This window comes from Morus notabilis, unplaced genomic scaffold (genome assembly GCF_000414095.1).
Source record: "Morus notabilis unplaced genomic scaffold, ASM41409v2 Scaffold1199, whole genome shotgun sequence".
Classification (NCBI taxonomy): domain Eukaryota; kingdom Viridiplantae; phylum Streptophyta; class Magnoliopsida; order Rosales; family Moraceae; genus Morus; species Morus notabilis.
Window position 1 is genome coordinate 226,165 of NW_010366673.1, and position 72,089 is coordinate 298,253.

At 36.1% G+C, this 72,089-nt stretch overlaps 2 protein-coding genes across 2 annotated transcripts; both read left to right on the plus strand.

The window, feature by feature from the left end:
- Positions 1–15,492: 15,492 nt before the first annotated feature.
- Positions 15,493–31,582, plus strand: LOC21398000 (probable serine/threonine-protein kinase ireA). The gene is made up of 12 exons (XM_024174036.1): positions 15,493–15,732; positions 18,695–18,799; positions 18,938–19,042; positions 19,186–19,290; positions 19,597–19,680; positions 19,835–19,918; positions 20,560–21,062; positions 21,136–21,272; positions 21,480–21,699; positions 23,103–23,442; positions 23,558–23,641; positions 31,286–31,582. Exons 1-12 carry the CDS (start codon positions 15,493–15,495, stop codon positions 31,580–31,582), a joined length of 2,304 nt encoding a protein of 767 aa, XP_024029804.1.
- Positions 31,583–50,111: 18,529 nt separating this feature from the next.
- Positions 50,112–57,807, plus strand: LOC21398006 (serine/threonine-protein kinase/endoribonuclease IRE1a). The gene is made up of 7 exons (XM_024174037.1): positions 50,112–50,186; positions 53,898–53,918; positions 54,501–55,054; positions 55,586–55,779; positions 56,101–56,296; positions 57,222–57,567; positions 57,664–57,807. The coding sequence occupies exons 1-7, from the start codon at positions 50,112–50,114 to the stop codon at positions 57,805–57,807; spliced, it is 1,530 nt and encodes a 509-aa protein (XP_024029805.1).
- The last annotated feature ends 14,282 nt before the right edge of the window (positions 57,808–72,089 follow it).

The window sequence follows — 72,089 nt, forward strand, 5'->3', positions numbered from 1 at the left end:
AATATGGCTTAACAAGCCATTTTTTTCAACAATTTAAACTACAAGCATGCTTAACAGCTAAATTTAAAGTGTAATTAGTAGTATAAAAAACCTTAGGTCGTGGGAAGACTTAGCGGGCTTGACCCTACATACTCGCACATACAAATATTCTATGTATATGCACATGGCAGGAAAAAGGTTCTCTCCAAGGTGCCATATTACATATACACATATATAACATAAAATACATAAATGGATGTAGTCCTGATGAATTTTATAATACAATTGGGCCGACTCACTTGAAGTCTATTTCTATTTGTTTACCTTAAAGAAAAATAATTATTATAATACGGTTAGCCTTTGAACGATCAGCATTCTATCATATTGGGTTTGAACAATTTTTTTTTAGTAAAATACTCTCTATTTTTTTTTTTTTGGGTTGTTTTCTTCTGACAGTAAACTTGATTATGGATTTTTAAATTTTAAGAAAACTAATTACCTCTTTATCGCATAATAGTTAAACTTTTATAAAGGTAGTTTGTACTTAATGAAACAAATTCTTTAAAGTTTCATGTTACCACACGATGGTACCTAATTACTGAGAAAGAATGTAAAGAGATCAAAGTGACACAATGCTAATATAACTAATTCTTTAAAGTTCCATGTTACCACATAATTACTAAGAAAAAATGTATAGAGACAAAAGTGACACAATGCTAATAGTTCAAGGACTAATCGAGTTAATAATTGTAATAATTAAAGGCTCGTTTGTTTGATGCGTTTAAACTCATGGTTTTGATTCTGCTACATTGCTTTCTATTAAAAAAAATTTAAATTTCAAATTTCAAAATTAAAGATCATTGATTTAAACACATGAATCAAACGGACTCTAAAAGACCTCACGCCTATTACGCATGAATCTTGCTCTGAACGTCAACTTTCATAAATTCGATAAATTCGATGAACTCGCACATATATAACATAAAATAAATAAATGGATGTAGTCCTGATTAATTTTATAATACAATTGGGCCGACTCTCTTGAAGTCTATCTCTATTTGTTTACCTTAAAGAACAATAATTATTATAATACGGTTAGCCCTTGAACGATCAGCATTCTATCATATTGGGTTTGATCAATTTTTTTTTTAATTAAATTACTTTTTTTTTTTTTGGGTTGTTTTCTTCTGACAGTAAACTTGATTATGGATTTTTAAATTTTAAGAAAACTAATTACCTCTTTATCGCATAATAGTTAAACTTTTATAAAGGTAGTTTGTACTTAATGTAACAAATTCTTTAAAGTTCCATGTTACCACACGATTGTACATAATTACTAAGAAAAAATGTATAGAGACCAAAGTGACACAATGCTAATAGTTCAAGGACTAATCAAGTTAATAACTGTAATAATTAAGGGTTCATTTGTTTTATGCGTTTAAACTCATAGTTTTAATTCTGCTACATTATTTTTTTTAAAAAAAACTTTAAATTTCAAATGTCAAAATCAAGAATCACTAATTTAAAGACATAAACTAAACGGACCTTAAAAGACCTCATGCCTATTACGCATGAACCTTGCTCCGCTCGTCAACTTTCATAAATTCGATAAATTTAATAAACACGCACATATATAACATAAAATACATAAATGGATGTAGTCCTGATGAATTTTATAATACAATTGGGCCGACTCTCTTGAAGTCTATCTCTATTTGTTTACCTTAAAGAAAAATAATTATTATCATACGGTTAGCCTTTGAACGATCAGCATTCTATCATATTGGTTTGAACTATTTTTTTTTTTTTAGTAAAATACTCTTTTTTTTTTTTTTGGGTTGTTTTCTTCTGACAGTAAACTTGATTATGGATTTTTAAATTTTAAGATACTAATTACCTCTTTATCGCATAATAGTTAAACGTTTATAAATGTAGTTACACTAAGTGCGAAATGTTATGAATTTCTAGGGTTTTTAACATTAGTACAGATAACGTACTTTTGTACTTAATGTAACTAATTTTTTAACGTTCCATGTTACCACACGATGGTACATAATTACTAAAATTACTAAGAAAAATGTATAGAGACCAAAGTGACACAATGCTAATGTAACTAATTCTTTAAAGTTTCATGTTACCACACGATGGTACATAATTATTAAAATTACTAAGAAAAAATGTATAGATACCAAAGTGACACAATGCTAATAGTTCAAGGACTAATCGAGTTAATAACTGTAGTAATTAAGGACTCGTTTGTTTTATGCGTTGAAACTAATAATTTTGATTTTGTAATAGTGTTTTCTTCTAAAAAAATGTGAATTTCAAATGTCAAAATTAAGAATCACACGTTTAAATGCATGAACCAAACGGGCCCTAAAAGACGTCACGCCTATTACTGTTATTATTATTTTATTTTATTTTACTTTGAAAGGAGCGTGATCTATTGTTATTTGAAGCCCACGTTCTCAAAGGAAAAAGTCAAACTAGGAAGTTGAGGAGGAAGGAAGAGGATCAAAAGGAGGAAGTCATTCTTTCATTTTATGTACCGAGTTCTACCTTGATTCATGAATATTTGTTCTAATATTCTTTCAAATCAGCAGGAGAGAACGAGTATCCGGTTAAAGAAGTGTGCTTGATCGATCAACTTTGTTCTAATCTTTCAAATCAAGAGGACTCCTGAAGAAGAATATGAAGAAGAAGAACTTGATTCGTCAATTCTGTCCGGAGAAGAAGAAGAAGAAGAAGAAGATATGAGTTGGTAAAGAACGACAATGGTTGCTGCTCTACGATATCCATGACCTTCTCTTATATCATGAGGTTCGACATCTGAACTTAAACTGTACACAATGATCAGACGTTTTTTCATTTCGTTTAGCAAGAAATTCTGCCATAATATATCTATTTTATTTGAATTACGCCTTTATAGCGAGAACTTTATTAAATTAAAATTATTTGAAGTTTATCAATCCATGTGCTGTAATTAAAATTTAAAGTTCAACAAGTAATTACTGCTTTAATATTAGTAGGAAACAAAAACTTTTTTAATTACTGCTTTATTAAAAGGAAAATTGTTAATTTTCCGACAGGAGACTACATTATATAGGTAATATTTTTATTAGGTATTGTTGTTGTTAGATATAAAGATTGTTGCAGGAATAGGTCAAAATAGTAGTATTTAAGAATTTTTAGTTGCATTGACTACTAAAAATGACTTGCTAGGGTTGTTGAATCTTAAAACCCAGTGGGTTGAGCGGTTTTAGGGATATGTAATGGGGTGTTTGGATGAGGATTTGTGCCATGTTTCGAATCATGGTTCGTGGCTCACTACAGTATTTTTTCTAACAAAAAACACACATAAACCGAGAATGGTTCTAAATTATGATTCTGAATCCATAAACCAAACGTCCACAAAATTTTCATGCGTGAATCTAGGACTCTAATGAGTATTGCAAGATTCTGACACATTTGGAGTAGTACTATCGTGTGTGAGCGTGCAATCGAAAATACATTTTATCGTCACTCATAAAAGGTGGGTTCCACTCATGAGTCCAAACTCACTGGTCAGAAATAGCTCACAGTCCATGAGAGTTGTGGGACTATCGTCATGTTAGGATATATAACAGGGCTATGGCGAATCTGCCCTTAACCATAAAAAATGGCTTCCAAGCGTGAGACGACGAGGGAATCCCCCTTATTAATTTACCTAAAATGGGCTTCGATCGCATGGCTACCCAAAAAGTACCACCATTAACTCTTGGTGACGTGGCATAGTTTATGTACATACAAATATTCATCAAGTGGTAGTTCTAAATCTAACCGCTGGCTCTCATGTCGACAAAACAATTCTAAAAATTTGATGCCAGCTGGGTGTGAGAAATGCCATGTAAATGGCAAAAATCCTTTACAAAGGGATGAATGGGAAGAGTCATTCTTGAGGTAAATGCCCGGGTATATACAGAGAGATACCCAAGAAGAGGAAGGCTTGCCCTAAAATTTACATCGGGGAGAAGGTACTCGAACCATCTCTCGTCTATGCGTCCATTTTTGAAGAATGTCCTAATTGCGAGTCTTCGGCGCTGTGAAATCAATGATGAAAGAGGGCCTATCGGGATCACCACTCATAGTTGCCAATGGGGTGTTTACAAGAGAAGAGGAGATGCCACAGACCATTCCTCCCATGTAACGAGCCACGTTCACCAAAGGGTGGAAGCTTCACTCGTCACCGTAGCATCTTCACCATCATTGCCTTCAATCATGCGGTCGATCCTGTCAACGTTATCTCGAGCGTCGGCTGCCTACTTATCAATCTCCTCATGATGGAGTCGTCATCTGTCGAGGAAGAGGACCATGAGAGCTCAGCGGTTGAGACAGGATCTGGCCGCATGACGGATGTGGAAGGACCCCCTCGACGACTAGATTATTTGGGAGCCATTGTTCTGAAAATAAAAAAAGAAAAAGGAAAAGAATAAAAATTGAGTTAAAAATCCTATAAGTCAAGAAAGGAAAATGAAAGATAGACAAAAGGCTTCTTGGAGACAACGTGGAACAACTTAAAAACTATGAATTATGAGATGTAGAGTGTTCATCAAGGTGTTAAACGCTCATAACAAGTTGAAGGTTCGAGTTTTCAAATATAATGATGAAGGTTCAAAATGACCCAGAAACTCAGGAAAAACCCAATGTCCTAAGTCCTACGAGTTTGTGAAAAATTTGGAGACGACTACTCATAATAACGCGAAATGATAAAAATAAGCTTCCTAGTCCCTATTCTCACAAACTCAATCATTATTCAAAAAAACTTCATCCTAAGCAGGCTGTGATGATCCTAATTTTTGGTTCATTAATACTATGTACGTACCTATCTTATGCCTTAACTGTCAAGCCCCAAAACAGGGGTTAGTGACGTGGAGGCTCGTTTAGAGATTAAACATAATTAAGCAAGTAATTAAACATTTGGAAATATAATAATCAGAACCAAAAGTAAAATATTAATTAAATTTTCTAAACAAGCCCCACATTTTGCTGAAATTAAATTACAAGAAAGTGATGGGGAAAGAAAGAAAAAGAAAGAAAAGAAAAAGGAAAAAGGAAAAAGGCAAATATCAAAGATATTTAGGAAAATAAACTAGAAAATGTGTCTACACACACTTCTGGGGTGAAAATATAAATACTGAAAATATTTAAATCCCTTGGTAATATTTAAATTTACATATCAGAAACATTTAATGAACATACTTAGTCAATTAAACAAGATTAGGCACACTAATAAATCCCAACTATCTTACTTAATCATCTTTAATTTCTCGAGGTGTTACAGCTCCACCCCCTTAAAGAATTTCGTCCTCAAAATTAGAGCTTACCTTAAAGTGCAAACAGATGCGGGATACTGCTCTTGCATCATCATTTCAAGTTCCCATGTCACTTCTTCGAGACCATGGTGTTTCCATAACACTTTCACTAGTGGGATCTCACGATGACACAAACTCTTCATCTTCTAATCAAGAATCTGAACTGGTGCTTCCTCATATGTCGTGTCATATTGTATCGAAACCTCATACCATTGCACCACGACATCCGGATCGGGCTCGCATTTACGAAGCATGGAGACATGGAACACGTCATGCACATGTGATAACTCAGGTGATAGGGCAAGATGATACGCCACAACACCGACTCGTTGCACGATCGGGAATGGTCTAATGTTCCTTGGTGTAAGTTCCCCTTTTACACCAAAACGAACAACTCCTTTACGCGGGGAAACCTTCAGCAAAATGAAGTCACATTCTTGGAATTCTAAAGGTCTACGCCTTCTGTTAGTAAAGCTCTTTTGACGACTTTAGAAACATGTGATCTATAGGGTCCAGTAGTAAATCGATCCTCTGGTTCTAGCCAACAAACATGTGATCTATAAAGTCGACCATAGAGAGCTTCAAACGATGACATGCCGATACTGGCCTGATAGCTGTCATTGTAAGCAAACTCAGAAGGTGAAGATATTTCTTCCAATTTCCACCAAAGTCCAGATTGCAAGCACGAAGCATATCCTCCAGAATCTGAATAACTCTTTCAGATTGCCCATCAGTCTGAGGATAAAACACTGTGCCAAAATTTAATTCTCTTCCCATGGCTTCCTGGAAGCTTTTCCAATACCTTGCATTAAAACGAGTATCACGATAGGATGTAATGGTCAACGGCACTCTGTGAAGTCTGGTGATGTGTTCTAGGTACAACTCTGCTAAGATCTTTCGAGAATATGTCGTACAGAATGGTATAAAGTTGGAAGATTTCGTTAACCTGTCCACCACCATCCAGATGGCATCGTGCTTCTGCTCAGTCTTCAGTGATGTGTTCCCATTTCCATCCCAGAACAGGTAGAGGCTGTAAATCTCCAGCAGGCTTCTGGTGTTTTACTTTAATTCAGAGACAAGTTACACATTCTAAGACATATTCACGAATGTCTTTCTTCATACCTCTGTACCAGTATTGTCTCTTTAGATCCTCGTACATCTTGGTACTTCCATGAGGAATGGGATATTGTGACTTATGGGCTGCATGCAGAATTGTCTTCTTGATCTCATCTACCTTTGGAATAGCTAGCCGGTTGCGGAAATAAAGTGCTCCATCCTCCCGGATTTTCTAATCCTCAAGTTACTCTTTGTTCTGAATTCGAATCCAAATTCCTTGAAGATAGGAATCCTGCCATTGATTCTACTTAACTTGTTGCACAAGGGCCGGTGTGGAGATCAAATTATACACCATTGCCCAGTTATAATCCTCGTAGTACTGAAGATCATAATTACTGACAATTTCAATTCTTTTCCAATCTTCCATAGCTAATGACGTCATAGTTCCTGTAGTTTTCCTGCTAAGGGCATCAGCAACCACATTAGCTTATCCAGGATGATATTACAATGTGAAGTCATAATCTTCCATATATTCCATCCATCTCTTTCGCCTGACATTCAGATCTTTTTTAGTAAATAAGTACTTCAAACTCTTGTGGTCAGAAAAGACCTCAAATTTTGCTCCGTAGAGATATCATCTCCATATATTTAGAGCAAATATTAGTGCTGCTAGCTCCAAGTCATGAGTACGGTAATTTCGTTCATACGATTTTAGTTGGCGAGACGCATAGGCTACAACACATCCACCTTGCATCAAAACACATCCAAGTCCACTCCTCGACGCATTGGAATATACTTTATATGGTTCCTTGTTGTTGGGTATAGTCAGGATTGGGGCACTTGTCAGTCTAGCCTTTAGTTCTTGGAAAGCATGTTCACACTTAGCGTCCCATTCGAATTTGACTTCTTTCTTGGTCAACCAAGTCATCGGTGTAGCAATGCTTAAGAAGTCTTTTACGAAATGTCGATAGTATCCTGTAAGTATGAGGAAACTTTGAATCTCTACTACATTCTTCAGCTTTTCCTAATGTAACACAGTGTCAATCTTTGAAGGATCTACAGAAATTCCTTGTCTCGATATTATGGGTCCAAGGAACTTCACTTCTGTTAGTTAGAAGTCACACTTCTCGTTCTTCGCATACAACTAGTGCTCACGAAGAGTTGGAAGAACAATTCTCAAATGCTGCTCGTGTTTCTCCCAAGTCTTCAAGTAAACCAAGATGTCATCAATGAAGACAATCACAAACTGATCTAAGTATGGCCAGAAGACCCGGTTCATTAAATCCATGAATGTAGTTGGGGCATTCGTCGACCCAAAAGGCATCACCAGATGCTTGAAATGCCCATACCGAGTTCTAAAAGTAGTTTTCGGGATGTCTTCCTCTTTAACTTTAAGCTGATGGTATCCCGATCTCAAGTCAAGCTTAAAGTAATACTGTGATCCACCCAACTGATCAAATAACTCATCAATCATCGGTAATGGGTATTTATTCTTCACAGTTACTATATTCAATTGATGATAATCAATGCACAACCGAAGAGATCTGTCGTGCTTCTTCAGAAACAACATAGGTGTGCCCAACGGGGAAGTACTATTCCTAATATACCAAGTTGCTTATTTAATTCCTTCTTTTCAGTAGGTGCCATTCGGTAGGGAGGAACAGAAATAAGAGTCATTCCCGATATCAAGTCAATATTGAATTCAATCTCCTGATCTGGTGGTAAATCGGGTAACTCATCCCGAAAAACATCTACAAATTCATCTATCACAGGAATTCCTGAATTATCTCTAATTACCTTGGTTTCAACTTCTAAAGCAAGAAGGAGAGAAAAGCAGGCTAGGTTTCTCCGTCTTCCAACACGATATTTCAACAATCGTTCTTCCAGGACTGGGCTCATGTCCACTTAATAAGTAATTATCGCTCCAGAATTGGCCATCAAAGTTACTCTCCTACGGTAACAATCAACAATTGTACCGTATTTTGACAACCAATCCATTCTGAGCACCACATCAAATAAACTCATCAAAAGAGTTATTAGGTTAACTATGAATCACTCACGACCAATCGTGATTTCACACGATCTACATACACTAACTACCTCCACACATCCCAGTGGGGAGTTCAACATCATCGGGGTTTCCAAGCTCTCAGATTTCAATTTCAATGTTTGAATGAAAGAACTTGATATAAACGAATGATTAGCACCCGCATCAAACAATACATGAGCTAAAGAATGGGAGATCATAATCATTCCCTCAACAACAGTGTTGTTAGCCTGACCTCCAGAACTGCTTCATGTCAGGGTATAACCTTCTCCCTGTGCTTTCGCTCTTCCTTTATCACCAATATTGGGCTTATGGTTCTCTGGCCTATTATGTTATGGCAGAGATAACTGCACTGATCCTGAAGCTTGAGGCCGAAACTGTGGCTAATACAGCGGTCGATAGGTTAGCGCAGGAGGGAGTGGCATTGGTGTTGACAGTTGTGGCTGGTAAGGTGGCACAAACTGTGGTATCCTCTCTTGATTGTAGGAAGTGTCACTCTGGGACTGTTGAGTTGGCGGCCGATTCTGATTAGGGCAATTTCTCCTAATATGCCCATATTGATGGCACTTGGGTCTATAGGGACCACTCCTATCACTTCTAGATAAACTACTGCCACCACTAACCATCTCTCTACTAATCTACCCTGGATTGTGGTTCCTCCTACTACTCTGTTGTGGCCTGCTTGAAGCAAAATGTCCACCTGACTATTGATTATTTCTCTACTTTGATGATAAGCTTGGTTATTTTGCTCCGTGCTTATAATGGCAGCCACCAGTTCTCAAAAATTTTGAATCCTTAGAGACACTAATGGCCTTCTTATTGAGTTCTTAAGACCTTTCTCAAATTTAAGGCTCTTTAGGTGTTCACACTCCACCAAAGATGGCACAAAGTGGGATAAATCATTGAATTTAGCCTCATATTCCCTCACCGACATGTCACCTTATTGCAAGGACATAAACTCCATTGCCTTTTCATCCCGATAACTTTGAGGGAAGTATTGTTCATTAAAGAGGGCTTCAAATTGATCCCAAGTAATTGACGCAACATCATGCCTTCTCCTTACTTGCTTCCACCATGTACTCGCTTGACCTTCCCGTTTATACATCATGAATTCCACCCAGTATTCCTCCGGTATTCCCATGGTGTTCAGATATTTTACTATGGAGTTGAACCAATATTCAGCCTCCTAGGGTCCACCCTAACTGTTGAATGTAGGGATAGGTCCACGTCTGAATCAACGAAAATAACTCTGCTTTCTATCCTCGACCAGTCGCTCCTTCTGAGCTCGAGTGGCCATCCTTGGAAAGCGGCATATATGGCCTCCATGAATTCCTCATTCGGTGGTGTCGGTTGATTAACTGACCTACAACGCGGCGGCATCTCTTTTAACTGAAAAGAAACTAGACTGTTTAGTGGAATCCTGATGTTACACATGTATGAACAATCCTGGGGTTTCTAAACCTAAGGCTTTGATACCAAGTCTTGTCACGCCCCAAAATAGGGGTTAGTGATGTGGAGGTTCGTGTAGAGATAAACATGATTAAGAAAGTAATTAAACATTTAGAAATATAATAATCATAACCAAAAGTAAAATATTAAGGAAATTTTCTAAACAAGCCCCACATTTTGCTGAAATTAAATTACAAGAAAGTGATGGGGAAAGAAGGAAAAAGAAAGAAAAGAAAAAGGAAAAAGGAAAAAGGCACATATCAAAGATATTTAGGAAAATAGACTAGAAAATGTGTCTACACATACTTCTAGGGTGAAAATATAAATACTGAAAATATTTAAATGCCTTGAAAATATTGAAATTTACATATAAGAAACATTTAATGAACATAAGGTTGCTAAGCATAGCCTCATAGTCACGTAATCTTTACTTACTTTACGTAATCCATTCATGTCCATACAGAGTAATTACATTTAGCACTCAGCAGCGATTTCAAAATCTGTAGTGCCTTCATCACCCACTTGCCCACGTTATTCACAATCTAACATACATAGATCTTGCAATATGCACGTTTTTGTGCAACATGGAAGAATAAGTTCATTTGTTTCATAGACAAGAAAACTACTGATACATACATACTTTTCAGTAATAGCATAATTCGCTTCTCGCCCAGATCTTAAGTTTTGTATATAAACACCCATTTAGAGGGTGAGATTAACCTTTAGTATGCAATTTTTATTTAGCATAGTCACAAAAGAATTAAATCCTTTGTTAGAACATAGTTATCATTTTTATTAAGGATCATAAAAATTTATAATCTCTATTATAAGGACTAATTAAATCCTCATAATTCTATCTTCCATAATTGCCTTTATGAGTTCGTGAATTCATAATTAACATATCCCACGGACATCATATGTTCTAAATTACATGTTATTAATCATACTGCACTTGCCTCAATTCTGAGCTAAGCGGTTATGGTAGAACCCGCTTGTCTTGTCCCACTGCATATTTCCTTGAAACTAGTTCCAGGAGAAGCCATAATTGAAGCATTAGACATTCAATTCTGAACTTCAACGAATCTGTTTGATTCACCTTAATCCGCGTGCAATCAGTACTAGACCAATTTTGTCATAATTAAATTTGGTCAAACAGAGGTCATTGTTGCCTTTAATATGTTGAAATGAGTCGGGATATGGTCTAAGATAGTCAAACGGAGTTTGATTGCCCGAGAAACAACAACTCGTGAGATTTTAGCACCGACAGTGGCGTACGACGACGGCGGTGATCGAAGGGTCTTTTTCATGGAAGACTTGAGTCCTACCTCCCCTAAATTGACACTTTTCAGTCCATTGGTATAGTCAATTTCCCAAAATTCATCCCCTAACAGTGCATATCGGGACCGCCGACGTCAGAAAATTTTGACCCCTCGAATCTTACATTTTTTACTAATTAAGGAAACACAAAATTGACTTCAGGGTTTCGTTCCCCATGATTTTCTGAGTGTTTTGACACTAAAATCATGATATCGAATGGTTGGATCATCATAACCAACTTCCATCGTGAATGGACGGCGGCCCTCTCTCAATTCTGACGGAATGACGGCGTTAATATGGCAACGGTGACACCCATGGATGGCAGAAGAAGCAAAAACGTTGCAGCGGTAGTGGGGATTCTGACCACCCTAAACGGTGGTGCTCTGGCTAGAATCTACTGGTAAGGTAGCATGGGTTTTGGTCATCTCATCGTTCTGAGTCTATAGGCACTAAAATCACCTCAATCTGAGATCGGACGAGGGAGATTTCGCAATTGGGTATTTTGGTTGTTTTCAAAACTTCAGCCGCTGATTGCGGCTGATTCGGCAGAATCGGAGGTTGTGTGACTTGTCAAAATGCTCAGCTCATCGAGAGCTTTCCGTTGACACTGGTTGTGTTATAATTTATTCTGGCTGGAGATAATTTACTTGGCTGACGACAAATATAATTTTTCGAAGAGTCCTTTTTTATTATTTACTTACCATCTAATATTAATCTCCGAGTAATTCAATATGATTTAATATTCTTAATTGTATACTAAATTGGACTATTTTACATCTTAAAACTACTTCTGGGCTCAATAGCCAAAACTTGACTTTTTTGTATTTCACCTCATGTCTTTCTTATAACCATTTCTCGTAACTAATGCCAAAGCTTAACTTTATAAGCTCTATACTTATATTTTCTTATGAACTTTTTGACGTAATTATGGAAAATCCTTAATTAATTCTACCTATTAATTATTGGGTTTTTCTCGGACATTACACAGGGTCAAAGAAAACCAGAAAAGGAAAACACAATAAATACAAAAGGAAAATGGAGAAGAACTTACTCAAAGATTTGAGGAAGGTGGGGACTGAAACTCGGAGTTGTGGAGCACTGTAGGAAGAGGAAGCTAGGAGTTCTAGGAAAAATTTGGCAGAGTCTCAACAGTTTTTTTCGAAATAAGGATGAAGAAATACCTATTTGGGTGCCAATTTATAAAGAGCAGAACCCTCGACCCCTGACCATCTGATGAAATAATCGCTCATCCAATGGTGGAGACGAGGGGCTATGATCCAACAATGAAGATTGAGGTGAGAATCCGAAGAAACGTGATCTAACAGTACAGATCCATCCATTCAAAATAGAGAAATGATGTCAGATATGATGGTCAGACTGATGTGATTGCTTCCTGGCTCGAGGAAACAACTCCTGCACCGGCTATCATTACCTAGAAAGCCTAAGGGTTAGATCCTCCCTGAGAAAGCAAGCCCAGAGGAGAGGAGCTAAAAATATACACCCAACCAAATGAAAGCTGGGGACACCCTTAGGGAATGCCTCGACCTGGGGAGCAAATGTTGTTGGGTAAAAATTTTAAACCCTAATCTGAGCCTTAGGTGGGGCCCACACATCATAAATGGGGATATTTTCCTCTAAAGACAACTTTGCCCTTACCGCCACGTCAGATGAGAGTTGTCCAAGCTGCCACATGGGAAGAAGGCCCCCTTGGGAGCAGAGCGCAAATTGAGCAAGTAGCAAACATATGAAGTCGTTCGCTATGAGTCGAGATAAATAGGAGGTCGACCACTCCAGGCATATGTAAGTGAAGATGGCTTGAGGAGCGCCTAAGGAGTCGAATAAACGCAGCTCAAGGAAAAGACCGAGCCTGCTGATATCTTTCGTGACTTGAAAGCAAGCAAAGTTGGTGGGGGAGTAGGTGAAAAACTACTGTTGACTGGTAGAAACCCCACCCACTGGGGATTTTACCCTAAAAAATATGGAGATAATGTGATAGGATGTAATGATGGAAATGGCAGAGGTTGAGGGGGGATAGAACATATATATACATTGAAAATGGCAAGCCCATGGGGGAAGATTATGTAATTCTCATTCTCTAATCATAGTGAGTTTATCTCTCTTACAGCAGACGTAACCCTTGAACAAAAGAGTGAACCACTATAAATCTTGGTATTCTTTCTTTCATATTGTGTTATTTTTTATCTTTCCAAATTGTTCACTAATACGTTAAAAATCACGTTAATCATCTTTCCAAATTGTTATCGTCAATACTTGTCACTCTATAATTAGTTTAGATGTGAATGTGAAATTTTAATTAATAACAACAACAATTATTAGTGTATAAAATAGTACATACTACTTATAGAATCCTTTAATTTACTTGTTTCCAGGTCCATAGATAAAATTTCTCCATAAATTTAAATTTACGAAACCCAAATCACAAACCTAATGAGAAAGCCAAATCATATCAGCTCACCTCAAGTAATTTTATGGGCCGTAGACAACAATATTAAAGGGGACATTTTAAAAAATTAGAGATATTTGTTCATATTTTTTGTTAATATATTTTTGCTGAGATAATTAGGTTTTAAAGCAAAACAATGCCTACAAATTAGGTTATTATTTTTCAAACTTCCAATTATGATCATACTGAGTACAAACATTGATTAGTTTAACCCGATCGATAACCGCTAAAATTTACTAATTAAGATGTTGTCTATCCTATAATACCAAATACCTCAAAGGTATCTCTTATAGCTTGGATTTAATACAATGTGGACTCTAATAAATTGTAAGCAGTCAAGAAAAGATATCTCAAAGCTTAGCTTATGTGAATTTTAAGATAAAAAGAAGTATAAAAGTTGGGAATGGGAACTCTTCAATATAAAGAAACCCTTCAATACCTAAAACCTTGAAAGAGCTGTTTGGGCTTGTGTATAACGGCTCGTCATATGTAGATATTGTGCTCGTCCTGTTAACTGGATCAGCCACTAATAAGTTGATATATTAGTAGCCGATTGGTTGACTTAGGCAACCCATCAGTTTACCAGACGACGTTAACGCATTTTCTATCAAATTTTAACGCTTTAAAAGGACCATTTTCAGAAAATTGGTTTCAATAAAATTTAAGACCAAATATTATTTTTATCACTTTATGCAAAAAATATTTTATCACTTGCGACATGAACCTCCCCAAAAATAATTGCTTCAGCTTCTTTATTAGAACTCAATATACAAGTTACACTTAACACATTAATACTGTTATAAGAAACAAATATATGTTACTAACACACCTCTTCATGATCAACATTCGATAGACATCCCAGGTTTTCCAGCAAATCTACCACAATTTATATTAGGTTAGGAATTGAGATATTAAAAAAAAAGTATACAAATATAGCATGTCAAGCTCAAAAACTATCCATGCTTTACGTCCCGTGCATCATACTACATAATTATAAGTCTCCAGCTATGTAATAAAAAATTTTGAGAAGCTGAAAAAAAAAAAAAGAGGGAAAAAGGAATAATATGTTCAAGCCCTAGCTTTATTACATTTTTATAAGGAATAATTTTGTTACGTAGAGGTAGGTTTATAATTCTTTTAAGACTTTATTACATTAAAAAAAAGTTTCAAAATCTTAGTGTCTGCCCCCACATAAACCGACGTGGCTTAATTACATTCTCTATTTCTTTGGGAATCTGCAACTTTTAAACAACGTTCAAGATTAATTATAAAATAAGTAAAAGTGAACTTTGTTATTAATTATAAAATAAAGTAGACGGTACAATAGCCGCCTCTCCTCACTCTCCTCTGCTCTTTTCGCACCGACCCAGCTCTCTCACCTCGCCCGCCTCTACTCTCTCTCTCCTATCCTCTCCTCTCTCTCTCCTCTCTCTCTCTCTCTCTCCTCTCCTCGCACGCACCCAGCTCTCTCAGCCTCGCCCGCCTCTCCTCTCTCTCCTCTCTCTCTCTCTCCTCTCCTCGCACGCACCCAGCTCTCTCACCTCGCCCGCCTCTCCTCTCTCTCCTCTCATCTCCTCTACTCTCTCTCTCCTATCCTCTCCTCTCTCTCTCCTCTCCTCGCACGCACCCAGCTCTCTCAGCCTCGCCCGCCTCTCCTCTCTCTCCTCTCTCTCTCTCTCCTCTCCTCGCACCCACCCAGCTCTCTCAGCCTCGCCCGCCTCTCCTCTCTCTCCTCTCCTCGCACCCACCCAGCTCTCTCAGCCTCGCCCGCCTCTCCTCTCTCTCCTCGCCGCACCGCGTCCTCTCCGAGGACTAGTTCTAAATCAGAAATGGAAACACATCCTGATCTTAAGCCATCACATCCTGCCGAAGCCTCAAAACCTAAACCAAAATCAAACGCCGATGCGGTCCGGCCAGCTCCGGCGTCCAGTGCGATTCCAAGGAACGCAGTAAATGCTAGTATTGTGGGAACCGGAAACAATGTTACTCCAGCAGCAACCTCTTCAACAGCTTCGTTGCAAAAATGGGCACCACGGAGGTTCGGAGATCAAGTGATCTCCGTCGCTAAGGTTTGCTCCTATTAGTTATATCTACCGAAGAAATAATCGTTCTCCAACTTTCTCATACTTGCCAAGGATAGTGTGGTAGTGCAAAAGATAGAGGCTATTAAGCATATAAGATTTTAACATTTTATGATTGCTAATTATAAATGTGAGATAAAAGATTGTTACGCAGTACTAGCTCAGTTTGTCATAAGAAGAATGTAAATGACAGATGTTAAATACTCTTGAAAGGTACGACACTCAATCTTCTCCGCTGTGAAGTAGTTCAGATAAAACCCTAGTTCTTATTGCTTTAATACACAAAATTGGATAATACAACTTTTCATTAAAAAAAAAAAAAAAGAGAATAATATAACTATAAAACTTGAATCAAGTAAAATGAAATACACAAAAAATATATACATTTTTTCATGCGTAACATCAAACTCAAACGTTTATATCCAAACGAGTCACGACGAATCCAACAAAACAAAAACACCTGATGATGATAATCATATATACTGATATATAGAATCCTTCCATCACCAATATCCTTATTTGTTAGGAATAGAAATTAACAGATCAGCTAATTACACCTCTTCTATCAAAATAACTTCGCAAGCTAGGCTAAACTAACAAAGTTGATTAAAAAACAAAAGGTACGACAAATTAAAAGAGATTAACTCCTCTTAAAAGAATGAAACATTTCTGATAAGATATTGTTGTACGGGAAAATAGGCAGCGACACGTCGGATGACGATAGCGCTTCACTTCACGTGGCCATAATTGCCGCATCAGGTTAGACGTCGACTCCGTGTATCTTGGACGCACCCAAGTCTAGACGACAACCCCTAAAAAGTCATCGACCTTGTGTCCCTTCGACGTTCATTTGATCCCGGCGGTCGACCCGTCACGACAGCTTCCCTCACCCTCGGCGTTTAAACCTATCATGTAGGTACGGAATGCCGGCCTAATAAGACCACGTCCTCTAAGAGACCTTTGAGTGGACAAGAGAATTACGTCTGGGTTTAGAAGAGGTCTGTAATGCAGGCATTAATTACTAGTTCCTAAACCGCCCAACAGAGGATGGTGGAAGGATTACAGGAAATCTGTAGAGCCGTAATAAGAGACAAACTGGATGAATGAACAGTCCAAAAACTGTTAGCAGCCTATAGGTCTAGGCCCATGGGGTAGTAGGCACTCAGGTGGGTAGGCCCATAGAGAAAAACCACTCCTGAAGTAAACTTGGGCTATAAAAGGGGCTCTCTCTTCTTGACTCTAGATGTAATTAGAAGATTGAAAAAAATATATACCAAAAGCAGTGGATGTAGCTCTTCATTAACAGAGTGAACCACTATAAAACTCCGTGTGTCCTTTTATTTAGGAATTACATTTATATCTCCTTCACAACAAAGTTTACTCAAACACTTCTCGAGCATAATTTCGAATATACACCAGTTTTAGGCCGGTAACCCTACGGGATACCAAAAGGTGACCCGGCGTGATCCTGTTAACGAAATTTCACCGTCAATAGATATCATCAGCATATCATCAGCTGCCATGTCTTGAGCTTGGCAGACCCTATTAATTACTCCAACTTGACATTAATGACATGCCACATTGTTTTCAATCAATAGCTAAATATCTGTAAAGGAGGCAAACAATGTTTATTTAGACGCACGTATACTAAAGGAATAATCTGAGCAAATGATTAACTCAAAATAAATAAATAAATAGCAGTAATCTGAACTAAGTCGAGATAACTTCTTGTAAACTTCCAGGTTACTACCTGTAAAATTTCAGGTTATTGCCTGTAAGGTACCAACCTGGCTGCATCTAAGACTTTGTAACTTCAAACCGTTGTTCTCCTTTTAATTAATCGTATTACTGAAAAGACACACACAGACACACACACAATCACACACACACACACACACAACACACACACACACACACACACACCAATTCTCCATAGGGAAAAACAAAACAAAGCAAACCCTACAACTATCAGTACCATTACAGAATCTGCCCAAGCTGGTTATTATACGAGGGCTAGATGAGATCAAGGGGACAGAAGTAGTTTCAGGAGATTTGAAAGAGGTGGCCACTAATTATAATCTGGTTATTATATTGTTTTTCTTCCTTTCATTTTAATTACCTATACTACTGCAACAAATTTCTGTAAATATATTTGAAAATCCTTGAAACAGAAATGATTTCCAGGTTGACCTTTGCTGTTGATTGATTAATTTTAGCAGAAGGGGATAACAGTTCCACAGAGAAATGAAAAATTGAAAGAAATTTCAGAAGCTTCTTCTTCCGGTTCTCCCAAGCGGGCACAAATTCAAAGACAAAAGAATGAGGTTGCCACTGATTATGAGCTGGTTCCATCAAAATTTTCTTAATTTTCTATATTATCACAACAAATTAATGTCGAAATATTTGAAAATATTTAAAGTGGAAAGGACTTGTAGGTTGACCTCTGATCTTGATTAATGTTAGCAGAAGGGGAAAAAAGTTCCACATACAAATGAAAAGTTGAAAGAACTTTCCGAAGCTTCTTCTTCTAGTTCTTCGAAGCCAACACAAGTTTTAGGACAGCAGAATGATGTTACCACTAATTATTGAGCTAGTTCTATTTTCGATATTGTTCTTCCTTTCATTCGAATATTTCTATGAATAAATTTGAAAATCTTTGGAGTGGAAAGCACTTCCAGGTTAACATTTGATGTTGATTAATGTTAGCAGAAGGAGAAAAAAGTTCCACATACAAATGAAAAGTTGAAAGAACTTTCCGAAGCTTCTTCTAGTTCTTCGAAGCCAACACAAGTTTTTAGGACAGCAGAATGATGTTACCACTAATTATTGAGCTAGTTCTATTTTCGATATTGTTCTTCCTTTCATTCGAATATTTCTATGAATAAATTTGAAAATATTTGAAGTGGAAGGCACTTCTAGGTTAACATTTGATGTTGATTAATGTTAGCAGAAGGGGGAAAAAGTTCCACATACAAATGAAAAGTTGAAACAACTTTCCGAAGCTTCTTCTTCTAGTTTTTCGAAGCCAACACCAGTTTTAGGACAGCAGAATGAGGTTGCCACTAATTATTGAGCTAGTTCTATTTTTGATATTGTTATTCCATTCATTCTAATATTTCTATGAATAAATTTGAAAATATTTGAAGTGGAAGGCACTTCTAGGTTAACATTTGATGTTGATTAATGTTAGCAGAAGGGGAAAAAAGTTCCACATACAAATGAGAAGTTGAAAGAACTTTCCGAAGCTTCTTCTTCTAGTTCTTTGAAGCAAACACAAGGTTTAGGACAGCTGAATGAGGTTGCCACTAATTATTGAGCTGGTTATATTTTAGATATTCTTCTTCCTTTCATTTTAATTATTTATACTATTGCAACAAATTTCTTTATCTTTGAAGTGAAAGTACTTTGACATTGACATTTGATATTTATTAATGTTAGCAGACGGGGAAAAGAATTCCACAGCCAGCTAAAAAGATTAAAGAAATTTCAGGAGCTTCTTCTTCCAATTCTCCCACGCGGACACAAGTTTCAAGAGACTTGAAAGAGGTTGTCACTAATTAAGAAGTAGTTGTTTTCAATATTCTTCTTGATCTTTTCATTTTAATTTCCTATACTGTTGGTAAATCTGACGGTAAAATAAGGAATGAGTAAAAATGAATATAATATGGACACAGTATATTTTACGTACAATGAAGATAATCTGGAGGTAAAAGGTTGCCACTTATTATTAGTTGGTTTCATTTCAATATTATTCTTACTTTCATTTTATTGCAACAAATTTATGTAAATATATTTGAAAATTAAAGTTGAAAGGATTTCCAGGTTGACTTTTGATGTTTGTTATATTGTTAGAAGAAGGAAATAAGAAGTCAAGAGGCGAATGAGAAGTGGAAAAAACTCCCTGAAGCAGTGAAATATCTTAGAAATTTTCTGCAGGTTGCATTTTAATACTCTCCTATTCTCTTTCTTTCTTTCTTTTATGTGCCTTATATTCTACTATACCAAATAATACTATTGATGGCAAATTTAGGGATACGATTGAAAATACAGTTATGGCTATATGTTGATATTTGATATTGATTTTTCACAGAAGAACGTACCGATGGATGAGATCAAGGGTATAGTTGATATAGAAGAGCTAAAAAGTCTACACAATGACCTCGCTCGTTATCTGGTTCGTATTTAATACTAGCATCTTTTTTCTTAGTCATCATATACTATCATACACGAAGTAATGTTCATGACAAATTTTCTGTTAAACCATGGTTTTGTTGCTAATTTGCTTTTTATAATATCCACTGATGAAATAACCCCTCCATAATATCATTTTTTTTATCACCTGCTGCCGAAAGAGAAAAATTGAATCCACTAGTACCAAGAGAAAGTACAATACTTGCATGCCAAGAAAGTAAGGTGTAGCTAGTGATATTATCCCCTATGTTATGCCCTTCACGATCACCTGTGCACTTATAGCTCCTTTTGAACACATATGAGACCCTCATTTTTTGCTTTCATGGACACACTTCATGCATTGCAATGAGCACCCCTCAGGCAAATTAAGTTTCTATTCCAACCAGGAAATTTATCTCGAACTTGAACTTGCTCAACAAATCACCGGCAGCCATATCTCGAACTTGCTCACTTTTTATTGCCGATGCCTTTTTCAGTTTTATGGTGCGAAGAATGCATTGATAAACCCCTAATTTTGGCCATGGTACACGTCTTTTATGTGCTGATGTTGTGTTTGACACCCCTAACTTCATGGATTTTTTTTTTCATATATTAATCATGAATGATATCTGTTAAATCAATCAGGAACAGGAACCGGAGCTAGGCAACGCTTTTGCCACCGTAGAAGTTTCATCTGAAAGTGATAAATGTGATCCCCAACAGCCACTGCAGATAGGCCAAAATCTAGAGCTCCTACCAGATAAAAAACTTAGCGACGGTAAAAACCAGGACAACAATATTTTATGGGGTACTTATAAAGTACCGACTGCAGTGAAACGCATTCGCAAAGCTGATTACGACATGAATGCTGAGAAGATTCAGATTCTGATAAAAGATTTAAAATACCATCCAAATTTAGTGAGATGTTTTGGCGTTACATCTGATAAAGTGTGGTCTTATGTTGCTATGGAGACAGCGTACTACTTGGATGAAACATCATTCAACTTGGATGAACTAGTTCAACTAGCAAATTCCAATCATGTTGTGACAAATGACAGATTGAATGTAGTGAAGAAGATTGTCGGAAAATTTGAACTCATTCCGAAAAATGGGAGTCCAATTCCTGATTTGTTGCGGACAGTGATGAGGTTGGTTAAGTTTTTTTTTTTGTAATAGATTTTATATCATCATGTTTAATTATATGTTTGTATTATTCTACAGGGAAGTGCTTTCCGGGCTAGTGCACTTACATGATACATTGGGCATAAGTCACGGAGACTTAAAGCCTCAAAACATTCGAATAATTAAGGAAGGATCACTCTGGCATGTAAAGCTTTCTGACATGGGCATTAAAACTGGTAAGTACTCTCATTTTGCCTCATAAGCACCCCCGTACATTTTATATGTGTATGTATATAGCCAAATGATCAACTAATATTCTCTTCATCAAGATCCTAATATTATCCAGTTGATGTATTATTTGCTTATGTTATTCTTTAACCTAATGTTCTTAGGGTTTATCATTCATTTTGTCTCATGTATTGTGGAATTAATTTCTTTACTAGGTAGTGGCACTTTGGATAGGCAAGCATGTCGTGATCACGGGAACCATATATGGGTTGATGATATGCACGCTTACGGTCGAATTTTATGTTATTGCATCACTGGTATTTCTGAATTTGGTGATTGCAAAACAATAACAAAGAAGAGGGACTCATTGTTGGAGAATAATCCTGAAGCTCGTCATCTTTTCCTTTGTTTAACAAGCACGAATCCTACAGAACGGTAAGCTTATACTTTCTTCAATATAATGAGTAACTGGAAAGACCTATGTGTAGTGTTAATTATTGTTGCAACAAATACTGAAACGAGTCCTGTTATATTTATTTACCAACTAAAAGTTATTTAGTCAGATTAATCAATTTCCATTTTCAGGAAAAAACTTTTATCCACAGGGCCACGCCTTCATATTAAATAATTTCCTAATTAAACACCGTTACAATCACCAATGGACTTAACCTACTGACACCATGTAATTGTCGCCTAGATCGTGTAACAATTAGCTAGATTATTCACCGAACATCACTCGTGTTCAATGTCTCGACATTGAACTCCCTTCAATTCACAAAATGTTTGTTCCCGAAAACTTCAAATTCTTCTTCCGTAGAACACAAAACTCAAAATTCATTGTGTGTAGATGTTCCCGATAGCTGTAGCTTGCATTGACTTGAGACTTATAAAGAGCTGACAATCATTTATCTTAAATTTCATATGAGTATCTTTCAAAATTTGAATGTTGCAAAATTTATTCCACAATTTATTGCAACATTAATTCTTAAATTTCAAATCCAATTCTAGAATCTTCTATCCATTTTTCTCTGCTATTTTCTTCTAAAAGCCTTCTGCAAAATGTCCTCTAATGAAATTGCACATCCTGGCTTTTATGTCTCCAAAAACCGAATGCTATTTAAGCTGGAAATTTGAATTTAACTCAAATTAGGATTCTCTTGATCAAATCTTTTTCAAATCTTTGATGTCCCAATTTAAATCTTCAGTGTGTATCATAATACCAATTCGGCTTTATCTCTACATGATCTATGTTGAGGCTTATCCTAGTAACAAAACCGGATTTTATCTTGATAAATAACACTTTACTTTCAAAAGCCTTGTCACGGATTTGACTTTCGCAACACGTCACTTATCTGCGGAACCAGCTAGTTTCTGAATTGTCTGAATTCTTGTTGCCACAAATGCCAATTAAAAACCTGATAGTATTTATCCAAGACGTATATAGATATGAACAAAACCATATTCATCGAGTTATGTTGAGAGTTATGCTATTACACCGAGAAAGTGCGGAATCAAGGTCCCATAGTAAACTCCTTTTCTTTGGCTCTGACCTAGCTACCATTTGGTCCCGGTGAGCCCTATGTTAAGCTAGGTTTTTCCAAGGACCTTATTGAAGGACCATATTGTAACATAAAGAAGTGAAAAAAAAAAAAGTAAAATGACATTTATTCAACATAATTCTGACATTTATTCTTAGATTTCTGACCTCTAAATTTAATGATGGAGATAGGTTTCTCCCAGAATACCATAGCTATGCCACACACACACACACACACACGCACGCACACACGCACACACGCATGCATGCTTCTTTTTCACTTCTTTTCTATTGTTGTCAGTCTAACAGCGAAGGAGGCACTGCGCTATCTACCGTTTTCGGATCCGAAGGAGAAACTTTTATTTCTTCTTAACACTTGCAAAAAAGTATATGATTTTGGAGACAGAGATCTTCGCAATGAGCTAGAAACTATTTCATCGAAAGTTATAGTAGGAAAATGGAAGGGAGAGGATGTTCGAGAATGGAACGAGAGGATTGACGCAGATATAATCAATTATGCAATTGAACAATTGAAAAAGTACAGTCCAGATAGTACTTATAAATACGACAGCCTTCCAGAATTATTGCGGTTAATTCGAAACACCTATAATCATTATGGAAGGTGTCCACCAAAAATTAAGGTACTAGTCCTAAAGAAATATGCTCTATGAATATTGTCTATTTCCAGACACAAAATATAATGTGCCCTATTGATATTCTTAAGTATAACTCATTTTTGGTGGGCGATTGTTTCAGAAACTCATAGGATCATTGGAAGAAGGTTTGTACAACTACTTTGAAAGTAGATTTCCAAATCTCTTAATTGAAGTGTACATAGGTGTAAAGAACCGGTGCGGCAAAGATAAATTTTTTGACACATATTTCAAAGACCATAGCGCCGCGGCCCCGATTTGAAGGCGCTGGGGGGCCGCGGCGCTAGGAGAGCTGCTGCATGCTGGACAGCAGTGCAGTGCCACAGCATGGGCTCCACGGCGCTTCAGAAATCGGCGCGGGGGTGCTCGCGCCACAATGGCAGTGCGTAGCGTGCGCAACACAAGGGCATTCGAAGTGCTGAAAAGGCAGCGCCAGGCACGTGCCAAGTTGAGTTTTGAGTCGGTTTTTAGGTTTTCTTTCGGAATTTTTCAGGTTTTTCTTGTGCTATATAAATACCTATTGTTAAGGATTTTATTACTGACAATTTTTTGAGAGAAAATTAAGTGTGACTGCTGAGAGAAATTTCATTAGGAGTGAGAGAAATACAAGTGAGTCATGAAGCGATTCTCTTGTATCGATTATCTTCAATAATATAGTGAAATCTGCGGCACCAGAAACATAACATAGCTAAATTAGTGAACTTGTATTAAATTTTTGGTATTCATTTATGCTTTTATTTTTCATTCATTATTTTTTGTTCTCGATAATTTATTTCGATTTGAGCCCAGATTTCCTAACAAAAGATTCCCAATTAGCATTCTTTTGGCAAGAAGCTCTGTGAAAGAACTCACTCTCTACCCAATCATCTCAATTAGTGCCACAAATTAATTTGGTGTTTTAGTTCTGTCATTTGACTTTCATCCTCCTTTGATTATCTATATATCTTCATGAATCGCCAAGTTATATTTCAATTTATATCTACCATCTTTCCCAATCCTAACGTAAACCCTAGCCTCATTGTTAAAATCTCTTTCTCCATCTTATGAGCTCTCCCACCTTTTCTCCATCCCCCAAACACCAATGCCTCGAGCCCTCCAATTCACCAACAGGGCAGTGATGGGATTAAGGCCTCCATCAAGACTTCGGAGCCAATCTCCTCTCCAATTTCATGATTTCTTCCAAATTTGCGAGGTTCGAAATCCTAGCAATGGAAGAAAAACAAATCTCGCTTGGGAGATTAATGTGTAGTGCTGGTTTGTTTTAGGTATAGCTTTATTACATTTCGATATTGTTCTATTTTCTCATGAAACTTTCCTCTCGGAAAATTTTGTGACAGGAGTAAATTCTTGCTCTGATTAAGAATTACCCACCAGCCTAATTATTTGTTTCTCAATAAAGGTTACTATTTCCATTTTACTATCTCCTCATTTCACTAAATATTCCCGAATTCCCTCAAGTTTCAAACAAGAATTGCTTTTCTTTGCACACGATCAGAGATTTCATTTTTCTGGACAAGTTGACATACTTGTTTAGAAAATCTCTATACGTATTTGTGGGTGTCATTGGTTGACTTGGAGCAGATTTGGTATGAAATTGTCATTTTTTTTTCAGAAAAGATTGACATAAAAGGCATAAAATGGGAAACTTGAAACACATTTGACTTGAGTGATATGGGAAAAATCATATTAAATCTGTAGCAGGAAAACTGCCTACTTTTTTCTTCTTCTTTTTTTTTTGTTTTTTGTTTTTTGTTTTTTTTGTTTTGTTTTGTTTATGTTTTTGGAAGATAGCTTAAATGACTAGGAGGTATGTGATAATTGTAGTCTTTTTTTTTGTGTGATTATTTTTTGTGCTGAAGCTATTAATTTGTTGTAACTAAAGCTGCTTTTTCTCACTCTCTCACTTCTTCCTCGCTCTATCAGTCATCAAAATTTCATATCTTCAAAGAAGTTAGCAAGTAATTTCAACATTTCCAATAGAACTTTACTTAAGAACCTGCCATTTTGGGCCTTTAAGGTGTAGCTAAAGCAGCAAATTAAGGTCTTTGTTTCGACCAACTGATACTATTCTCTAGACCTTGTTGTTTTAACCAAATGATGGCATTTAATATTCTATTTCTTAATTTCTTCACTATGTTTCCTGCTTTTTTTCTTCTATAGACTTTATTTGTTGTGACATGATGTGTCTTTTATTACATTTCTGTCGCTCAAACATAAAATATAACGATTTTCATGACTAAATTGACAAACAAGCGACGAAGAGCATAGTTTTGGTTGAATTGTAATGTTTTAAAGCTCAAGAGCAAAAATGAGACAAACAACATAATTCAGGCTAAAGTTGACATTATGCCAAATTCTAAGTTGAGAAGTACTTTTCGGAAACTCTAAACTTTTTTTTTTTTTATTTTTTTTATTTTTTTTTACAAATATCTGATATTGTTACGATTGTATTAGGATTTTCCGCTGTGCTCAAATATGTGATTATTGGTATATGATGCAGTGGGTTGTCATGACTGAGAAATTTATCAGAATTATTGTATAGGATAATATTTCATAGAATCCTTTATATCATTAATATGAATACTGTTATGATAAGTATTTATTAATATAAATATGGAATAGCAAGTTATAAGCTAAACTTCAGAAATTTCTGAACTACGATGCAGTTACCGATTTTCAGACTGTATTTAAGAAAGAGGTATGGAATGTTGTGTTAAGCCCATAAGTGGATAAACACATAAATGATAAGTTTAAGAAATGGAAAAGAATTGAATGACATCAATTCTAGGGTTTTAGAAACAATCGGAACGAAAAACAGATAAAAAAGGGGTACGGAGAGCCGAACTGAGAAAATTGGGGTTTCGACTGATTGGAGTTAACCATGTCAAAATTTGTTGACTAAGAGTCGACCAAAATGTTGCCCTCGAAAAGTTAGTCAAGAATGGTCAAGGTTGACTAAGTTAACCAACTGTCTGAAAAATGCAGATAAAACGCGTACCGGATAGGAATTAAACTGAACCAGAATAGGATACGTATTAAATGATCAATGGTTGAGATTAAAAGTGTAAAATTGGGTGAAGGGCTAAGATTGAGCTATGTGGCATCCAAAGGTGGCTGGCCAAGCTTGGAGGAGAAGAAAATGAAAGATATTTTTGCGATATTTTGTGAAATTTTGCAAAAAGGTCATTGGAAATGTCAAAATTGTATTTTTGGACTTTTGCTTTATGTATGGTCGGCTCATTAAAGGTATAGCATGTGAGAAATGTTCATTTTTCATGCTAAGAACAGAGGGAACTCAGCCAAAGAGAAAGGAAGAGAAAAAAATTCATCCAAAGTGAGAAAAATGAGTTTTGATCGAAATTGACGAAACGACACCACGAGTTCGCGTCACCGAAGCTTGTTCTTCATTTTCTAAGGTGAGAATTTGAATTTTTCTTGTTGTTTCCCTACCATAGTTGCACGTGGAGTATAGGGGAGAAGATGGAAAAAATTTCACTTAAAAGGAAGATTAGCTTGTGATGATTAAGGAACTTGATGACTAGTGAATTAAGGATGAATTCTAGGTTATTGAGCTTTTGTTTCTAGTAATTCTTGGTATGGAGAATTTTTATGGAAATGTGAGGAAACCCTAGAATTGTGATGTAATTGAAAGAGAAATTATATGAATGGTGTTTGATAGTAGAAATAACGGATAAAACGAGCTAAGGTTAGCTCGGGAAACATGGAAAAGTAGGCAGAACTCTGCCGAAATTTAGTTTGAAACTTTGAGTTAAAATCGGTTTTCATGAGGAATAAGGAATTAAGATATGAAAAGCAAGTCGATTTGATAATCAGTGATGTAAAGAAACCGAACGCAATGAGAATTCACAGTTTTGGACCAAAACTGAAAAATTAGGCCCAAACTGAGGACAGAGCACGGTTTTAGTGCAAATTTTGGAGATAGAAAATATTTTGGGATTGAATACCTTTCCAAATTAAATTTCAATGTAATTATTGATCTTAAATTTTGAATCTAACGATCGGAAATTTATGCAATAGGATCGATTAATGATCGCAGTCAGAAAACATCAAGTGAGACAAAGGACACATCGTTAGCGAAACTTTGGTAAGTACAACAGTTGTTGTATGTCTATATCACGAACAAGCTTACTTTTCTATATTGCACAAAAATTGTACATATTGTATGTATCAGTAGTTTTTCTTGTCTACAACACAAGTAAATTTATTTCTGTATGTTGCTCAATCCGAGCGTATTGTAGACTAAATGTGTGCTAGAATGTGAAAGATGACTCCTGGATGTTAGATACAATGTTATGTATGTATCTACAAGACTTAAGTAGTCGTAGAACATGAATCTGTGAAAAGTATGTATCGATGTTAAGTCGAGGTAAAGTTAAGAGAAAAAGTTAAACTTTAACGAAAAGTCAATCTCATGATAAATTGTTCAAAAATGCACAAATTCATAAGATTTAACTAAAGTTACCGTTTTAATGAGAAAATTGATAAATGGTAAGAGACCAAACATCCTGATAGTACTAGCCTTTGAAGGAAAGGTTATAAGGAGACTATGAAAGAAATAAAACCGTGACTGAGTTGGATTGGTTAGCTACCCCACTCCTCACTGGTTATGCGAGCTATGGTACAACAGGACAGGACCCAAAAGAAGTAAAAGACAAGAAAATGAAGCACAAAAACCATCCACATAAAGGTATGGTACCTGTAAAGAAGAATGAAAAGAATGAGAAACACAAAATGAAAGTCGTTCAGAACGTAAAAAATACAATATGATCGACTATAATGAGACGAAAGCTGTACAAAGTATGTAATGAAAGAAGAAGAACATAAACTATACGTGTTTTAGTAGTACATAATGTATTTGGATATATGACATGAATGCATATATGGGTGTGCATAATTATTGCATTTGTTATGACCTATTGATACTTGCTGAGCGAAAGTTCATTAAGTTTATTCATGTTGTAGGAAGCTCGGGTAAGGCACCAGCTCCCTAAAACTTGTTGTTGGTCATGCAGAGAGGATGTAGCAACGGAGTGTGGGTAAGTGGGTTGTGGATGCATCACGTGTTTTGTGTAAAAAGTAAATAGTATTTTATGAATATAGATTACTTATGTAACGAAGTTGAGTTTGTGAGACAGTGAGGTTATGCATAGCAACCTCTAGTAACAAGGTATGATTAATGTAACAAAATGCAAGCAAAATGGTACAGCATTAAGATGTATGAATGGCTGAAAATAGAATGCTAGTACAATGCTACAACATTTAGACGTATGAATGGTTGAAGACAGAATGCTAGCAAAATGCTACAGCATTTAGACGTATGAATGAAAAAAAAAAATTAGCCTGAATTTTTAAGAGGTTATAATTAGAAAGTAATAGAGGTTAAGTAATGCTAAGTATGAATGTAGGATGATGATCAAAAGTTAGGGTCATCACAAGGGTTTCTCAGAGGTTTTCTTTTTGCAATAAGTTTAAACATGGATCATTGCTTTCTGCGCAAGTCATCTCTAATTCATTGTTAATGCCTCATCTATTTGTTACAAAATGTCATTTTTTTTTCAGTTGAATTTGATATGAAGCCCCTCTATTTTGCAGGTTAGTGATCAATTTTATGATTTTTAAGGGCATTGCTATGTTTGAGTATTGGGTTTAAATTTGGTGTGGCTTCTAGTATAGCTCTCAAAGTGTTTTATTTATTTTTATTTTTTAGTAAATCCTATACAGAAGTAGCGAGAGTGGTACTATGATCCCAATTTTCAGATTAACTGCTATCTTCTCCGCAACTTGGCTACCTTCTCGATAGATATGAGAAATTTTCTAATTTAACCATTTTAACTGAAATAGGGCCATCAACCACTGGGGTACAAATCCAGTTCAAATAATGTTTTGTCTCACAAAAATTTAAATTTTAAAAAACTCTGTTACAGTGTTTTCTTTCACAAAAATTTTAATTTTGATTCAAACTATTGGGTTTGAACTCATGAACTAAACGAGGCCTTAGCTTTTGTATATCCAAGAGACCTCCTCGCAAGCTTTTTTATTTATTTATTTGAAAATGGGAATTGCATTACAAATGAGATAAATACACACGCTGGTTTATAAAGACCTTAACTCATTCAGCGATTCCACGCTAACCACAAACCGAAACTAGTAGTAGATCTGATTGAAACATTTAAGGGGATAATACAATTACCAAGTTCCAACAAGAGGAAACTTAAAGAGGCACATACTTAATCAAGCATACAAATTTCTCTTTTAAACACACCACTATAGTCTATTAACTTAAAAAAAATAAAAATAAAAATACACCATTATAGTCGGTGGATAACTTCACTTGATGGAAATCGAGAGACCAACAGCACTAAGGCCTGCTTGAGCATCAGAAAGCAACATGACTTGCAGACTAAACATTGTTTTCTGCAATTTGTTGTGAGCATTCGGATGAAATTTTGGGAGAACTATCATTTAACAACTATTTTCCTGAACAAAAAAACCCCAAAGAAAAAAATGAGGCAATATTAAAAGAAGCTTAAAAAATTGACTTGCAAATTAATCAGTTAAATCGGTGGGAGTTGACCGAAAATATTGATTTTCATCTATTAGATACAGTGATAATTGATAAGATATATCCAGTTTATAGATATACTAATAAGTATGTATTTTATTTGTTATTATGAGAATATGATCACAGTTAATCAGTACTTCTCCAAGCGCTTTTGCACTAAAATGCAATGTGACTATTATAGATATATACTAGTTGAACTACGTGCTACACATGTGGGGAATAACTTTATAAGTTTGATCACGCGTTAAAACACGTAGCCTTCTTAAAAACTAAGTCTATGAATTGGAGCAAGAGGAAAAACATTTCAAAAAATACATCGAAAAAGAATCAAATTAACAAAAAAAAGCAGGGAGATATTTGAAAAGAAGTATTTTAATTAAAAGAAAGTGGGAGAAAGAAAATATTTAAAAAAAAGATATTGTAAAAGTAAATAAAAATGTGAAAGAATATTAGAGGAGAAAAAAAGGACAATAGGCAAAAGAAAAGAAGAAAAACTTATAAAAAAAAAGAGGAAAAAAATAAATTATACAGGAGTTTTAAGCAAAAAAAAAAAGAAGAAGCAATAAGAAATCAAAAGTGAAAAGAATAGAAAAAGTAAAAACAAAAACAAAACATGAAGATTTCAAGAAAAAAACACTAGAAAAAAAAAAAAAAATGAAGAAAGAATTAGAGGTTGACACATGGTCAAAGGACAAGCAACTTCTTTGTCTCTTTTATGTATGTTTAGAATAATTTCACAACGTGTTACCGTATAGGACTAGACAAAAAAAAAAATTAAGTACACATTTTAAAAATTATTTTAACATAAATAAACGAGTAAAAAACCACGTAAAATAAGAATTACACCGTAGAGGTGCTCTTAATAAAAAAAAGAATAAATAAGTACGCATTTAAAAGAAATTAACTTAATAAGAGCAAAGCAAAAATAAAAGTACTTAAAAAGTAAGTTTTAGTGACTCTCTAATGTAGAGTAGTTTTTGGCAAAAAAAAAAAACAGAGGAAAAAAGTAAAAAAGAAAAGAAATAAGGAAAGAAAAAAGACAAAAAAAAAAAAAAAAAAAAACCCAAAAAAGATGATAATTAACACTTGTCAAGTGAATGAAAAAAGAGTTTTGACTCTTTCCGTATGTTAGATGTGATTGTTTGTGAGAGTTTTTACTGTAATAAAACTTAAATTTTAAATTCGAATCAGCGAAATAAACGGGGCCTAAGATCCATTGATGTTTGATTTTTATATTATAAAAGACAGCTCCAGCGAGTAAAGAATTCGATTCTCGTTGAGCATAGGCCCATCTGTATGTCCCGATTCTTCGGAACGACGTATAACAAGATTGCGAAGATTGTTCAACTTGCTGAGATCTCGTACCTGAAACTTGTCACTATTGTGGCTGATACCAAATTCCCAAGACAACATCCAGGGGATTCCCAATCTGCCAATTTCTTTAGGAAAACCCTCGAAGCTTCTGGATCACTGCAAGAGCGCAAAATCAAAGTTTGCAGGTTATACAAATTGCCGATTGTACTGGGCAAGACACTTGTCAAGTGAATGAAAAAAGAAAAGAGATAAAGAATAGAAAGAGGAAAAAAAGAAAAGAGAACAGAAATGAGGAAAGAAAAAAGACAAAAAAGAAAAAAGAGAAAAAGTAAAAAAAAAAAAAAAAAAAAAAAAAAAAAAAAAAAAAAAAAAAAAAAGGCAAAAAAGATGACAATTAACACTTGTCAAGTGAATGAAAAAAGACTTTTGACTCTTTCATGTGTTAAGATTAAGATCCATTGATGTTTGATTTTTATATTATTAATGACAGCCGAAGAGAAAAGTTAGTCAAAACATCAAGATTATTTATAACATAAAGTTTGAATTTGAATTGAAAAGACAAAGAATTCAAAGGTAAGACTATAATTATGCACTAAAATAAGTGTATGCAATACATTATCTCTGCTAGTTAGTAGACAAGCAAGAGGATTCAAGAATAAATTAAGGAAATTAATTGTTACCTTAAGCGCCGACGAGTACTTATTTGATAATTCTTTAGCCAAACTGGATGTCTGGGACATGACTGATTTTGGTCCACTCCTTTCCCGACTGTTTTTGACAATGCCCTTCTAATTGTGCGCAGTTTTGTATGATCAAATGCTTCAATGGTGTTGTCTAGAGGAAGTCAGGTAAGGCCTGTAGTTGATCACAGTTTTGAAGGTTGAGGTATTCAAGCCGCGGCATTATCCTGACAGGAATATCAACCGTCCAGCCTGATATGCCCACCCATTCTCGACACTCCGGCAAACAAAGCCAAATTCGTTTAAGTTTCGGAAAAATATTCACCATTGTTGCACCATCATCATAATCCCGGCCAGTTGTACTGCTTAATCCTCTAGAACTCATATTGTTTTCAATTTCTGCTCCCAAAAATTCAGGTCCAACCTTGTTGATAGAGTACAAACTAAATAATTCAAGTGTTTCAAGTGATTGGAGTTTCCCCAAAGCATGAAGAATGTTAGGGCTCCTGCAGTGAGCCAAGCGCTAAGTTTTCAAATTGGCTAGTGTCATTACGCAGTTAGGACTGCAATGACCGCAGTAAAGGACGACACCTAAATATTGCAAGTTTGGATATCGTTGGAAGGCTTCAAGTGCATTTTCTTGAGCAGCTCTCTTCTCCCCAGATGGAGAAAAAGACGGCTCCAGCGAGTAAAGAATTCGATTCTCGTTGAGCATAGGCCCACCTGTATGTCCCGATTCTTCGGAACGACGTATATCAAGATTGCGAAGATTGTTCAACTTGCTGAGATCTCGTAACTGAAACTTGTCACTATTGTGGCTGATACCAAATTCCAAGGACAACATCCAAAGGTTTCCCAATTTGCCAATTTCTTTAGGCAAACCCTCGAAAGCTTCTGGATCACCGCAAGAGCGCAAAATCAAAGTTTGCAGGTTATACAAATTGCCGATTGTACTGGGCAAGACACTTTGAGAATTATCAGACAAATCTAGGTATCTCAAAAGTATCAACTCATCAATATTTTTTGGGAGTTCTTTCAAGGAGCAACGACTCAAGTTTAATGTCCTAAGATATCATAAATACGAAATGTGTTCGGGGCCGATTTTATCAGTATTGAAGCTTCTAACCACGTGGGTGCGCAAGTTCTTCATCTTCTTCAAAATTGAGAGCTCCGTAATTTGTCCCTCCGAATCCGAAGAAAGTACCAAGGTCAAATGGCGAGTATGGATCATCAAGTCCTCCTTTTGTGCAATATTTTCCTTCATTGTTACAGTGGAAAACTCATTTAATGTAAGAAGTTGCACAAAATCATGGACTAAATCGTGCATCTTGCATCTCTTTATAATACTCACATCAAAATCATGCTCGAAATCTTGGAAAAGCGACCGCATTGCTAAGTTGTCAAAACACTTGCGACCTTCTGCCTCCATATCGCGATTCTTCAAACCGAAATAACCTTGCGCCATCCACTGTTTGATCAGATCGCTTATGTCGATTACATAATCTTTAGGGAAGATGGCACAATATGAAAAACAACGCTTTTCTCTAGAAGGCAAATCGTAGTAACTCAACAATAAAGGAGATAAAAGATTCTTCTCAACCTTTCCAAATTTATCCGCTTCTAACTCCCATAAATCACTTTGCAACACATGTTGCCACTTTGCTTTTATTGCGTAAGAGACTTGCTAACGTCTTTGCCGCAAGAGGTAGACCTTTGCACTTGTGTACAATATCTTTTCTTGGACAACTCTTCGATGCAAACCATGCGCGTCGTTCCCACCATTTTAGCTACTCCTTTCTTTCGTGTTGTCAACAAAACTCTACTGCCAACGGCTCCCGCCTTAAGGTGCTCTTCTAGCGGTTCCCAGTCTTGATGATCGTCGGTCCATAGATCATCGTCGGTCCTTGATAGATTCGTGAAATTTCCTCATTAGAGTTTCCAAGTTCTGATCTCCAACACCAGTACTAGTTGAAGCTCTCTCATGATCATCACCGTTGAGTTGTTGAACGATTGCCTTTACGATCTCAAATCTATCAAATGGATCCGAGACACAGACCCAAGCTCTCACATCAAAATTCTCCTTCAGCCTTTCGTTATTGTAAACTAGTTTCGCGAGAGTGGCCTTTCCAATTCCTCCCATTTCTACAATTGGGACGATGTAGAGGTCCTCATGAGTACTAATTTCCTTGTTCTTCTCTGCAAATTAAGTGGTTCAAAACAGTTTTCTTATGCTCATCTTGACCGTACACAACAGGCGCATCAATGACATAAGTACTAAAGTTTGGTCGTCTAGGTTCATTAGTACTTGTACTTGACGCACTAATAAAATCGAACATATTCTTTCTTCTCCCAATTAAGTCTAGTCTCCCGATCTAGTCTTTCTATCTTGTGAGCAATGTCAAGCCGACGACACAGTTGACGTCCAGGAGGGCTAGAATTAAAACATCTACAAAGGACGGAGAAGCGTACCTTGATCTTCGTAACAAAGAGATCGCGTTGATCAGTCTCATGACTTTCGCCATCTTTCTCGATTTCGGTCTTCCACTCATCAAAGACATCATCCATGTCGTAGGTTATGTCTTTGAGTTCATCCATCCAAACTTTCACCGCCTTGTCTTTCCACTGTCTCTTCTCGGCATCCTTAAGCACCGCCTTGATGGTTTCGAGATTCCTTCTCAGGTTTTCGACCGCATCTTGAACTCCCTTCCCCATGCTCACCTCATGTTCCGCCATTTCTCGAATGGCCGTGAGCAGCTGGTTTAGGAATGGAGAAAGCAAGGCATCGGCAATAGTATTGGAAATGGCAAGTATTTGACAACTGTGAATGGAATTAAACACTGAAAACGAAGATTTATACCGACTGTGAACTGAAATCCAAATTAGTTAATTAGTTTCTATATCACGATATCAGATTCACAGAGTGAAGTTGCTATGAACTCTTCTTATCTGGCGCAGTCAACTTTTGGCTTCCTTTTTTTTTAATTTTTTTATTTATCTATTTTTTGGCTAATAACGTGAAGACTTCTACAAAGCTTTTGTTAAAGTCACGAGCACTACCAAATCTAGTCGGTGTATTATTCATTAATTAGATAATGAGGATTCTTTCATGGGAATAAAAAAAATATATCCTTTGTGTATTGGTTTGGTGTAAAATGACATACCAATAAAAAATAAAGTGCTCTGATCCGACCCTTATCTCGGCTTGGCTATTGAGAACCACCTAAATTTTTTAGTTTTTTAAAAAAAATCAAAAACAACAAATTTTTGTTTTCTGATTGTCCTTAAAATAATTGGTAACAATGAAAAGAACGAAAGACAATACATGGTCACCGAACTATCTTCTTTTTATATATATATATATATATATTGCTTTTCCGTTCCTCAACAAAGAAAAAAAAATCCGAAACAAAAAAGAAAAACGTTCTAAAAGAAAAAAAAAAATCCACAGAGCACCTGTTTTCTGCATCCAATCCTGCGAGGCCTCCCTGTCTTTCTTTCTTCACCAAATACATGAGTTTCCAACGTGCTGCAACGTTAAGCCGGTTTCCTTGGTGTAAATTGTGAGCCCAAAGACTATTTGGAAGACTTGTTGACTGTTTAGGATCGGGTGTTGCATCCCCGCAAACCATTAAACCAATGCATTATCACCGCTTAAAAACTTGATATTTCATTAACGGAAATAGTAAAATTGCAATTTCTGATAAGCTTAATTTTTCAAAGCTATGTATCTTATTTAAAAATATCCCCTAATTTTTATAAATATTCCTAAACTATGTACCGTTTTTTATACATCGAGAGGCATTTTAAACTCTCTTAAAAAATTAAAGGGTATTTTAAAACAATATACATAATTCGAGAGTATTTATAAAAATAATCCACCTTTGTTTAAAGAGTCATCTCATGCGCACGAAGCGCGCGTTGGTACCCTAGTAGGTGAAGACAAAGCGTAGTTGGACGGATTTAGCCTTTGCTTTTCTACGCCATGCATAAAGTCAAAGTCATCATACGTAGGCAACACATGCATTTCAGTAATCGTAAAATTTTGTCACACTATATAGTTGTTAAAATATTTATTACATTAAAGAATATCAAAAAATGAATTAGATGAAAAAGTGTTGTTGTTTTTCAATTAAACTGGAGAATTATATTTTTCCCATTACCAAGTGAGGCCAGATTTGTAATTTCATTTTATATGCAGCAATTTTTTTTTTTTTGAATAAACTGTGAAAACCGATATGGAGATTGATATATAGCGCCTTCTAATTAGGTTGATACTCACTAACCAATCCCGTTGTTTTATAAAGCAATTAAAATCATATATAAGAATTTAAAGAGTTTGAAAGAAAAGGACCTCGTTTTTTAATTTTGTGCACAGAGAAAAGCCATCACCACTCATCACCGTCACCTAACACAACTTTGGGGGAGAAGGGTCTTTATTTTTTATTTTATATTTTGTTTTTGCTTGCTGAAAAAGAAAAGGAAAATAAAGATAAGAAAATTAGAAATGAACAATACGAGAGTTTGGTAATGACGTGGCCGTCTTTCATTGGATGCCAAACTCTTCCTGGTAGATAGCCGACTCTTTCTCTTCATAGCTGGGGAAGTTGATCTTCTTCCTTTCTCCCTCTCTCTCTCTCCCTTATTCCCAGTAGAATTTTCTCTGAATAATGTTTCTGACAAAGATGACGATTATGAACTGGTTCTCCTTCTTCTTCTTCTTCTTCTTCTTCTTCTTCTTCTTCTTCTTCTTCTTCTTCTTCTTCTTCTTCATTTGAAGATCTTTGAGGTGGAAAGGACTTTAGGTTGACATGGAAAAAAATTCTGCAGTGGGAAGAGCTTTCTGAAGCTTCAAGGGCAGACAAAAATCTCAGCAGTTTTAGTCGGGTGGTACTCTCTCGCTTTGTCTTTCTTTCTTTCCTTCTTTTGTGTGTTATACTCATGGTTATAAATTTCACTCTTTGGTGGTCTCATAATTTTTTTCCACCACAAAATCTATTTCAGTATGATATTAGAAAAATATTGATAAATCAAGATATCGATATCGGTATGCAAATAGTGTAATTTGGGCAAAATCTTACAGAAATTTCTAGAAAATTTCGGAAAGTTTTGGAAATGGAAATATTAGCCGTTTAAAGGTATTTTTTTCCCTCAATTTCTTTATCATATTATACATTTCATGTTTATGACTATATAGATTAAACACTATTTAAATAATATGTCATGTTACCAATATATTGTTTGAATCAAGACGAACCTTGATTAAAATCTTATATCTTTATTCTTGTTTTAATTTAAACACTATTTAAATAATATGACTATATTAAACACTATATAAATAATATATCATGGTACCGTTTTAGTTTATTTTTTATTTGGTTTTTCTTGTTTTTGTAATTTATTCTTTTTTCTTGCTTTTTGTTTCCATCACAATCTTATATCTTTATTACGAGACGTGTCATCAAAATATTTGTTTTTTTTCCTAATTTGTCCTTATCACGCAATAATTATTTATTTAAATATATTCCTACTTAATTTTTTTTTAATATCTAAAATGTTAGTTTATCGACTGCAGCCTTTATAATTTCTACAAGACTTTGATCGAGACAACGGCGTTTCATCGTTTCGTTCCAATCTTAGGAGACGTTTGATTCATGGATTAGAATCATGTGATTAGAATAATTTTCGATTTACGTGTATTTTTTGTGAGAGAAAATATTGTAGTGAATCATGAACCATGATTCAAATCATGGTTTGAATCCTCCAACCAAACATCCCCTTAAATATTCTCATGAATGCTTCCTCACCTGATGTATTGCCTCCTTTGCCCACAAACCATTAAATCAATGCGTCATGACCGTCATCGTTTATTGTCTTTAAAATCGTCAAAAAATTGATGTTCCATTGATGGAAGTACTAAAATTGAATATTTAAATAAGAAGGGTTAAAAAGGTAAAAGTTTGAATTACAGAACTATGTAATAATGCTGAAATGTTATTCCACAACAGCACTCCAGAACTTGAGTGATTGCAATAAGAAACTCATGAGATTACAAGTATAAAGCGTGATACTATCTGAGTATGTACTGAGGGAAAATCCAAATCCTTATTTGAGTAATAACCTTGTCTTTTTGTAGTAGTTTTCTTGTACAACGTTGAGTGACATCTTGTTCAAGGTTAAGCTGCACGTCCTTGGATAACAAGATAGTGAGATTGCACAACCTTGTATGAAAAAGGTTAGGACTCAGAACCAAAAAAAAAAAAAAAGGTTAGGACAATAAGATAGGCATAAGGTTAACTGTTTAAATAAGGTTCATTCTCAACCATGTTATTCTCTCAGGTTAAACGTTGTTGGATTAAAATCCCACTAGTCCATTCTCTAATATTTACCATTCATAACAAATTTCACACTCTGAGTTAATTTCTTCGTAAATAAGTGAAATCATAAAATTCTTATTAGAGTTGTAACAGAAAAAGTTCTTAATTACATTGTTTTTCCCTTTTTTAAGGGGAAAAAAAAAACAATTGACTCACTTTTTCACTAATCAAATTTCATATTTTCTAAGTTAGGAAGAACTAATTTCAACAGTTCTAAAGGAACTTTACATAAGAACCTGTTTTCTGGGCCTCAATTGTAGCTTATAAAGCAGTTAATTAAAGAGAAAAGTATATAATTTGTTATGATTTTAAAGACTACCACGTATGTGTGTATATACATTATTTATATATGTGCATATTAACAAGAATTTAATGGTTACATTTTTATTAATAGTTACTTATCAAATATAAAAATTTGATCATATAACGTGATAAAAATTCATTCTCATTATTTATATTTGATCATATAACGTGATAACAATTCATTCTCATTAATTATTATAAACTATATTTTTTTTTATCAACAACTCAATTTATTATAATCTTCTTATTAATATCACACCGTTAAAATAATAATTATAACCACTGATCTATAAATATTAGAGTAACGCATGGCGTGATAATTATCCATTCTCTTTAATAAAATCCCGTCACTCGTCAAAGAACAGGAACACTAACCGACTTCTTGTTTTCAAAGATGACTATGTATGATGTAATTACGTATGCAATGGCTTGAATAGTCTTTTTTTTCTCTTCAAAATTCTGCAAATTGCTATGATCTCCTAGAAATTAATCCATATAATAAATTCTTAAAATATGCTAAAATCTTACTAAACATACATTTTTTTTAAAAATATATATGCATACACTGCACCCTACACAAGTTGCATTCTGTCCTCGTCACCTGCAACAGTGACACAGAATAAAATATGAGTTTTCAAAGTTAACACCAGTAGTACTATTGACCGATTACGTGGATCATTTCGCTATATATATATACATAGAAATTTATTTTTGTATAGAAAGAAATAGTGGTGTTTCTAAAAATCCGTCAAACCGCAAAAACTGTTAAATTCGAATTAAATTGAATCAAATCGTTAATTATTTTTAGGTTATTAGGCGGTTTGATTAGTTTTTTAGTCTATTTTTTTGGGCACTTTGGTTTGTGGTTTGAACTCCCCAAACCGTCCAATAATCCGCTAAAAAGTATAAATATATAATTTTTTAATTTTTAAAATATTTTTATATTTATTTTAATTTTCATTGGTAATAATAAAGGTTCTACACTTATAAAATACACCTTATCATATTTTGTTAATTTGTATTAAAATTTTAAATGGTGAAGTGTTAGATATTTACTACTTTTGAGTTATATTTTAACTTGAATCGTCTTTTATTTTTGTTGATTAATGATTTTATAATTTTTATGAATTATTGAAAAAAAATTTAGTATTAAGCTTAAATCGCTCGAACCGCTTATGAGTAATTTGGTTCAATTTAGTTTTTGTCAAAAAGATCAAACTGCCCAAACCATATAAAAAAAAATTTATTTTTGATTTAGTTGGTGATTTGGAAAAAAACCACCCAAACCGACCGCGAACACCTTTAGAAAGAAACTAGCTATCACTTGAATTATTTATAGCATAATATATACCAACTTAATAAATCATGTGAGAGGCAGATGTAAGGAAGGATTAGAATATTAGTGGTTGCCACCTAACAATGTGCTAATTTATTTTTTTTTATTTTTTTGACTTTGCATCTGATCTCTTATTTCCAAAAATTAAAAAAGAAAAACTTAATCACTGTTAGAGTTCTCTGCTTATAATAAATATACCATTTTCTTTTAATTTGTATATATACTTACGCTTTACAAAAATAAAGTTTTCCTCAGAGTTTAATAAGAGAAGAAATTCGAGACTATCCTTACTAGTTCCAAGTTATAGTACTCCTTTTATATTTTTCGGCTCTCTAGTTTATTTTTCATCCCTAAAATTGTATCGTCCTTTTTTAAAGTTAAATTATTTTTAGGAATAAATACAAATTTAAAAAGGGTCGAAATATTTTAAAATAAAACTTACGGGAATTCTTTCAATATGAATTTAATTAGAAAAAAATATAATAATTAAAATTTTTTACAAGGCCTCTCGTGACGTTTTAGCGGACCTTCCTGGTCTCTAAACTCAGCTACTCTGGAAGTGAATATTCTTGAATTAAATAAGGGTGAGAAATGTGGAGCAAACGATATATTAATTTATCCCTAAAACAATAACCTCGACGAAAGGGAACGCAGATTTTGGACTTCTTTTTGTTTTCTAATATGACCATGAAGTAATTGCATGTAACAACTTGGATTTATTTTTTATATCTTTCAATCCTTATAATTGAATCCACAAAGGTTGACTAGAAAACTGAATATTATTGGTGGAAAAATTGGACTACAACAAGAGAAAGGGTGTCCAATACATGCGAGAAACGCTACTATAAAGGATTTAGAACAGTTAATCGAACGCTAACAATTCTGTTAATAACCAATATTGATAGATAAATATTGGAGTAACACATGTGTGTGTATGAGAGAGAGAGAGAGAGAGAGAGAGAGAGAGAGAAATCTTGCTTATTAAGATTTGAAGGAAGCAATGAAGAACAACAACAAAAACATGAGATTAAAGATAATATTATTCTTTTTTTAATAAAAAAATGATAGTTTAAAGTCGCCTCTATTCTCAAAATACACGAAAATCACGTATTAATCCTTGCGCGAGTTTACATTGCCTGTGCACAACACTCTCTCCGTCACATGCGACAGCGGCACGTAAAAGAATACAAGAGTTTTCAAAAGTCTGCAGAAATGAATTACAGGGAAACCTCCTAAGAAGTTTAATAACTATTCTTACTACGCTGCCTTGATTACTGGTAAGTGCTCATTTTGCCCATTAAATACCCTGCATATCTAACTTATATTCTCTCTCTCTCTCTCTCTCTCTCTAAATATATATATATATATATATTCTCCAATATCATATCCATTTCATTATGTGTTGCTTATTGTAATTTTTTAACCTAATTGCGGTTAATATTTCATATTCCAATATCATCTAGCTCATTTCAATTACCATTAGTTAATTTTTTAGACTAATATTCTCTACAGTCTCGTGTAGAGGTGAACATTTAGGCTGTTAAGCCCGGAATTTCCACATTCAGGCCATTGAGCCCGGAATGGAAATTCCGGTCTGGGTTGAAGGAGGGAGGGTCCACACAACCGGACCCTAAAGCTCGACAAGCCTAGGGCCGAGCATCAGAATTTTATAAGGTATTTAAAAAAATGTTAAATAAGATTTCACGCTCAAAACCTCAACCCAACCCAATCTGAAGGTTTGGACTGGTCCGAGCTCGGGCTAACAATTACGGGCCTCAGGCTGGCTCATTTGGCCTAGCCCAAAGTTGCAGCTCTCGTCTCATGTTTTCATGGAATAACTTAGGGTATGTTCTTTTGTCCAAAAAACTCAAAAAAAGAAAACTCAAGTTTCAACTTTATTCAAGTTCACGTTCTTTTAAGTTTCAACTTTATTCAATTTTACTCAACTTTATTCAAATTCTAACTTCAATTTAAATTATAACTCCAATTCAACTAAAAAACTACATTCAAGTTATACTCTAAAAGAACAACCCCTTAATTGTCGTGGCGCTTCGGATTGGCAAGCATGTAATGATTGCGGGAATCAAATATGGCTGATGATATGCATCACTGGTATTTCTGAATTTGGAGAGTGGAAAATTGTAATAAACAAGAGGGGCTCATCCTTGGTGAATTATCCCGAAGCATATCATATTTGCTGTTGTTTATCAAGCAAGAATTCTACAAGGTAAGATGCTTATACTTCCCACATCATGAATTATTGGCCTCGTTTTAGTTAGCATTGAACCAACGTGCGGCTTAAATTTAGAGATCCATTTTTCTTAGGAGATTATTTTGTTTTTCGTAAGAAAAGAATTTGTTACATGGAAAAGAAAAAGATCTTAAAGAAAATCCCTCAAAAAAAAAAAAGAACTTACAGAACTATGACGTCACGAATTCCAAACATTTATATTATGGTTTTAGCAAATATTAATAAAACTTACAAAAGCAAAAAAAAAAAAAAAAAAAAAAAAAAAAAAAAAAAAAAAAAAAAAAAAAGAAACAGAGCCTTATGTTGGAAGAAAGACATGAAAATTCCCTTCCTTAGTTAACCACACTATACTAAGAGGATTACAAGTTTTCTTTTACCTTCAACTTCTTCTTGTTGTTGTACCCCTAAGAATGAACAACTAGCTTGTAACACTCCGAAGAATTAAATGTGATTAATTGAGATAATTAAAATTTATTAGAGTGTCTAATTTGATTTAATTAATTAGTTTTGATTAATAAATGTTTCTGATGTGTAATTTAAATAATTCCAAGGTATTTAAATATTCTCAGTAATTTTATTTTAACCCAGAAGTGTGTATGGGCGCATTTTTAGACTGCCATTTTAAAATATTTGGACACCTATTTTTCTTTTCTTTTCTTTTTCCTTTTTCTTTTTTTCTTCTTTTCTTTTTTTCCTCTTTCTTCCTTCCTTCCCGTGGCTGCCCACAGACCACTCTCTCTCTCTTCGTTCTCTCACTCTTTCAGTTGTCTCTCTCCCGTTTTGCTTCAAAATCAACCGGATCTCGAACCAAAGAGGAATTTCAAAGAGTTTTCAACGTCAAGAGAAGGATTCAAGTGCTAGCTGAGGACTCGGATTGAGTGGCTTGAGGAAGCAGAAGCTGGAATAGTGCGCCGCTAGCCACAGGTTTGGTAATTTCGAGGTAGAATTTCTATCCCCTTTTCCTTGTGAGCTTGATTTTCAAAAAGAGTTTTGTCCTTACAAATGTTTTAAAGAAAGGGGCTTGTTTGTGAAAGAAAAATCTTAGAAAACCCGTGGCTTGTTGTAGTTCACGAAACCCATGGCTTGTTGTAGTTCATGGGGACCGGCGGCTTGTTGTAGTTCGTGGGATTATAATAACGATTTCATAATGTTTAATGAATAATTTCTTAAGGAAAGAGATCTTGCGAACCGGTAAGCCTGCTGATGGCCTAGATAGGATGTGGAGAGTGCATCCTCGGGGGCAGAACCCGAAACCCGGCCCGGGAAGGCTTGTGCACTTGGTTTTGTAAGTAATTTATATAAATTACTTATTGATGCCTGTAATACGGTAATTTTCAATTATATTTCCTTTGAGAAAAAGGATATGAGGTTCCGGCTATTGTGTTGGAACTGAATGTCTATATTTATTCATTTACTTATTCATTTATTTACTTGTTTATTTATTTACCAAGTTATTTCGAAATATATCCTACTGGGCCTTTCGCTCACGTTTTATTGTTTTAAAAATGTTAACCCCTCCCAGGAGACTCTAGGAGCAGTGTAGAGTAGCTGAGTTGCTACCACCTGATTTTGGAGAGGATTGTGTCTTCCTCCCTGTATACCAATGTAAGAATTTGTAAATCCTGTAAACTCCTGTACTTGGATTTCTAGACTATGGATGATGTCTGTAACTGTAATGATTTATTTACATGTCATGTATGTACGGTAACGAGATCCTGTAGAAAGATCCTGTGAATCGTTTTAATTCAGTGTGTGGGGCTCGTTGGGAATTTCCTTTATTTTCGTACGTTTAACCCTAATCGAGCCTCCATGTCACCATCCCTGCCCCGGGGCATGATAAAGTGGTATCAGAGCCCTAGGTTAAGAATCCACAGGATTGTACATACATGTGTGACATCAGGAATCCATTGAACAGTCTAGTTTCTTTTCAGATAAAGGAGATCAAAAACTTGTTGTGAAAAATCGTAACGCAAGTATACGCTATCGCAATCAAGTAATATAATAGTGAATAAGAATATCGTCCCACGAGGATTGTTGTTTACTAATTACCGAAATTATATTAACCCTAATTTTATTTGAATACTTGAAAAGAGAGTTTATAAAATTAAGTAAAGTAAAACTAAAACAATTAAATAAATTAAACAATGCTAAGCAACGGATGAAAATTCAATAGATTAAGATTCTAGGGTTTCCGATTTCACCAAATTAATCATGTTCAAATTCTCATAATTCAAGCAAATTAACATTCAATCCTATAGTGACAGCAATTTCTCTAAAGCAATTATTATTCTTTCTCAAGCAACAATAATATTAATCCAACAAGCAAAATCTACATCTCTGTCAGACTTCTAAACCTGTTGAAAATCATTAAGTGTAAGAAATTCAAAAGAACTGCACAAGCATCATAGATATCTCTATCTTATGAACAACTCATGGTATTTCAATTAAGAGCTTATTCATTTATCACCTCTCAGTCTCAAATCAAATACAAAATCATGTAATAGTTGGCCAAACAATCACAAGCATTAAGAATAAATTGAAATACTCAGCATATATGGATTAAACATCAATTACTTAAAAAGAAGATTGAGAATTCGAACATTCATAATCCGGCTACATCGTAGCCCTAGAAAAAGGAATTAGTTCATCTCTAAACAAAATAAATTCCTAAACAAAGTCTTAATCATTGGAAAGGAAAGAAAAGAACTAGTTTGGAGTTGAATTGAAGCGTCTCCGTCTCCGGATTTGAGCCGTTCTTCTTCTCCGTCCCAATTCTCCTTTTCTTCTCTTGAATCTTCTCTCAAAAGCCAGCCGTCATTCCACAGTCTCCAAGTCTTCTAATTGCCCTAGAATCATCTATTTATATGTTTCGGAGCATTAGGGTCAAAACAGGTAAGTTTTCGCGCGATTGTCCTTCAAAACGCGTAATTTCTCGCGTCGTAGCGCTGCGGCGCTGAGTTTCCAGCGCTGCGGCACTACTGTGTCAAATGCCTGGGCGCTGCGGCGCTGTAATGGGCACCTAAGCGCTGCCCATTCTGCCCAGTACACAAATTCTGCCGGATTTCGGCATCGCGGCGCTACAAACTGGCGCCAAAGCGCCACCAGTTCTGCCCAAATTGTTGATTCCGTATAACTTAGCGCCAAGGCACTGCAGATTGGCGCCTAAGCACTATGATTGCTGTCTTTTTCCACCGAAATTTGTCCAAAACCTTCCAAATCATAGACTTCCACCTATCCTTCAAACAAAGAACGAAAACACACATAAAAACTAACAAAAACCTCAAAACCAACTAAATATTAAGTCTAAAATGATACCAAATGAGCGAGTAAAACTCACTCATCAATACCACCACGTCGTAGGTCGGTTAACAACCCGGCTCCACAGAACCAGGAGTTCATGGATGCCATGTATGCCGCTTTTCAAGGCATGGCCACTCGAGCTCAGAATGAGCAATCGACAGAAGATAGGAAGCAGAGTTACTTCTGAGAATTCAGGCGTGCACCTATCCCCACATTCAATAGTGAGGGAGGACCTCAGGAAGCGGAGTTCTGGTTAGACTCCATAGTTAAGCACTTAGATACTATGGGAGTGCCGGAGGAATACCGTATAGAATTCGCAGTATATAAGATGGAAGGCCAAAAAAGCAACTGGTGGAAGCAAGTAAGAAGAAGGCTTAATGTTGCGGAAATGACTTGGGAGCAGTTGAGACTCTCTTTAATGAACAATATTTCCCTCAGAGCTATAGAGATCAGATGGCATTGGAGTTTATGACCTTGCAACAGGGTGATATGACGATAAGGGAATATGAGGCTAAGTTTAATGACTTCTCCCGCTTTACGCCATCTCTAGTGTAATCTGAGAATTTGAAATGCCTGAAGTTTCAGAAAGGTCTGAAAAATAATGTAAGGAGAAGCTTAGTGCCTCTAAGGATCTGAAATTTTTGAGGCCTGGTGGATGCTGCTACAAGCATGGAACAAGATAACTTGGCCTATCAGCAAAGCAAGGAAGTAGCTAGTCGAGTTTCTACTTCGGGTGGACCCTCTGCTTCGGGTGGGCCACAACAAAGCGGTAGAAGAAACTGTAATCAATGCCAGGTCAGTGGAGACGTGATCAGTGGTGGCAGCAATTCATCTAGGAGTGATAGAAATGCCCCTTACTGACCAAAGTGCCATCACTGTGGGCAGATTGGTCATATTAGGAGGAACTGTCCTAATTGGAATCAGCCGCAGACTCAACAGCCCCAGAGTGATGCTTCTTATGGTCAAGAGAGGCCACCGCAGTTCATGCCACCTTACTAGCCGCAGCTACAAATGCCAACATTCCACCCTCATGTACCAGCCTACCGACCGCCTCAGCATCCACAGTTTCGACCGCAGGCGTCGGGACCAGTACAGATACCTCCGCCACAACAGTATAGACCACCAACCCAAAGGCCTAATGTTGATGATAAAGGGAAGGGGAAAGTGCAAGGACAAGCTTATACTGTGACAAGAGGCAGTTCTGGAGGCCATGCCAGTAATACAGTGGTTGAGGGTATGATTCTAATATCTCATTCTCTAGCACATGTACTTTCATTTCAAGTTCTTTTGCCCAAACTTTGAAATTAAAAGCCGAGAGCTTGGAAACACTGATGATGTTGAACTCCCCACTGGATGTGTGGAGGTGGCTAGTGTATGCAGATCGTGTGAAATCACGATTGGAGGTGAACGATTGAGAGCTGACCTAGTAATTCTTCCGATGAGTCAGTTTGACGTGGTACTCGGAATGGATTGGTTAGCGAGATATGGTGCGATTGTTGATTGCTACCGTATGAGAGTGACTTTGATGACTGACTCCGGAGTGACGATCACTTATTAGGCAGACATGAATCCAGTCCTAGAAGAACGACTGTTGAAATATAGCGTCGGAGGACGGAGGAATCTAGCCTGCTTTTCTTTCTTTCTTGCTCTAGAAGGTGAAACCGAGGTGATTGAAGATAGTGCGGGAATACCTGTAGTGGATGAGTTTGTGGATGTATTCCCTAAATAGCTACCTGGTTTACCGCCGGACTGAGAAATTGAATTCTACATCGATTTGGTTCTGGGAATGGCACCTATCTCTATTCCTCCATACCGGATGGCACCTGCTGAAATGAGAGAATTAAGAAAGCAGCTCGAAGAGCTAGCAGAAAAAGGGTACATCAAGAATAGTACTTCTCCTTGGGGTGCACTGATTTTATTTGTGAAGAAGCACGAAGGATCCCTCCGGTTGTGCATTGACTATCGTCAATTGAATAGAATAACTATGAAGAACAAATACCCACTGCCAAGGATCGATGAGTTATTCGATCAGTTGGGTGGGTCATAGTATTACTCTGAGATTGACTTGAGGTCTGGGTATCATCAATTGAAAATCAGGGAGGAGGACATCCTGAAGACTGCTTTTCAGACTCGGTACGAACACTCGAGTTGCTGGTAATGCCATTTGGGTTGACGAATGCCCCGGCTGCATTCATGGATTTAATGAACCGTGTTTTCCAGCCGTACTTGGATCGTTTTATGATCGTCTTCATTGATGACATCCTGGTGTATTCGAAGACATGGGAAGAACATGAACAACATTTAAGAATTGTTCTTCAAACTCTTCGTGAACACCAGCTGTATACGAAGAAGGAGAAGTGTGACTTCTGGCTGACAGAAGTGAAGTTCCTTGGCCATGTGATATTAGGACAAGGAATTTCTGTAGACCCTTCCAAGATTGAGATTGTGCTACAGTGGGAGAGGCCGAAGAATGTGGCAGAGATCCGAAGCTTGCTCGGACTCGCGGGGTATTACCGACACTTTGTAAAGGACTTCTCGAGTATCGCTGCACTAATGACTCGGTTGACCAAGAAAGAAGTCAGATTCGGATGGGACGTTGAGTGCGAACATGCTTTTCAAGAATTGAAGGCAAGGTTGACAAGTGCAACAGTCTTGACTATTCCTAATACCGAGGAGCCATATGAGGTGTACTCTGACACTTCGGGGGTTAGGCTTAGTTGTGTTTTGATGCAAGGTGGACGCGTTGTAGCTTACACATCTCGCCAACTGAGACCACATGAATGGAACTACCCCACGCATGACTTGGAATTAGCAACGGTGATATTTGCTCTGAAGATATGGAGATGTTATCTCTATGGAGCAAGGTTTTAGGTCTTTTCTGATCATAAGAGTCTGAAGTACTTGTTTACTCAGAAAGATCTGTACCTCAGACAGAGGAGGTGGGTGGAGTACATGGAAGATTACGACTTCACGCTACAGTATCATCTAGGAAAAGCTAATGTGGTAACTGATGCCCATAGAAGGAAGACCTCGGGGACTTTAGCGTCATTAGCCCTATAAGACTGGAAAAAGACTGAAGTTGTGAGTGACTATGACCTCCAGTATCACGAGGATTATCACCAGGCAATGGTGTATAATCTGATCTCCGTACCGGCCCTTATGCAACAAGTCAAGCAGAATCAGTGGCAAGATCCTCATCTCTAAGGCATCTGGGTTCGAATCCAAAATGGAGAGCAGCTTGAGGATTTGAGAATCTGAGAGGATGGGACACTATACTTTCGCGACCACCTAGCTGTTCCTAAGGTGGATGAAATAAAGAAGACGATTATGCATGAGGCTCACAAATCGAGATACGCTATTCATCTTGGAAGTACCAAGATGTACCAGGACCTAAAGAGGCAATACTGGTAGAGAGGCATGAAGAAAGATGTTCGTGAGTATGTCTCAGAATGTGTAACTTACCTCCGGATTAAAGCTAAACATCAGAAGCCTGCTGGAGAGTTATAGTCTCTACTTGATTCATGATGGAAATAAGAACACATCACGATGGATTTCCTGATGGGACTACCTAGAACTGAGCACATGCATGATGCCATCTAGGTGGTGGTGGACAGATTTACAAAATCCACGCATTTCATACCGTTTTGTGCGACGTATTCTCAAAAAATTATGGCAGAGTTGTACTTGGAGCAGGTCGTGAGGCTTCATGGAGTACCGTTGTCGATCACGTCCAATCGTGACACGCGTTTTAATGCAAGGTATTGAAAGAGTTTTCAGGAAGCCATAGGAACAGAATTGAACTTTAGCGTAACATTTCATCCTCAGATTGATGGACAATCTGAAAGAGTTATTCAGATTCTGGAGGATATGCTTCGTGCTTGTATTTTGGATTTTGCCAGGAACTGAAAGAAATACCTGTACCTTGCTAAGTTCGCCTACAATAACAGCTATCAGGCCAACATCGGTATGGCAGCGTTCGAGGTTTTGTATGGTCGTTCGTGTAGATCACCTGTCCGTTGGTTGGAACTTGAGGATCGACTCACTACTGGACCAGAGGTTGTCCAAGAGAACGATGAGAAGAGAACTGTGATCCGGGAACGACTGCTAACAGCTCAAAGTCATCAAAAGAGCTATGCTAACAGAAGGCGTAGGCCCTTGGAATCCCAGGAAGGCGACTTCGTTATGCTGAAGGTTTCCCTACGCAACGGAGTTGTTTGATTTGGTGTGAAAGGGAAGCTTGCGCCAAGGTATATTGGACCATTCCCGATCGTGCAACGAGTCGGTGTCGTGGCATATCGTCTTGCCCTGCCGCCTGAGTTATCTCACGCGCATGACGTGTTCCATGTCTCCATGCTTTAGAAATGTCAACCTGATCCGGAAGCTGTAGTGCAATGGTATGACGTTCTGAAACAGTATGACGCGACATACAAGGAGGCACCAGTTCAGATTCTTGACCGAAAGATGAACAGTCTGCGTCATCGTGAGATTTCGTTAGTGAAAGTGTTGTGGCAGTACCATGGAGTTGAGGAAGCGACATGGAAGCTTGAGAATACGATACATGAACGATACTCGCATCTGTTTCCACTGTGAGGTGAGTTCTAATTTCGAGGATGAAATTCCTTAAGGGGGGTAGAGTTGTAACACCCCGAAGAATTAAATGGGATTAATTGAGATAATTAAGATTTATTAGTGTGCCTAATCTGATTTAATTAATTGGTTTTGATTAATAAATGTTTCTGATGTGTAATTTAAATAATTCCAAGGTATTTAAATATTCTCAGTAATTTTATTTTAACCCAGAAGTGTATATGGGCGCATTTCTGGACTGCCATTTTAAAATATTTGAACACCTATTTTTCTTTTCTTTTCTTTTTCCTTTTTCTTTTTTTCTTCTTTTCCTTTTTTCCGCTATCTTCCTTCCTTCCCGTGGCTTCCCATAGACCACTCTATGTCTCTCTTCGTGCTCTCATTCCCTCGGTTGTCTCTCTCCCGTTTTGCTTCAAAATCAACCAGATCTCGAGCCAAAGAGGAATTTCAAAGAGTTTTTAACGTCAAGAGAAGGACTCAAGTGATAGCTGAGGACTCGGATTGAGTGGCTTAAGGAAGCGGAAGCTGGAATAGTGCGCCGCTACCCACAAGTTTGGTAATTTCGAGATAGGATTTCTATCCCCTTTTCCTTGTGAGCCTGATTTTTAAAAAGAGTTTTGGCCTTGCAAATGTTTTAAAGAAAGGGGCTTGTTTGCGAAAGAAAAATATTTAAAAACCCGTGGCTTGTTGTAGTTCACGGAACCGATGGCTTGTTGTAGTTCATGGGATTATAATAACGATTTCATAATGTTTAATGAATGATTTCTTAAGGAAAGAGATCTTGCAAACCGGTAAGCCCGCTGATGGCCTAGATAGGATGTGGAGAGCGCATTCTCGGGGGCGGAACCCGAAACCCGGCCCGGGAAGGCTTATGCACTTGGTCGTGTAAGTAATTTATATAAATTACTTGTTGATGCCTATAATACGGTAATTTTCAGTTACATTTCCTTTAAGAAAAAGGATATGAGGTTCCAGCTGTTGTGTTGGAACTGAATGTCTATATTTATTCATTTACTTATTCATTTATTTACTTGTTTATTTATTTACCAAGTTATTTCGAAATATATCCTACTGGGCCTTTCGCTCACGTTTTATTGTTTTAAAAATGTTAACCCCTCCCAGGAGACTCTAGGAGCAGTGCGGAGTAGCTGAGTTGCTACCACCTGATTTTGAAGAGGATTGTGTCATCCTCCCTGTATACCAATGTAAGAATTTGTAAATCCTGTAAACTTTTGTACTTGGATTTCTAGATTGTGGATGATGTCTGTAACTGTAATGATTTATTTACGTGTCATGTATGTACGGTAATGAGATCCTGTGTAAAGATCCTGTGAATCGTTTTAATTCAGTGTGTGGGGCTCGTTGGAAATTTCTTTTATTTTCGTACGTTTAACCCTAATCGAGCCTCCACATCACCACCCCTGCCCGGAGCGTGATATAGCTATCATCAAGTTAATAAATAAATCACATTCCAACTAGTTTGACATCAAAAAGTTTTAACCCATCCCCACGCTAAGCCTATCACTGCTTTTATTAATACTAGAAATTGAATACAAATAGTTACTGAAAAAGGGGGAAAAAAACATGTTGATAAATAAAACAATCCAAAGGACTAAAAAAAATTCTAAAAATCAGAAGTCCTTCTTGGATTAGGAAGAGAAAGGATGAAGAAATTGAAAGTTTGGAGGCGTAAAAGATGGTTTTCTTGTAAGGGGTTGTGGGCCCGTTGGGTATAAATATTAGAAGAGGACTACAATTAATATAAAACAATGGAACGGACTAAAGTGAGAAGTTTCCTTTTAACTTCACACTTGAATGAAGCATCAAATGCTTTTAAGTTTTATATATATATATATATATATATAATATGTATATATAGGATAGTCAATCAGGTGGTTAAAATTATAAAAATATAAGTTAAATGAGTATACAACGTCCAAAAGTGGTATTCTCTCGTCCTTATGAGTAATATGAATTTTGAAAGTCAATCCTGATGCATTTTCAAACAGCGCTTAGATCAGCCCTCTTTATACAAGCAAAGAGTAGTTTATTAATAAACAGTTTCTTCGCAAAAGGAAAACCAATTAGTCTACCAATTAGTCTACCCGTACGGGTGATGACGAGTAATCAAGCAATGAATATGTTACCTTGGGAAAAATCAAATCATGTTGCTAATAATGAGGTTCACGTCGACTTCAGTACAATATGCATTCAGTACAATATGCATTGCTTATTTTTCTATTTCGATGACTGTCTCTTTATTAATTATTTATCTTATCATTTAAATTTAAGAATCTAACCACATAAATAAAAATAAAATATTAAAAATATTTAACTAAATCACGATGTATCAAATTTTAATTAGTGAAATAGCCAACGAGACAGGTTAATGGGACAACAGATTTTTATTCAAGAATGGGAAGAGTGAAATTTCCTTCTCTTTTTTTTAGATGACTATGAAGTACTTGCTTACGTACTTGCTATAACTTTTTCCTTTAAAAAAATCATACAAAGTCGGAGCTAGAAATTAAATCCATACAAGTATTATTGAATAGAAAACTCAATGTTGTATAGAAAAAATTTTGTGTGTTTGTGCCTATATATATATATATATATATATTGAGAGAGGGAGAGAGGAGAAACAAAATGGGGATGAAGAAAAAACATTTAAGAAATAATGCTAGAAACTTTTTTGAATTATTGCTTGATTATGTTTCTTAAGAGATTACATTGAATATAAAAGAAGGCCTAAATTGTGCTTGGGTATGTTTTTAAAAATATGTGTAAATTTATAAGCTTAAAAATATCAGAAAAGAAAATGCAACTTTACAGTTTTTTCATTTCTTTAACGAAATATGAAAATAACTTTCTTACAATTCTAGAACCATTTTCAAAAAGCAAAAATTTTTCTTTTTCTTTGCATTGAGGTGGCGGATTCGAACTCATTACCTTATGATGAAATTAAGTGTCGAATTACTGCTAGAATATGCATGTAACCACTGATCAAAAGGCACATTTTGACAAACGTGCGAAAATATTTCCAAAACAAAAAAAATAACAAGCCCAATTATTCTTTCTTTCTTTTTTTTTATTTGAAAATATTTGAGGTGGTGGGAATCATTGCAAGCTGTGCCTAGAATCACATACCTAGATTGAAATTTGGAGGAAGGAAGAACAACATCATCAAAGTAAAGATAACAGACTTTTTTTTTTATTTAAAAAAAAAAGATAGTACTTAAGTTGGCTATAACTTTCACAATATACTAAATTCTTACTAGATATACATGTATGTAATAGTATTTAATTTACATGCGTATACTTCGCTGTACACAAGTTGTATACTCTCCTCGTCGATCACACGCGACAGTGACACATAAAATAAAATATAAACAAAAGTTGGCCATTTTCACTATCCTCTTGAATTATATATAAACATTGGTATACCTCCCTTACTCTGGTCACTAGTTCTGATCTTTATACAAGTAAAGAGTTTAATAAAATAGTTTCTTGGAAAAGGGGGTAACCCAAAATTACCTATATCAAGCCCAAAAAAAAAAAATCCAACTCCTTCAGTTTCTACAGGTGATAAGTAATCCACCAATGAATATGTTGCCTGGGGAATCAAATCGTGTTGCTAATAATGAGGTTCACGTCGACTCCATATTCTAATTTTGTTTTTTTTCCTGATCTGTTCATTACTATATGTATTCTACAGGCTGTTCTTCGATCATCATGGGTATGTTTCATTTTATATAATTATTTGTTTCGTTCTCTTGTGTTTATCTATTAAAGTGGGCATCGATAACGAAATGATCCTTTTCTTTTTTCCTCCTTCTACACATGGCGTAAAATTGGGGCCGCGGCTGAAGCCGTCGCCGACCAACTGGTTCAATCGATATTCTCAACATATCTGTGTTACTTAACTCTATTATTGTTGATCTGTTAATTACTGTAGCTTGTGCCTTTTATTCGTTCAATTTTTTTTTTTTTGGTTTTTTGGTTTTTTGTGTTTTTGTCTTTTTTGTTTTTTTTTTTTTTTTTTTTTTTTTGGTTTTTGCTTATATTGATATCTGGAAAGGTGTTCTCTTAGACAAACAGGTTCATTTCTAATATTTCTTTTTTTTTTCTCCTAAGAAAAAAAATAGAGAACAACTAGCATCAAATATCTACCTAATCTATTTTCATAGATGTCATTTTAATAAACTAACCCTATTTTCATTTTCAATATCCCCGTAGATTTCATCTTTGGTTTTTTTTTTTTTTTTTCTTTTCTATTTTCATAGTATTATTGATGAGAGGTTTCTGTTAAATTAATCAGGAAGATGAGAAAACGTCGAACGTTTCTGCCAATATAGAAGTTTCATCTAAAAGTGATGGATGCGAACAACTGCGGCGACAGAAGATTGGTGAAAACCTTGAGTTCTTACCGGATAAAAAAATTTGCGAGTCCAGAAAAGAGGGCATTAATATTATTTTTGAGGGGAATTACAAAGTACCGGGTGCGGTAAAACGCCTTCCCAAAGCTGATTACGACGTGGACGCTAATAAGATTAAGCTTTTAACTACACAATCTCAGTACCTTCCAAATGTAGTAAGATATTATGGCATGGAATGTGATGATGACCAAGAGTGTTTTTATCTCGTCACGGAGCAGCAAAACTGGGGTACGACATTCAACTTGGATGAACTGATCAAAACGGACTTAGCAATTAATACCAACTCGTTTGAGGCCGTGACAGAAGACGGTCTCAGCTCTACATCTGTGGCTGTGCTAGATGACAGGTTGGAGGCAGTGAAGAACATTGTTGGAGATTTTAATCTCATTCCGGAAAATGGGGGTCGAATTCCTGATTTATCATATACATTACTGAGGTTGGTTGTTAATTAAAAGTTCATTTAATCATGGCAATTCTCATGATAATTAATCTCATAGATCAGATAATTATGATACGATTGAGAAGTACTTGAGACTGAAGAGGCATTCTTCAACTTAAACAAGACTAGATTTGGTATAATTGTTTATACTTTTTAAAAGCTCTACTCTATTTTACGTATACTAAAAGTACAGAAGTAGAGGTGGAAGTTAATATTATTATTTTTTTTTACAAAGAAATGGCTTTACATAATCACTGTAGAATGTGTAATATAGGTTCCGTTCATTTAACCGATTCGAATTTAAAATTCGAGTTTTGTTACAGTAAAAAACTCTCAAAAACAGTCACATCTAACTTTTTTGTTACAGTAAAAAGCTCTCACATAAAATTACATCCAAACTCGAATCAACGAACTAAACGGGCCATTAGTGTTCTTGTAAACTATTTTTGGTTGGTTAACTTCACCAACACAATTGTTACAGCGTTTGATACATCTACATATCTCTAAGATTCTTGTATTATTCCACAGGGAAGTGCTTTATGGGCTTGTTCAGTTAAATGATATAATGGAAATAAGTCACGGAGAGTTGAAGCCCGAAAACATCCTAATAATTAAGAAAGAATCATCCTGGCGCGTAAGGCTTTCTGATATTGACATAAGCAAAAAGCCTCCAACGAAGAGTTATAATAAATCATATTCTTACTTGAGTGGCTTTATTCCTGGTAAGTACTCTCATTTTCTCTACTTAAACACCCCGAATTGTAAGAAGTAGAATTTGTCCCATGGTGTTAAAATATGGAACGGTAATCTTCTCCTCTCTACTACAAGTAACGAGGCCTTTAACGACGACTTTTGTTGTCGGTAAATACCGGGATGTACTATTTAACGCATTTGTCATGGTATCAGAGTCACACTTTACATGAGGATGTTATAAGTATGTTATAAGTTGAATTTGTACCAACATTATAGTATTAACTTATATTTGGATTGTCTCATGTTTTCTACAATTAATTACTTACGTCATGGCACTTCGGATTGGCTAGCACGTAATGATCGCGGGATCCAGATAGGGGTTGATGATATGTATGCTTTTGGCAAACTTTTCTCGTATTGCATCACTGGTAGATCTGAATTTGGTGATTGGAGGACGGTAACAAACAAGAGGGGCTCATCCTTGTTGAATTATCCTGAAGCTTATCAACTTTACTGTTGTTTGTCAAGCAGGAATCCTGCAGAAAGGTAAGCTAATATCTTGCCCACAACTCGATCAACATGATTTATCCATGACATGATACAGTTGCGCACAGTAACGAAGTCATAAATTTTTCAGAGGGGGACTAATTTTAACTACATCAAAAATTTAATCAAATTTATTGTTAGGTTACTACAAATTATCCAAGACGAGATTTCATGTCTTGAAATATTGCATAATAACCAAATTATCGCAGTTATTGAAGATAATTTTCTTTATGTACATAAGTTAAGTATCATTAATTAAGTAAAGAAAAGCATCGTTAATTAATTGATCTCTAATTGAATTGCGTAGCCAATTCTTCACAATATTCGTATAAAAAAAATACCATCTCTATAGTATCGGTAACAAGAATTAGATTCAATACTAATGTTAAAACTTTAAAGTAAATAAACTAATAGATATGTATTATTCATTATTTATTAGTTATATGAAAGGTTTTTAAAGTTAACATCTATAGAATCTTTTAGAAAGTAGTATTTTTAGAGGTTTTTTTTTTAGAAAGTAGTACTTTTTAAAGAATTTATATATTTTTTGAAGGTTTAAATATTAGATTTTCAATTTGTTAGGGGGCTATATCTAATTACCTATAAATATACCTATAGATATATAGGTTAAGAAACAAATTTAAAAAGTTTGGCCTAATTAGTTACCTTCGTCACTGGTTGCGCACAAAGCCATACTTCTGTTTTTCGGCTCTGACCCAGCATCCGGTCTTGGAACCCATGCAGCTTTAGCCATGCTCTTCCCCAAAAAGACCATATGCTTCACCATAATATGCGAAAAGTGAAAAACATGGCATGTCATTTTATTCAACATAACATTGACATTATAAAGGTATATATAACAGTTAAATGTTTAAAACGTTAGTGTTTTACATTATTTTTCTTACTTTTTTTATGTTGTTGCCAGTCTAACAGCGAAGGAGGCATTGCACCATCCACATTTTTGGGATCCGGAGAAGAAACTTGCATTTCTTCGCGACAGTTATAATAAAGTATACGAATTTGAGCACAGTACAGGTCTTCTCAAGGAGCTGGATTCTATTTCATGGAAAGTTATAGAAGGAAAATGGAAGGGAGAGAATGTTAAAACATGGAACAAAAGGATTGATGGAGAAATAGTTGATTATGCAGAAGATCAATTAAGAAAGTACAGCAATCCCGATAGTACTTATAAATATAAAAGCTTTCCAGAATTATTGCGGTTTATTCGACACATGTTCGTTCATTATGGACGCCATCCACAAAATATTCAGGTAATTATAGTTGGGGCAAGATATTCTCTGTGAATATTTTCATTTCCAAATACAAAATTATTAGAACTCATTTTTGTGGTGACCATTTATTTTCAGAAATCCATAGGATCACTGTATAAAGGTTTCTATGACTACTTTGAAAGTAAATTCCCAAATCTCTTGATTGAAGTCTACAAGGCTGTAAAGAAATGGTGTGGGAAAGATGAATATTTTTGCAGATATTTCCAAGACCATAACTGAGGTGTTTCTCCCTTCTCTCTCTATGTGCGGTTTGTTCATTTTTGGCTTGCGGGGCGTCTTGTTGCCTTGTATGCGAGTGGAAATCTTGATGTCAACTTAGTACACATCCAAACTATTTTCATGGTTTGTCAAGTTTGGATGTATAATATTTAGAATTGAGTATCGATATAATATTTTTAGAGATTACTGGTACACCTATTTTGAGAATTGAGTACTTGCAAGTAGAATGGTGACTCAGTGAAGACCTATTCTCAGAAAACTTTTTGCTGATCCCCATATCTGAAAGCTTTGCACATATATATTAATTTCACAAGATTTTGCATCACTTTATTTATTTAATTTTTTTACATGGGTTTTATCGTCCTAAATTACAGATGAAAAATGTTGAAACATATATACATAGCAATAGAAAAAAAAAAAAAAAAAAAAAAAAAAAAAAAAAAAAAGATGAAGTACACGTACCTGGTTATCAGTATAAAAAGGCAATTACAAGTCTAGGCTTTGAAAAGCAGTACCTATCATGTAATTTGAAGTTGGTGGCCATATGGCCATTGATTTTTCTGTAGTTGTCGTAGATGGGCATGTATATATACTGGGGAATGGATAATAGAGAAGGGAGAGGAAAATAAACAGTTTTTTGAGAGCAGGGAAAGGACCAAGGGAGAGTGAATGAAGCAGCTTTGAAGGAGAAAAAGATTTTTGGAGTTGACTAAGGAGTTGGTGACGAGGACAATTACGAGGGGACCAAATTTTTATGTGACTTTTGGATGTGTGAATGTCCAGATACGGAAGCTGCAACAAAGGTTGGCGTGTTTTGTTTCATTGGTTGCGGCGTGTAGAATTTTTGCCGGATTATTTCGATTTTGGACTTTGGTGACCAGAAAAAGTTATTAATTTGAGGTAATTTGGCTTTAACACTTGTGTTTTTAGTTTTAGACATAATCAAGGCGATTTTATCAAGGAAAGATGTTCGTTATGTGGATATATATATATATATATATATATAAATGCCGGCTAATTTTGTTTTTTTTATCATCAATTGTTATAAATTTTCATGTAGAATGGTTTTCTTTTTTTCTTTTTTTTTTTGTGGTAAAATTTATGAGTCCTCGGTCCTATAATAAAGATATATAAAAAGTGATTGATTCAAGAAATATATGGCTTGGAGTAGATTGCTAAAGTGATCATTCCCTTTTTAAGCCTCTTACATAGCATTTCGTTTCTACATTTCTCTTTATATATAAGTTATTATCTACTACTGGTTGGAGTGAACATGATTGAATCTTTCATCTCAAGGCTTTAATCAATAATGAACCACTTATGAGCTCATCTGTCTATGCCTGTTATTACTTCATAACCTTTTCATTGGAAGAGGGAGAAATTTTCAATTTGTAGAAAAAAAAAAAAGGTGAATGTAAAATCAGATGTAATCAATTTTGTGGTTCAATATATAGTTCTTTTGTCTGATGAAGGGTTAAGCATGAGAATTTTTCCCTATCTTGGCTAGCTAACGAAACAAAGAGTTAATGTGGCAATAGCTAGATCACAATTTGAATGGTTGTGTGGTGATATATTTATTCATTTTAGTTTTTTTAAAAGGTGGTGATATATTTATTTGAAATTCCTTGAAGTCCTTATTTAAAACAACTCCAACTACACTAATTATTTCATATTTTTAGCTAAAATAGATAATAATTTAACTAGAATTTAGCTTTTCTCCACTCCAACTATTAGCTAAATGGTTAGCTATTTTAGATAATTCATTTCACACTAGCTAAATATAGCTAACAAGAAGTGGCTAACTATTTAATTTTTTGTATTATTTTATTGTTTCATACCCAATAAATGCAAAAGTTCTTTTTAAATTAAATAAAGTTATTTATAATTAAATTCAATAAATATTAAAATAATCTATGTTTAGCTAAAATAAAGAGTATGGTTGGAGTGACTCATTAAAAAGTTGCTAGCGAACATATAGCTTTCTAGTTATTTTAGCTTGAATTTGGCCAAAAAAATAGAGAGTTCCCTTGGGGATGCTCCTATATCTAACTCGGTAGCTTTCTAGTTGGAGTGACTCATTGAGACCCGAGATATATGTATGTATGGCACATGATACAAATGTTAATGTAAATCAAATAAGATTCTCTAATGTAGGGTTTAGTATATCAAATCAGTGATCTAAGCATATGAGTTGATCTTAAACCGCTGGTTTTAGACAGTGTACGTATAGTTAGTTATTGATCAATACTTGACATGCTTGGAGAGATTCCAGTAATAATAAAAGGAAGAGACGGAATTTAAACGGAAAGAAAGAAATTAATCAAGAATCACTGCTATAAAGATCAGATACAACGATCGTTTTTAACCACGTTGATCTTTTGACCAAAACTATCTTCTTTTTTTTTTTTGCTTTTCCGTACATTCCTCAACAAAGAAAAAAAAATCGAAACAAAAAAGAAAAACGTTCTAAAAGAAAAAAAAAAATCCACAGAGCACCTGTTTTCTGCATCCAATCCTGCGAGGCCTCCCTGTCTTTCTTTCTTCACCAAATACATGAGTTTCCAACGTGCTGCAACGTTAAGTCGGTTTCCTTGGTGTAAATTGTGAGCCCAAAGACTATTTGGAAGACTTGTTGACTGTTTAGGATCGGGTGTTGCATCCCCCGCAAACCATTAAACCAATGCATTATCACCGCTTAAAAACTTGATATTTCATTGACGGAAATAGTAAAATTGTAATTTTTGATAAGCTTAATTTTTTAAAACTATGTACTTTGTTTTAAAATGTTCTCTGATTTTTATAAATACCTCTAAACTATGTACTGTTTTTTATATATCAAGAGGCATTTAAAATTGTTTTACAAAATCAGAGGACATGCATAATTCAGGGGTATTTATGAAAATAACTTACCTTTATTTAAAGGGTCATCTCATGCGCACGAAGCGCTTTTTGGTACCCTAGTAGGTGAAGACAAAACGTGGTTGGACGGATTTAGCCTCTACTTTTCTGCGCCATGCATAAAGTCAAAGTCATCAAAACGTAGGCAACACATGCATTTCAGTAATCATAAAATTTTTTAACAATATGTTAATATATAGTTGTTAAAAAACTTATTACATTAAAGAATATCAAACAATGAATTAGATGAAAAAGCGCTTTTGTTTTTCAATTAAACTGGAGAATTATATTTTTTCCATTACCAAGTGAGGCCAGATTTGTAATTTCATTTTATATGCAGCAACTTTTTTTGTTGAATAAACTGTGAAAGCCGATATTAGAGATTGATATATAACGCATTTTAATTAGGTTGACACTCTCTAACCAATCCCATTGTTATATAAAGCAATTAAAATCATATATAAAAATTTAAAGAGTTTGAAGGAAAAGGATCTCGTTTTTTAATTTTGTGCACACAGAAAAGCCATCACCACTCATCACCGCCACCTAACACAACTTCGGGGGTGAAGGGTCTTTATTTTTTATTTTGTTTTTGGCTTGCTGAAAAAGAAAAGAAAAATAAAGATAAGAAAATTAAAAATGAACAATACGAGAGTTTGGTAATGACGTGGCCATCTTTCATTGGATGCCAAACTCTTCCCAGTTGATCTTCTCCATCTCTCTCTCTCTCTCATTCCCAGTAGAATTTGCTCTGAATAATGTTTCTGACAAAGATGACGATTATGACCTGGTCCTTCTTCTTCATTTGAAGATCTTTGAGGTGGAAAGGACTTTAGGTTGACATGGAAACAAATTCTACAGTGGGAAGAGCATTCTGAAGCTTCAAGGGCAGACAAAATCGATTTCAGTATAATATTAGAAAAATATTGATAAATATCGGTCAAGATATCAATATCGGTATGCAAATAGTGTAATTTGGGCAAAATCTTAGAGAAATTTCTAGAAAATTTTAAAAAGTTTTGGAAATGGAAATATGAGCCGTTTAAGGTTTTTTTTCCCCTTAATTTCTTTATCATATTATAGACATCAACAAATTTATACATTATATGTTAAGAACCTGCTTTTTGGAATCGTGGAATAAATTCCACTGAAATATTCAACACCTTCACAATCAGGTGCATTAAAGAGAGATTTGTAATAATCAATAACATGTTGCTTGATCTCAGCAGTGTCTTGACTAACATTTTCACCGATTCTCATCGTAGTGATAGTCCCTTGAGCTCATTTGTGTGATGACCCTAACTTTTGATCATCATCCTACGTTCATACTTAGCATTACTTAACCTCTACTACTTTCTAATTATAGCCTCTTAAAAATTCAGGCTAATCTTTTTTTCCATTCATAAGTCTAAATGCCGTAGCATTTAGCTGACATTCTATTACATTAATCGTACCTTGTGACTAGAGGTTGCTATGCATAATCTCATAGTCCCGTGATCTTTACTTGCATTACATAACCTAACCATATCTATAAATATGGTCTACTTAAAACACTTTGCAGCGTTTACCAATTGCGTGTAGATCCCATTACCCACTTGCTCACATCTCACTACTTCATCCTTTTCTGCACGTCCAACATATGGGTTTCGGGGAGCCGGTATCTTACCCGAGCTTCCTACAACACGAACAAACGTAATGAGTTTTCGCTCAGCAAGTAACAGTAGGCCATAGTAAAAGCATACAATAATGTATACCTATATATGCATTCATGTCATATATCTTAAGACATTCTGTACTACTAGAATGTATATCGCTTATGTTCTTCTTTCATTACGTACTTTGTTCAGTTTTCGTCTCTTTTTAGTCATTCACATTGTATTTTAACATTCTGAACGACTTTCATATTGTGATTCTCTCCTTTTTCATTCGTCTTTACAGATACCGTACCCTTATATGGAATGATATATGTTTTTCATTTTCTTGTCTTTTACTTCTTAGGGGCCCTGTCCTGTTGTACCATAGCGCGCATAATCAGTGAGGAGTGGGGTAGCTAACCAATCCAACTCAGTCACAATTTCATTTCTTTCATAGTCTCATAATAGCCTTTCCTTCGAAGGCTGGTACAAGCAGGATGTTTGGTCTCTTACCGTTTATCAATTTTCTCATTAAAATGGTACTTTAGTTAAATCTTATGACTTTGTGCATTTTTGAGCAATTTATCATGATTTCTTTATACGTCATTTTACTGTCATCTTTTCTCAGCATGACAGTAATTTCAATCTTATTTTACGTTTTAACGCATTTCCATCAATTTTCTATGAAATTGACTTTGACTTAACCTCATACTTTTCGTAGAGTAAAATTCTACTACTATTTACGGTCCATAAGTACATTCATAGCACCGTGCATCTTAAAACATTCATAACATCATACATCTTGAATCATCCATAGCATCATACATTATTCAAGAAACACCATTCTTATTCTAACATTCATTGAGCATGTAATATGCACAATTCTGTGCAACACAGAAGAATAAGTTCGTTCGTGTCATAGACAAAAACAAACTACTGGTACTTACCATATGCACAATTTCTGTGCAACATAGAAAAGTAAGCTTGTTCGCGATATAAATATAGAAAAACTATTGTACTTACCTACTTTCTAGTTATAGCATAATTCTCTACTCGCTCAGATCTTCTATCGTTTATTGCTAAGTTCTGTAAATAAACACCCATCCAGATGGTGGAATTAGCCTTTAGTATGCTATTTTATGTAGCATAGTCATAAAGGAATTAAATCCTTTCTTATAGAACGTATTTATCCTTTTTATTAAGGATCGTAAAAATTTATAATTTCTATTATAAGGACTAATTAAATCCTCATAATTCTATCTTCCATAATTGTTTTTACGAATTCATGAATTCATAATTAACATATCCCATAGACATCATATGTTCTAAATTACTTATCATTAATCATACTTTATTTGCCTCAATTCTGAGTTAAGCGGTTCCGGTAATACCCGCTTGTCGTGTTCGACTGCGTATCTCCTTGATATCCGTTCCAGGAGAAATCATAAACGCTTTGAATGATCCACTAGCATCATTGAAGCGTTAGACATTCAATTCTGAACTTCAATGAATCCATTCGATTCACCTCGATCCGCATGCAATCGTATCATACCAATTTTATCAAAATTCAATTTGGTCGAGCGGAGGTCACCATTGCGTTCAGCACATCGAGACGAGTCGGGATATGGTCTCAGATCATCAAACGGAAGTCGATAGCCTGAGAAACAACACCTCATCAGAATACAGCGGCTGTGTACGGCGGCGCAGGCTCCCGGAGAGTTTTTCCGCGGCGAACTTGGGTCCTACCCCCCCTAAATCGACCCTTCTGAGTCCATTGGTGTGGTCAATTTCATACCATTCCGCCTGTAACGGTACATATCGGGACCGGCAACGTCGGTAAAATCCGGCGACTCAAATCTTACATTTACGGTCATGAAATCTTAAAATTGGTTGAGGGCTTTCCTTACTCATGATCTTATGAGTGTTTTGACACCAAACTCACGAAAATCTAACGGTCTGATCGTCGGAACCAACCTACACCATCACGACGGCGGCGGCGAGCTCCGTTTTCCGGCCATATGCCGACGGTGATGGCTGAATCTGGTCGGGATCGACTCGTCTATTAACTCTGAATCTAATGGTAGGGGTGGTGACACACACTGCGTCCCGGAGGAAGAAAAATGACGGCGGCGGCGCGGCGATTCCGACAACCACGGACGGCGGTGCTCCGGCCATAATTGAGCTATGAAAATGGGTGGGTTTTCTTCGTCTCGCTGCATTGAGTCCATATGGACTGAAATCACCTCAATCAGAGGTCGGACGAAGGAAATATCGTGATCAAAAGTTTCGATTGTTTTCGAAACTTCGGCCGGCAATTGCGGCTTATTCCAGCGGAGTTTGGGGTCGTACGACCTGTCAAAATGCTCAGCTCGTCGAAAGCTTTCCATTGACACCAGTTGTGTCAAAAACGGAGGTCTGAATCTCAAAGTGAGATTTTGGCCATGGACAGTTTCATTTTTGAGAGAGAAGAGAGAAACAAATGCGTGAGAGGAGAGAGAGAATCATTTTTGAGAGAGAAGCGAGATAAGAGAGAAACAAATGCGTGAGAGGGGAGAGAGGGAGAAAACTTTAGAACTTATCTTTAAAAGTTCTCTCCAAACAGATATAATTTATTCTAGTTGGAGATTATTTATTTCACCGACAGAAAATTTAATTTTCCGACGAGTTCTTTTTTATTATTCACTTACAATCCAATCTTAATCTCTGAATAATTCAATATCGTTTTATATTCTTAATTGTATATTAAATTAGACTATTTCAAGTCTTAAAACTATTTTTAGGCTCAATAGTCAAAACTTGACTCTTTTTATATTTTGTCTTCTCTCTCTCATAACCATATCTTGTAACTAATATCAAAGCTTAACATTATAAGCCATGTACTTATATTTTCTTATGAATCTATCGACGTGATTATGAAAAATCCATAATTAATTCTACTTATTAATTATTAGATTTTTCCGGATATTACAATTTTCTAAACTCTTTAATAATAATTTCCTCGTATTTGTTATTACTAAAAGGGATGAAGAACAATTTAGAATGATTGCATGGTTTATATGTGTTCCAATTAAAACTCTTGTTTCAAATTTTCTTGATGCGACTTGTAACTATTTCCTATTCTTCAGCTACTTGGGCGCTTTCCAGCCAATAGCCACGCAATCTACATATAGTTAATTCTAAAAACATGCACAAGAATATAGTTGAAGAGAGTGAGGAGCAGTTGAAATGTCGTTAAGCAATTTTCTTTTGTACATGTTGTGAACAAATGTTTAAAATGAGACTAAGATGTTTATGGCGAAACAGGTATTCAAGTATAATCTAGTGAGAGTAGAAAAAATTATAACAAACTTGAATATTTATATTCCTCAACAACAGGGTCATCAACCCTTATTGTTTTTTTGCTAATTTAACCTTAGGGCTACTATAGAATTGGTTAGAATAGTCAAGTCCTTAGTGACAAAATTAACTAAACGACCAACTAGTGCGACGAATGTATATATAGAAGTCGAACGTTTCAAATAGGAAAATAAAAGTACATGCTTGAAGAATAATTAGTTGATAGAACTTATTATAGGAAAGGTACCTATTGATGCCCATATCAGAAAGCTTTGTGCATGAAACTGAGCTTCCCTTAATTATTTCTTCTTTCTTGATCATTTTGATTAATTTTTGTTCTCTTTTATGAAAATCGGTAGAGGAATGTTAATTTACAAGAAAAGGGTCTTTCGCGAAAACAAACTTTTTGTTGCAAAAATTTTAAAAAAAAAATATGTCACGAAAAGTAAAAACTAGACTTTTCGTTGCTAAATTATTGAAACTCGTTGCATCATCAAACAAAAAATTTCGTGATACTCAGAGTTTTATAGCTAAATTGTTAAAACTTGTTACTAAAAATTTTGTTGCTAAAACCTTTTTTGTTGTATTAGTGCATTGTGTGTAGATAATATAATTTTTTTTTATTTTTTTGTCTTTTGCATATAAAATCAAATTGTGGATATATGAAGTTAAAGATTAATTTTGTGATTTTTATACTTGTTTATTTGATTTGCCTATAGTCCTTAATGAATATATATATATATATTATTTCTCATTCCTAAAATGAATTAAGTTCAATCATGTTTAATTGTTTCCTATTAGTGTGCTTTGACTCAAATCCAAATTTCACAATGATTTTATAATTCAGTTTGGGAGTTCTTTAAAAATTAGAATCCAATCCATAGGTTTGGTTTTCCTATTTAATTTCAGTTTAAAAATAAGTTTCTAAAGAAATTTTGGCAGCATGCCGGCATAAATAGGAAAAATACCAAACTTGCAATTCAAGTTCAATTTCAATATATATTCTCCAGAATCCATCAAAATCAGTTTCTAATCAATTAAACAAGTCCAATAACTAAAAACCCCCAAATTTCATTCAATTCCAACAATAACTGTTCAAACTCAAACCCTAACTCAAAATTATTCAAATCTAACCAAAATCAAACTTTCTCAAGCTTAAAATTCGAATCAAAGAGTGGGTTTCAAAGGGTTTTACCTCAAATCAGTTGCTTGAGCTTTGTCTCCCTCAATTTCTCTGTTTTTTCATTTTTTTTTTGTGATTCTCGGCCAAACTGCCGAGAGAGAGAGGGAGAGAGAAACCCGGAGAGAGAGAGAGCAAGGGACAGAGAGAGAACGCTGGCGGGAGGAAGCCCGGAGAAGAAGGTGGCCAGTGGTGGAAGAAAATAGAGAGAGAGAAAGAGAGAGAGAGGGTTGGGCGCTGGAAGAACCAGAGAAGAAGATGAAGAAAAAAAAGAAAAAGAAGGAGTGGGCTGGGCGCACGGGAAGGGAAAGGGGGAAAAGAAAAAAAAGAAAAGAAAAAAAGAAAAAGAAAAAGAAAAGAAAAGGAAAAAGAAAAATGGAAAAAAAGGAAAATGTATTAAAATTTAAGTGTGTTTTTTGAAAATCTTTGGGGTGAAATTATAAATACTGAAAATAACTTAAAGTCCCTTGATTAATTATGAAAATCAAATTAGGCACACTAATAATCCACAGTTTAACATAATTAAACATGTTTAATTCTAGAGGGCGTTACATTCTACCCCCTTTAAGAAATTTCGTCCCTGAAATTGAAATTTACCTCACGATATGAACAGATACGGATATCATTCGTGCATCATCGTTTCCAATTCCCACGTTGCTTCTTCAACGCCATGGTGTTGCCACAACACCTTCACTAACGGTATCTCACGTTGATGTAGGCTTTTCATCTTCCGGTCAAGAATCTGTATGGGCGCTTCCTCGTAAGTCGTGTGATACTGGATCGGCACGTCATATCATTGCACAATGGCTTCTGAATTAGGTTGACACTTTCGAAGCATTGAAACATGGAACACATTGTGCACGTGAGACAATTCCGGAGGAAGATCAAGGCGGTAAGCAACGACACCGACTCGTTGTGTGATCTGAAACGGTCCAATGTACCTTGGCGCGAGTTTCCCTTTCACACCAAAGCGAGTAATCCCTTTGCGCGGAGAGACTCTTAACAAGACAAAATCGCCCTCTAAGAACTCTAAGGGTCTACGCCTCCTGTCAGCATAACTCTTCTGACGACTCTGAGCCATTAACAGTCGTTCCCAGATCACAACTATCATTTTAGTATTTTCCTGGATAACATCCGGTCCAAGGGTCAGTCGATCTTCTAACTCAAGCCAACAAATTGGCGATCTACAAGGTCTGCCATACAACACTTCGAATGGGGCCATCCCAATGCTACTCTGATAACTGTTGTTGTAGGCGAACTCAGCTAAATGAAGATACTTCTTCCAACCAAAATCTAGAATGCAAGCGCGAAGCATGTCCTCCAAAATCTGAATAACTCTCTCAGATTGTCCGTCGGTCTGAGGATGAAATGTGGTGCTGAAATTCAGTTTGGTTCCCATGGCTTCTTGGAAACTTCTCCAATATCTAGCATCGAAACGAGTGTCACGATCTGATGTGATAGATAACGGAACTCCCTGAAGTCTAAAAACGTGCTCCAGATACAACTCTGCTAGAACTTTCCTGGAATAAGTCACACAAAAGGGAATGAAGTGCGCGGACATTGTTAACCTATCCACAATGACCCATATGGCATCATGCCGATGTTCAGTCCCCGGCAATCCCATTAGAAAATCCATCATAATGTGTTCCCACTTCCATCCAGGTGCAGGAAGAGGCTGCAGTTCTCCAGCAGGTTTCCGATGTTCAGCCTTGACTCAAAGACAAGTCGCACATTCTGACACGTATTGGCGAACATCCTTCTTCATACCTCTCCACCAATACTGTCTTTTGAGGTCTCTATACATCTTGGTACTCCCAGGGTGAATACCAAACCTCAATTTGTGGGCCTCGTGAAGGATTGTCTTCTTTATCTCATCCACTTGAGGAACAGTAAGGTGATTCCTGAAGTAGAGCATTCCATCTTCCCAAATATTCCATTCGTCCAGTTTTTCTCCATTCTGAACTCGAGTCCAAATTCCTTGAAGATGCGAATCCTGCCATTGGTTCTGCTTGACTTGTTGTATAAGAGTTGGCATTGAAACCAAGTTGTACACCATAGCTTGGTTAGAATCCTCATAATACTGAAGATCATAGTCACCTACAATTGCACTCCATTTCCAATCTTCCAATGCCAAAGATGCTAGAATTCCAGGAGTCTTTCTACTGATAGCGTCTACTACCACGTTGGCTTTTCCAGGATGATACTGCAAGGTGAAGTCATAATCCTCCATGTATTCCATCCATCTTCTCTGTCTCAGATTTAAGTCCTTTTGAGTGAACAGATACTTCAGACTCTTATGATCGGATAAGATCTGGAACTTTACTCCATAGAGGTAGCATCTCCATATCTTGAGAGCGAAAATCACTGCTGCTAACTCTAGATAATGCGTGGGGTAGTTCTGCCCATGTGGCTTCAATTGTCGAGATGCATAGGCCACAACATGTCTATTTTGCATCAGAACACACCTAAGTCCTCGTCTTAATGCATCGGAGTACACCTCGTACGGCTCATCGCTATTAGGAATCGTCAGAATCGGCGCACTGGTTAGCCTAGTCCTTAGTTCTTGGAATGCATGTTCACAATCGGCATCCCATTCAAATCTGACTTCCTTTTTAGTCAACCGAGTCATTGGGGCAGCAATACTCGAGAAATCCCTTACAAATCGTCGATAATACCCCGCAAGTCCTAGGAAGCTTCGAATTTTGGCTACGTTCTTCGGTCATTCCCATTGTAGCACCATTTCAATCTTTGAAGGATCAACTGAAATTCCTTGTCAGATATAACATGTCCAAGGAACTTAACTTCTGTCAACCAGAAATCACATTTCTCCTTCTTTGCATAAAGCTGGTGTTCTCGAAGAGTCTGGAGAACGATCCTCAGATGATGCTCATGCTCTTCCCAAGTCTTTGAGTAAACCAGGATGTCGTCAATGAAGACTATCACAAACTGGTCTAAATATGGGCGGAAGACTCGATTCATCAAATCCATAAAAGCGGCAGGAGCATTCGTCAATCCAAAAGGCATTACTAAGAACTCATAATGCCCATAGCGAGTTCTGAAAGCTGTTTTTGGAATATCATCTTCCCTAATCTTCAACTGATGATACCCAGATCTCAAGTCAATTTTTGAGTAATATCATGATCCTCCCAGTTGATCGAACAACTCATCGATCCTCAGCAATGGGTACTTATTCTTCATGGTAACCCTATTCAATTGTTGGTAGTCTATGCACAACCGAAGGGATCTGTCGTGCTTTTTCGCAAACAAGACAGGTGCACCCCACGGGGAAGTACTGTTTCTAATGAATCCTTTTTCTGCCAACTCTCCGAGTTGTTTCCTTAGCTCTTTCATCTCCACATGCGCCATTCGATACGGAGCAATAGAAATCAGAGCCGTCTCCGGAAGTAAGTCGATGCAAAACTCGATCTCCCTGTCAGGCGGTAAACTAGGCAACTCATCAGGGAATACATATGCATATTCATTGACCACGGGGACCTCAACATTCTCCCTGGCGATACCGGATTCACCCTCTAATGCCGAAAGGAATGAGAAACAAGCTAAGTTCCACCGTCCTCCGACACTATACCTCACTAGTCGTTCTTCTGTAACTGGGTTAACGCCTCCCTGATACGTTACTATCGTGCCATAACTAGTAGTCAATGTAACTCTCATACGGTGGCAATCAACAATCGCCCCATATCTTGACAACCAATCCATTCCAAGCACTATATCAAACTAATTCATGGGAAGGATTATCAAATATGCCTTTAATTTCTCACTTCCAATCGTGATCTCACATGAACTACATATACTAGTCACCTCCACACGTCCTAATGGAGAACTTATAAACATTGAAGTCTCTAAGTCATCGGGTTTCAAACCCAAAATTTTCACAAAAGTAGTGGAAACAAAAGAGTGTGTAGCACCAGTGTCGAACAAAACTCGTGCAAAAGAATGTGAGATAGGTACCATACCCTCGACGACTAGGTTTCCGGCATGAGCTCCAGAACTTCCCCCGGCCATGGTATGCATCTGCCCCGGTGCTTTTCCTTTTCCTCTCTCATTGTTGTTGGGTCTCTGGTTCCTAGGCCTATACTGTTGCTGTGGTGGGGTAGACTGTACTGATACGGAAGCCTGTGGTCAGAAATAAGAGTAGTTCAGCGGACGGAAGATCGGTGCAGGAGGAATTGGCATCTGTGCAGGCAACTGGGGCTGATAGAAAGGTATGAACTGTGGAAGTCTGTCTTGACTAGGAGCAATACCCCTTTAATTATGCGGTAATTGCTGGGTCTGTTGGTTCACCTGTTGGCCCCTAATAGGACAGTTCCTCTTGATATGCCCTAGCTCCCCACAATGGTGGCACTTGAAGCTATAGGGTCCACTCTTCCCACTTCCCGAAGAGCCACTGCTAGCACTAGGCACTCCCCCACTACCTTGCCCTTGATCACGGCTTTTCCTGTTATTCCTTTGAGGTCCTCCTAAAGTTTTCCCTGAAGCTGCTCGATCCTGGAGGAAGGCGATGTGCTCTTGTTCAACAGAGATGGCTGCTGCAACCAGGCCACTGTAGACTCGATGCCTTAAAGCTACCACTGATTTCCGAATCACACCCTTAAGACCTTTCTCAAACTTTAAGCACTTCATGCGCTCCGGTTCAATCAAGGAAGGAGCAAAACGGGACAGTCCATTGAACTTAGCTTCATATTCTCGCACTGTCATGTCTCCCTGCTGTAGGCCCATGAACTCCATGGCCTTTTCATCTCGATAACTTGGAGGAAAGAATTGCTCATTAAAGAGCGCTTCGAATTGTTCCCAAGCCATCCCCTCTACATCTTACATTCGTTGGATATGCTTCCACCATGCACCTGCAGGACCTTCAAACTTAAAAGCTGCGAACTCCACCCAATACTCATCCGGTACTCCCATGGTACTTAGATGCTTGGACACCGATTCGAACCAATACTCGGCTTCCTGGGGTCCACCCGCGCTAGTGAATGTAGGAATTGAACTATGCCTGTACTCATGGAAGTAGTTCTATTTTCTGTCCTCCACGGGACATTCATTTTAGGCTCTAGTAGCCATCCCCTGGAAGGCGGCGTACATGGCTTCCATGAATTGCTCATTCGGCATTGTCGGTGGGTTAGGGTTTCTACGGCGCGGCGGCATTCTTTTATCTGAAAAGAAAGCTAGACTGTTTTAGTGGTTTCCTGATGTCATTCATGTATGCATAATTCCAA

Bases quoted from the DNA above. Each gene is read 5' to 3' on its own strand.
- LOC21398000 (XM_024174036.1), top strand. From the start codon at position 15,493: ATGGAAACACATCCTGATCTTAAGCCATCACATCCTGCCGAAGCCTCA. The intron at 19,291-19,596 runs GTTGTCACTAAT...TTATATTGTTAG, and splicing joins TTTCAAGAGACTTGAAAGAG to AAGAAGGAAATAAGAAGTCA. The intron at 19,681-19,834 runs GTTGCATTTTAA...GATTTTTCACAG, and splicing joins ATCTTAGAAATTTTCTGCAG to AAGAACGTACCGATGGATGA.
- LOC21398006 (XM_024174037.1), top strand. From the start codon at position 50,112: ATGGAGTTGAGGAAGCGACATGGAAGCTTGAGAATACGATACATGAAC. The intron at 53,919-54,500 runs GTATGTTTCATT...TAAATTAATCAG, and splicing joins CTGTTCTTCGATCATCATGG to GAAGATGAGAAAACGTCGAA. The intron at 55,780-56,100 runs GTAAGTACTCTC...CGGATTGGCTAG, and splicing joins CTTGAGTGGCTTTATTCCTG to CACGTAATGATCGCGGGATC.